This window comes from Brassica napus, chromosome A10 (assembly GCF_020379485.1).
Source record: "Brassica napus cultivar Da-Ae chromosome A10, Da-Ae, whole genome shotgun sequence".
Lineage (NCBI taxonomy): Eukaryota > Viridiplantae > Streptophyta > Magnoliopsida > Brassicales > Brassicaceae > Brassica > Brassica napus.
The window spans coordinates 6,471,069-6,538,093 of record NC_063443.1 but is presented as its reverse complement, the minus strand read 5'-3'; the positions used below and the strand labels follow the sequence as shown (position 1 = coordinate 6,538,093).

Below are 67,025 nucleotides of genomic sequence, written 5' to 3'. Positions count from 1 at the left end.
ATTGAATGTAGTCTATCATGCGGAAGGGAATGAAAAATAATGCGGAGTCTATATGAAAAGAAAGATAACTAATTCCATTATCTTTAGTACTAATGAAGGGACTACATGGGTTTTTTATTGCCAATAAAACTGAAGCTATATCGTAAAATCAATTCTTAATCTGTTCTAAGTAGAAACATGACTGACATCTTCGTTCAATATTGTTACGGTCGGTGACATGTAATAGTACTTTTTATTTCTCAATAAGTAGTCATATAAACAGAAACAGAAAGTCTTGAAACGATAATACCATGAAGATTCTCCTCCAGCGTTCGTCCACTTTTGTTGTGGTTTCTCTCAAGCCAAGCATGTCTAAGTACGTTTGGCCGATATCTCCTTCACCTATGCATAACATGATTTATGCTGTATAGATAGATGCCATCCGCGTAGGAACCTTCTGCTTAGACTGTAAGTGTCTGGAGTTTCAGTTTCCTGTGTATTTGTGGGTTTTGTGCTACCAATCCAAGAATTGGGGTTGATGCCATTGTGTTACGTACATTGGTTCGAGATAGCTCTTGAATCTCGGACATGGGTTCATTGTTGCATTAGTTAAGGTCCAAGTCCAACACGTTGTGAGGCAGCTTGGACGTTTTGATATTATATGTGTTTAGAACAAAATTCCTTTAACCTACGAAGCATTAACTGCGGAAATGAGGGGAGGTTTCGAGATCAAATTATATTAAAGCCCAAAGGACTTTGTATATCCCTAGAGAAAATCTCTGATTATCCTTACTCTATAAACTGAATATTCTGAACTTATCTAAATATTGTATAGAAAAATTGAGATCTATCTCACGACAATCTTCAATGAATAGTTTTCTAAATACATATGGTGGATTACTGTGTTTAGTATATATGCTCTTGATTTTTTCATAGCTTAAACATTTGAACTGAGGGAAGACATTTATATGTTTCCTTGAACTTAAACCATTTGTACATACCTTAATTAAAGCCAAACTGCAGATTTTATAAGATAATTCAGAAAAGGGAAGACGCCCTATTTCCACACCAGAACTATCATATAGTAACAAATGTACACAATCTTTCAACCTCGCCCTAATTGCCCACCATTTAAACATAACAACCTAGTTCCACATGCGATAAAAGTTCGAACCCCGTTTCCACACAAACCAAAATTTAGCTTGGTTTTAATGGTTTATGACATGAACCGACAGTAAACCAGTTCGTATCGGTTGATATTGGTACAACCCAACCCAAACGAAGATCCGACTAGGGATCGATTTAAACTCAACCCGAAACCATTTTAAAACCCCCAGAATCGATTTCAGTCCTTTAGAACCCTAAATTCTAAAAATCCAGAAAGTTTAGTTTGTATGAATGTGTTAATTTGTTAGTTCAAAATCATAGATTTGACTTAACATAATTGAGTAAATACATAACAAAAAGAAGTAGATTTTGTCAAGAATAGTGAAAAGAAAAAAATCTGAAGCGGAGGTTAGGGATTCCTTGTAATGCCGCGAGGAAGAAGATGAGGATGTTTGCGGTCATTTTACATTAATTTAAAACAGAAAGGAAAATAAAATAAAAAGGCTCTAACCTGGATTCGAACTCGCAAGGTTAAACTATTACAAGAGCACAAACCAATAGACTATGCTTGATTCTTGTGTTTATCCTTCAAATAATAATATATATACTAAAATTCACAAAATTAATGAGAAGCAGAATAGAGACCGTCGACAGATACCTGGTAAATGGTAAGATCCATGGATCCAGCTCGATCCATAGGCGAAGAGAAACGAAGGTGAATTGAAGACGTTGTAAGGGTCCCAAACTTTGATTGAAGGTCCGATCGTAAGGGTCCCAACGCGGTTCTTCTTCTGTTCAGTCCGCATTAACACCTTCATCTTCTTCCTCTTAGATTTATGTTTCACTCAACATTCACATCAATCCATGACTCCATTGTTTAACAACGTTCTTCTTCGCAAGAGAGGCAGAGGATTTAATTTATTAACTCGGGTCTTGGGTGGTTTATTTGATTCAATTGTATTGGAATATTTAATCTGGTTTATATTCTCTAATTGGGTCGTAATCGGGTCATTTTTGGTTTAGTTAAATTATCCATTGGTTAAGTTTAGGGTTTAGGGAACACTAACCAACTTTAAACCGCTATTTTTCGGTATTAGTTCGCCCTTCAAAGTTTACGAGGAAACGGGTTTCAAACTTTTATCGTGTGTAGAAATAGGTTGTTATACTTAAATGGTGTGCAATGAGGACGAGCTTGAAAGATTGTGTACATTTGTTACTATATGATAGTTCTGGTGTAGAAATAGGTCGTCTTTCCGCGAAATTGTTTAAAAAAAAACAGTAGCAACTTCCACAATATTTTTAAAAAAGGAAAACCAACATCGATGCCATAGCATATTCAAATAGAAAATAGTAGGTCCAGATACTTCAAAATCTTTGCTTATGCAACACATGCCTTCTCGACAACCTTGGAAGTTTCTGTCGCAGGAGACTTATTGGTCTCGACACCAGTTGAAGTAGTTCATATCGTTGGTGCCTCCTCACGATCTTTAACATCAATGTCCACCTTTGCAGCCAATGATACACTCCCAGGCATATCATCGTCATTATCATCGTTGCCGTCCCATTAAAATCAGCATAACTTCAGTATATGGGACGTAAATATGTGAGAACTAACAAATACATACTTGTAAAAGTAATCCTCTTCTACATTAGTCACCTTGTCAAAGTAGATTTGGTTCCAGACGTGGCATTCAAAAAGAAACGCCATGGGGGTTAATGAATTCGTGAGTGTTCCAAGAAGCATTCGAGTTGATCTCATTTAACCATCATAGGTAGAACATGATAAATTACCTCCTACGATTTTTGGATCTATACATGTTGTTACAGCAACTCTTGGATTACCCCTGAAGCGGTCCAGGTGGATATGAAACGACACAGCTTGTGCGTCAAACATACTTAATGACATGGACACATCACTGCAACTGGAAGAACAGTGTTAGGAATCCTCAATACGTATTGTTTTAAAAAGTTGTTAACAATTTTGAAAATGGTGCTGAGCGAAATATAAAGTATATAATTACTTACCGAATGGTCGCCATCAAACCAGTGATATCACTCAAATTACCATAAAGAGTGATTTATAGTCTCTCAAATAAGAGGTCGAGTTGTAGTACTTAGGGATCGAATCCACATGGAGTTAGAGAACCAAATAAATCTAATCATATTGATTTAGCTAGGTTGATTTAATGATTTAAATGTAAATAGCAGGTTTGTGAACAAATTAATTGCTCGATTGATTGATTGGGGTTTGATAGAAGGATGGTTACTAGACTTATGGTTTCATTCAGGTTATTAGAACTCTAATCTATAGATGCTAAGGATTGATTCTAGAACTCGATATCTAATGCAAAATACAACCAGATCTCACTGTGAGTCTAATGTATTGACTAAGTTCAGTGTTCCAGCTCTCGCATGTTAACACGGATCGAGCGTCGAATAATGCTATGGTATGAGAGTCGATCGATGCTTCGGTATGAGTGTCGATGATGCTATGGTATAAGCGCCAATCGACGCTGCCTTAGGCAAGCGTTATCGATCTGATTGAATATGTTCAAATAAATTCCTAGACCAACTCTCGTATGCGCCTAGGTATCTAATCCAAACAGGATTCAGGTTCCGTTAATTGATTGCACTCTCGTGCCTCTCAATTGTCCTATGATTCTAGGTTCAAGCAATTAGCCACACTCTCGTGGTTTTCCAACTACTCTAGATCCTAGTATTACAAGCTATCATGATGTAGATATCGTTAGATATCCTAACAATCATATAATTCAGAAATTCATTCAAAACCCTAGAAATTCCTAAACCTAGCAGGTGGATCTACTCATGCATGATGTTTGTCATATAAATCATAAATGAATAGATGAATAACATAAAATATAAATAAAACCAAAACAATGGAGTTACAAAAGGACTCTGAAGGACTTTCTCTCTTCTCTCCTAACCTAGAACTATGAATAAAAGAAAGCTTAGCCGTCAACAATGGCTTAGAAAACACATAAATTGGGGTTTAGATCGTCCAAGGGTGTTCTGGTAATTTGTGGTTGCTTCTGGGCTTCAGTCATTCATAAACTATGCTCAGCCAATATTCTGGCATCACCGTCGACTGATGTCAATGGTTCACCGTCGTCGACACTCCTTCATCTCCTTGACAGTTTCCTCTCGCGAGGCAGACTGACCACTCTTCAGTAAACCAGACATAATTTCTGCTATAGGATGATGATTGACCTCGAATCGGTGGCATTGAACATATAACTCAAAGCTCTATCTTTTGTCAATAGATGAGATAAATCTAACGGTGAGAAGGTCTCCATCCATAGCTAGACATCTGACGCATCTGTGCTGTTTTGCACCTCAAAAGGCTCAAAAATCACCATATATCTCCAGAACGTACCTGAACCTGTAAATACTCTTAAGAAGATTCTGAAACATAATAATTATATCTTAAAATACATATATACCATGGCTGAAAATAGATAAAATCCATGGTATATCAACTCCCCAAACTTATCTTTTTGCTTGTCTTCAAGCAAAACAGACGGGCAGTCTCTCTGAAAGAGGTTTGAACACAGCAGGGACTCACATGATTTAAAACTTAGAATCATCACCTCTACAATATTGCAATCCACATCTAAGAAGTCCTAATCACAAAAGCACATTATACTATACCCTAGCTTATCAACCAAATTCACCTAGCCAACAACTTAGCAATCCTGTCTGACATTCTCCTCTACCAACCTCATTTCTTAACATAAATAAAAGTGTAGGCTTTACCTTGGGAGTATCGATCACATGATGCAAGGATGCTCAAACTAGTATATGGACCTGCAGATAAATAAGAGTTACTTTCCTCTCTCTCTCTACTAATTTATCTCTCAATCAAAGTGTGCTTATATTGCAAGATCATTGAGCAATATTGGACATGCTTCAATAAATCAAGCTTTAATGCTTTTGGCCACCAATTCTTGATCACTTCTTTTTGACCTATATCCTAGGATTATTTGTGAATCAAGCCTTTATGGTTGTAGCCACCAAGTGCTCTTCTAATCCTTTACCTATAGAATTCTTATGAATCAAGACTTAATGGTTGTAGCCACCAAGTCATGTTCGAATCTTTTACCTATAGAATTCTTATGAATCAAGCCTTAATGGTTGTAGCCACCAAGTCCTGTTCAAATTCTTTTCCTAAATTATTATCTATAATTTTATATATATATATATATATATTTTGTTTTTATAATCAAAATTTCGAAATAGAGAGAGAGATAGAGAGTGATAAATCTACACAAGGCTTTACCTTCCAGACTTGTTTGAAGAATCCGATCCCATGTATACCAAGCCCCAAGAAAAGCAGTTGAGTCAGGTTTGGTGTTGGAGGTCAGGTTTGGTTCCTTCAAACATTCTCAGCTAGTGTGGATAGTTGAGAGGTTGATCCACTTTAGTATCTTTAGTACTATCTGCAATCAGTAAGTCTAGAATGGTGCTAAAGAGTAGTTAGATAACAATCAAAAATCTAATAAGTTCATTAACCCCTTCTTGACTCAATAAAACTCTTTTGAAAATATTTTGATAACACTCATGAACACACTAATATCAGTAAACATCCCTCAGACCTAAATTACACTGTCCCCAGTGTAAATTCAGTCGGAATTATGTGAATAACTAAAGAATAAGGACTTAATGTAACAAGTAAGAACGATATACCACACCGGAATGGATGTCGACCGATGTAAAGGTGTTGATATCGGTCGCGGCAGGTGATGTTATGTCGATCGATGTCAGTCGATACTCACGGCAATCATCTACTTGGATCTTCTTTTTGTTTCTTCTAAATAGCTAACTAAAACATAATATTAGTAGAACCTCCCCCAGACTTAAACAACGTTGTTACCAGTTTTATACAGTCTAAGATTGGTGGGAAAATAAATCATAAGGACAATATTAATTAGGTTTGGCGAGTATCCCTGTCATTGATGTGAGTATTCATCAACACAGTTAAGTGGCGATCGATACTTATGATGCTCTGGCGACCGATACGCTGGTCACCCGTTGATCGATGCTGGTCCTCAACTCATGACTTTGGATCTACTTTTTTTTTCCTGATGAACAGTAAATCTGCTACAGTGTCGATCGATGTTTCTGCTACAGTGTCGACCGATGCTTCAGTGTCTCTGCTACAGTGTCGTCGTCACTGTTCATCTTTTTTTTTAATCTGCAATAAATATCAAACGAAAATCAGTAATAATCTAAACTAAACTGGATGAAAATTACCTAATAGTGGGTTGCCTCCTACTCAGTGCTTTGTTATAGTCATTTAGCTTGACTTTGGATATCTGATTTAATCCGGATGAGAATGAGAATATGCTCCAAAACAAGTCTCAATGTCTGCTCTCTGAAGCTTTATCATTCTTGTGTGAAAGCCTCCTCCATATACTCTTCTCCTTTGTCTATCATCTCAGCAATAAGGAGTGCTCGAAGCTTTGCAAATGGCGTTGAGAAGCATCTGCTGCGCACTCTGGATTTCCTGACACCATCTGAGAAGCGAAGAAACAATGATAATTGAGAACCTCCCTTGGTCATTTTCCTCTTCTTCCAATTCCTCCTCTTCTTTCCCCCAGACTTGTCTGATCGCGTGGTGGCTTCTCCATTAAAGATATTTTCACACATATCAAACTCCTTCTGCTCTGATATGCGCCTAGTGTTGATCGATGGAGAAGTGGTAGAGTCGATCGATGCCGGCTTGTTGATGTCGTTCGATATTGCATCTGTCGTGTCGTTCGATGGTATCTGGTCGGTGTTGATCGATGCTGCTTCTGCTGGGATTTTATCGACTTCATCTTTAAATTGCAACCCTCTTTGAGAAGCTTATGCATGTAGAGGATCATCAAGTACCCCAATGTAAGGACTTAACTGCATACATCTATCTGGTGGGATAAGAAATTCAACTTCGACCACAGCGCATGGAATCATTATCTTCACAGGGTCAGGTATTCCTTTCACTCTTTTGGGTATGGTCGATCGATGCAACTAGGAGGGTGCCGATCGATGCTCTCCGGTGGGTGTAGGTCAATGCTATCCGGTGGATGGCGAACGATGATATAAGGTGGGTGGTTGGCGATGATGCAGGGTGGGTGTTGATCGATCTCATCACGTTGGGGTTGATCGATGCTAGCCTTTGGTGAAGTTTCCAGATCTCCTCTCGAAGTATGTTGATCGTCATCAAGCTTCTTCTCTGAATTCTGATCCATATCCTCAAGCCATTCCTCCAGCTCTAAGAACTCTTCTAGCTCCAAGAAATCTTCCATGGTAATCTCTTTTTCTACATCGTTGATCGACGTTGAGGTTGTAGCTTTAGTAGATGTTGAGGTCGTACTGTCGATTGTCACTGAGGTTGTAACGTTGGTAGACGTTGAGGTCGTACTATCGATTGACGTTGACGTCGTGCCGTTGGTCGACGTTGAGGTCGTGCCGTGGGTCGACATTGAGATCGTGCCGTCGGTCGGTGTTGAGGTTGTGCCGTCGGTTGACGTTGAGGTCGTATCACTAATATCAGCTTCTTCTCTTCGCGCATTCTCGTCTGTCCATTGAACCTCAATGTCTGGCTTTTCGATCTGAGTGTTCATGGTTTTAGATTCCTCATATTGCTCAGTGTAGTTTATACCCAACATCTGACTGAATCTAGACATCAATTCCTTCTCCTGGCATTTAATCATCTTGTCCAACATATCATCAAACTTCCTCTGCCGGGTTGCTGCAGCGTCATAGAGAAATTTGTTGAAGAATGTGGTCTTAATGTCCTCCCAACAGGTTAAATATATTGGCTATAGCTGACTGAACCAGGTAAATGCCTCTCCAGATAGAGAATAGGGGAAGATCTTGCAGATAATGTGGTCTACAGATACTTCATTTTGCTTGCTTGCAGAGGCTAGCTTCTCAAGGTCCTTGATAAGGTTTCTTGGATCTTCATGAGGAAGACCTCGGAAAGGGTCCACACTTCCCCAATCATACCATTCGCGATTCAGATCAAAGTCGTTTATATCAGCAACATCAATCACATCATGAATTACATCACCCTTTGCATTAATCAATTGACATGTGTTGTTGCGAGGGCGACCTTCTTCATCTCTTAATATCCCATCCTCATCGACCTTAAGTATAAGCACTTCGACCTTCTCTGCCTCCACACAAGTGGTGTTGGACGGCGGATGAACAGTGTCGGTTGATGGCAGATGAACAGTGTCGATCGACGATTGATGAACAGTGTCGATCGACCTGGTTTTTCTTCTGCAGAGTGTTCTTACAAAACCCGTGGAACTAAAACCTGATTACTCGGCTGCACCGGTTTAAGATAAGTTAGTTCATCACAAACTTTATTAACAACAAGTTCATATTGAGAAGAGAGGATGGAACATTTATGTTCTTTCTCATCTTATCTCTTTACATTAGTGGTTTTTGTTCTAAGCTATTGGTTAACTCGTTCTTGCTTACAACTTCTTGGCTCACCCACCTCTAAAGTTTGTTGTGTAGACTAGCCTCAGATGTTTGTTTTGCATCACTGCAATGAGTGATTGATCTATCATGTTTCGGCGGTGTTCCTTTGAACGGTGGGCTTTGGTAGTAATAATGTTGTGCTTGAAATAGCTGCAACTTCCTTTGTGCCTCACGACCACAGTATTATTTTTTGGCTCTTCTCCGAATTAATGATCTAACATGTCCCTTACTCCTCCATTAAGGTCATCAAATGGCCTTCATGTCGTGATTATCCTGCACATAACCAAACTCATTAAAAGCATATATGCATCTTTATTCTTACAAATATTTTTCTTCTTTAATGTTGCTTTTGTTACTGAGTTGAACTTGTGATAACCCAATTCTCTCTCAGGTAGTTGAAATACCATGGATTTTACCCATTTTTAGCCATTGTATATAGGTGTTTTACGAAATATTTATTATACATTGGAGTCTTTTTAGCACATTTACAGGTTCAGAGTGATTCAGAGAAAAATGATGATTTAGGTGTATTTTAGAGATAAAATGAGAGGAAGCTCGTAGCTGACCATCCAACCTGCCTGAAGGTCGACGATCAGAGACAAACATCGATCGACGCACAGTGCCATCGATCGACAGGGAAGCGCGCAAAATCCAGCTAGGTTTCCAGCCGGCTTAAAACTCAAGTCAATACATATTTACATAAATATCCATGGCCGACTTTTAACCTAATATTTATGTGCTTTGCCATTGTTCTAGGCAATATACGCTTTCCCACTTTCTAGTTTTTCTCAGCAATCAACCTCTATAATTTTTAGTAGATCCAAGACTCATTTCACAGCTTCGTATTGGAACTCCAGTTTTCTTACTCTATTCTATTCTATGCAGTTTTATTTACATTTTGCTATGTCTGAGTAGTTCACCTTGTTAGGTTTATAGTTCAATAGGATTATGAAGGATTAGCCCCAAATATAGAATGTCTAAGTGGTTAGTGATATCCATCAATTGAGTTGATTTTATTTCTTGGGTTCTATAGTAGCTAACTAGAACCTTGATATTCAGATAATTAGGCGCAAACGGAAGTTTGGTCTTTTACCTGAACTGATTTATATTGTGCTACGATTGCTAGAAACAAACGAAAGTTAATCTAGGAAACCTAGTGAACATAATTCAAACCTGCTCGCTAAAGCTTGTCGGAAGGAATATCGATCGACAACCCTATAGGTGTATCGATCGACTATCCATCGATAGTATCGATCGACACTTTCTCCATATCAACAAACGAAATTTGAGATCTCGACAATAGATAGTCTAAACAAACGGAAGTTGATAGATTATTATTTAGTTTGAGTTCTAGAATATCCAATATACATTTGGATCTTTTGATCTCTATTCTTTGATCTTTCTTTTGTTTTATTTAATTTGTATTTCAAGAGTGACTCAAATGACTTACAAAAGATAGACAGAGAAGAAATGTTTGATCGATGTGAAACAAAAAGACAACAATCGCCTATCTTCAAGCGGCTCTGATACCACTTGGTGTGTCCCTGGTTAGACTGATCTACATGCATGTATCACTTGAAAGGGAGTGGGTGCAGTGATTAAGAAGTTACTAGCACTATTAGATGGATGATGGAACTTCTACTTGGAGTTGTGGTTGCTCAAAAGAAGCGTTGCTACTCTCAAGATGCAGGATAACCATGTTTAGTGTGTGAGATGGATCACTATAGTGAGATGGTCAACGTTCTTATGTTGAACAAAGAAAGCAAAGGAAACGAAACAAGCTTTTAAGCTAAAGTTTTTAGATTGATTAATCGTTAAACTGAAAACTTATCTGATTACAAGATATTAAGAAATAGCATGTACCTAATGTTTAAGAAAGCCCTAATCTTAACCCAAACTTGTATGTGAACACCAACTTCTAATCCTAATTGATTTACATTAATTATTTCTATTCTTGATTCTAATTTTCTTAAGATTCTAATTTGCTTACGAAAACCAAAGTCTATTCTAAACTATTTTAAACTTAAATAAAAACTTATTTACACTTAAAATAAGGCACATGGACATCGTAAATCTTCTTGGGACCAGTTTAGACCAAGCTGGCATGTCTTTCTATTTCATGGGCCGATAAAGATATTTGTTGATCATCTCATTGTTGAGCTTGTCCAATTTCAATTCTAGCCTGGCCAAGTTTTTTCCTCTCGCTCATTTGGTTATTGAAAATTCTCCTGAAAATCCATTTCCAGCAATGATTTTTCATCTTCCATTTCCAAGCCATCTCTCGCCCATTTCTACAGTCAATTTCTCAATCCTTTCTACTTATCCAGTACATTTCCTGTTCAAGCATGTTTGTACATTCCATTTCCTGGCCAAGCAACGATCCTCCACACTATATGAAGGTGGTAACATTAGCCTTTTTCTTCTCTCGATCCAAAACTTCATGAATCAAGCCTATAGATCTCCCTTTAGCCCATTAAACCTTGCTTGAGTCTATTTCAGTCTATTATGTCATGCATTGGCCCATTGTCTAGCTGGTCCATGCTTTGTCGTTAAACTCTTGAAGTTGACTTCTTAAAATTTAGACCAAAAAAAAAACTCTTGAAGTTCAGGCTAATCCAGATCGGACCAGATATCAATGGCCATTAATAGATTAATATTATTGCTAGTCATCATTTATAGTTAAAATAAATATATCATACAGTTTTATCGTTTTCATTTTTATTTTTACGGTACTCCGCACAAAAATATTATTTTATTTGTTTGTTTAATTACTAATATTAATTTCTTAAAAATAAAGATATAATAAAACTAGTGTCATCAATTACATGAAACTGTAACAAAAAAAAACAATTTATTCTGTAGTTTTTAAATATATTAAATTATAATTTAGCTAATATTTTACATAAAATAAAGGGAAATACCCTAGTATAGCACTAAAAAAGTTTTTATCACAAATATAAACTCTAAAAATCAAAATGATCAAAAATTTTATTAAAGAGGTAAATATACACTTATACTCCTAGCGTTAACTAATCCAAACCTTACGGTTTAGAGTTAAGAGGTGGAGATTTGGGTTTGAGGTTTAAAATTTTAAAAATAGTTTCAAAAATTATTTTCAATTAAAAAAAGAAAATTTGAAAAAAAAAATTCAAAAAAAAATTTCAAAAAAAAAATTCAAAATTTTTTTTTAAAAAAGTTCAAATTTGAAAACATATAATCTAAAACTATAAAAAAATATTTTTTTTATTTTTATTTTTTTATTTTTTATTTTTTATATATCTAGGGTATTAGTGTTCTTTTACCTATTAAATGAAATATTTTGGTCATTTTCCTCCTTATGGTCTATTTATAAGAATTTCTCTAAAATAAAACGTAAAATATAAATTAATTTTTTTAACAACTAAACATAAACTCAAGGTGTTATAAATTATAATTAGTCAATTATAAATAATTGATATGTTGAATTATAAAAACTAGAATATTAATATTTTAAAATTATTATTTTTGGTATATAATTTAGTGTTATGGTTGGAAATGAAAATTAAAGTTCAAACCAAAAAACCAAATTTGGTGAAATTTATCAATTTGGTGTCGAAACTTATTTAAAAAAGAAGACTTATCTCACCACAATTTATGTACTTTAACATTATCCCTAGTGTTAGTTTCATTGTAACTTTTAATTACTTTTGTAATCATTTTCACCTTGTTTATCTATATTATTTGTACATCAATCATTTTTTAAAAAGTATTAGCTATTTATGATGGGTGAATTTGCGAGATAGCCAAAATCTAGAGTATAATTAGGCAAATGACTATGATTTTGACATTATTGAGTGAATAATATTTTGCCTTCTCCCAAGCCGGTTATACCCCTACTGAAAACAAGTTACCGGTCAAAACAAAAGAAGAGATAACATCATGACTTAATAGATGGATCACATTCACTGTGTACTGTTAACTAACAAATCAAGCAAATATATCCACGTCACATGCTTTCTTACCACGTATATGTTAACTGTGCTATATAAATGTTTTATTTCATCTATAAAAGTACTATGTTTGATAGAAACAAACATAACACCTTCATATGAAACAGAACTAGAAACCTTAAACTCAACTCCACACCTAAATACTACGCTCTAAACTCGAATCTCTAAACTAAAACCCAAATATTAAATCTAATTTCTAATTATAATATTTTTTAAAAATAAAATAAAATAAAGATATATAAAATTTGAACTATTGTTCTATACTATCTAAAATGGAGTGGAGACTATTCTTCATAACTAATGCATTTGTGTTCAACCTTAACCCACCTCCAACCAAAATAGTATATAACACTAATCCCATCCCAACCCCTCAATAATAAACCATATAACAACCCCACCATAAACCCCTAAATACTTAACCTTAAACCATAATCATTATACCCTAAACTCAAATATAAACCCTAAATCCAAATATAAACTCTCAACCTAAATAGAATGGAACTAAATAAATAGCATAATACATATTGGTGAAAATATGAAATGTCTATGATATTATCGAAGAAGTTAATGCTAACTCCATCTTTACCTCCTTCACCTACAAAATACTATACCCTAAACTTTAATCCCTAAACCCTAAACCCAAATATAAACCATAAACCCAAATATTAAAAGTATATAAAGCATTACCATTCTACATGAGGCATATAGAATAGAAAATCTGAAAATGTAGTTACAATCTAAAACTCATCTTAACATATTTCTCAAATATTGATATGGTTATGCCTTCATGGAAGATGGTAATTCTTGTCACAATATCAACCCCAACCATACATAAACAAAACCCTACACGGAAATATAAACCCTAATCCAATGTCAACCCCAATCTTTCATAAACTAAACTCTAGCCACTAATCACTAAACCCTATATGGAATATAAACTTTTATCCAACCTCAAAACTCAATCTTTCATAAATTAAACCCAAATTTCGAAATGTATGTAACATGCATTTTCATTCTACATGAGCATATAGAATAGAAAATGTAACTAACGATATAGCACAATACATATATATTGTCTAAAATTTTGAAGTGTCTATGATTACATGGAATGATGTAATGCTTACACCAAATTCAGGTTGATTGTAGCGAAAAGAAATAAAGATTAATGGCATTAAAAGAGGTGGAAGAGACAAGATAATATGAATATCATTTTCATTCAACATCACACTGTATTATGTTTTATTTGATGTCATAATAAATTATGTTCCATTTACGTTCAAATATATTATTTTTTCATTACAAAATCATATAAAGACTAATATAAAACACATGTATACATCGATACAAAACTCATATCAATGGAACATAAAACAACAAAGAACAAGATTGAACCATTTCTTTCAAGCATCAAATGAAATATAACTTACTAAATAGTACATTATATATTAATAAACGTGACAAATAAGAGAATAGCTGTTCCATTTCTTAAAATAGTATAGAAATACTATTATCCTTCCAGCTCATCATTGACAAACCTGAAAAACACAATGAAAAATAAGTACACATTAGTATACAAGTTGGAAGGAAATGGCAACATATGAGATAGGCTACTAGTATATGAATTACTCTCTGCTTAGGCTAAATGTTTAGTTGTGTCAATCGAAAATAGCCTATGCGAGTAAAGAAATAACATATGCAATTAGAATTATACCATCTGAAATAATATAGAATATATATATATATATATATGGAAAGGAACTGAAGGTCAGATGGAATGGAAAACGAATAATATATTAGTTTTGATACGATTCTTCAGAAATGGCAGAGAATGGAATGGCACGTAACTAGTCTTTAAAACTAAGATTTTCCATTTCAAATAGCACATGTTCCATAAGATATTTCATTTCACAGAGAACTAAACTTGTTTTATCGTAAAAGGACTTTTCATTCTAAAATGACTATCCCCTTCGCAGTAAACAAATGAGTACGACAAACCAAGAAAAGTTCAATCCTAAATCAATTTGTTTGCCTCAGCTTACTAGATCGGACATGCAACATAAACGATGGGTTAGATTTATCAACTTAGAATAGACTAGGCCGAATCTATTCCACATAAGGGGAAAATCATGGAAATAATATAATATGTGGCACAAAACAGAAAACTTACAATATTGCAACAGATCTCAACCTAATCGCCAATATGAAGGAGATGAGGCTATGGTGGTCGTTCATGCCGATCACACTTACGAACTCTAATGAATCTCCTTTGAATTCCGAATCGGCGCGTTCACTTGACGAACCTATGACGAGTGACGAGTTTGAATGGAAGATGATGCCTCCGCAGTGGATGGAAGAGCAATATACGGTGGAATCTGCTGCTTGATTCCGCGATTCAACAAATATCGGCCAGAAACTTTTCACCTTTTCAGAAAGTGACGAAGAAGAAGAAATTACTTTTGGGAGATGTGTGACTTTCTGATGACCACGCATAATTTTTGCTTGGTTGGGTAATTAATAAATTTTTTTGAACTGCAGGTTGCGCCGGTTGCGTTGAAGGCTAGCAGGGTAATATTATAGAAAATATACTCTGTATAAATGTATGGTAGGGCATTTGGCTATGGAGCTAAATATTGTTTTTTTCTTAGCCATACGCCCTAATTTTCCATTTATGATTCTCTTCTTTTTTTTTTCCAATTGTTTTATGTTTTGAAATTAGCTATTGGGATTATGTCAACTCCAAATAGACACCAAAACGTAATTTTTTTTATAATTTATTTCTATTGCAAAACAAAAAATAAAACCATCTCACCAATTTTGGTGTTTTGTAAATAGTGAGTGTTACACCAAAATCAAGTATAACACTATTTATCACACCAAATATTAAAAATTTATTTTATTACATTTTATTTATGTAAAGTAGATTAATATTTTTTCCAGTCTTCATGTGTAGTTAAAAATAAATATATCATACTATTTTATAGTTTTCATTTTTATTTTCACAGTACTAAGCACTAAAAAAATATTTTTTTTTGTTTTTTAATTAGTAGTATAAATTGCTCAAAAGATACCAATATACTTAAATTAGCATCATCAGTTACATTAACACTGTAACAAAAAATAAATTATTCTGTAATGTTTTTAATATATTAAATTATAATTTTAGCTAATATTTTACATAAAATAAATAAGAACTTTTTGCAAAAATGACTCAAAACAAAAAGTCAAATGCAAAACTAAGCCATGATTTTTTTGAAACTTTAATTTCCAATATTCACCTCAGAAGTTCATATTATTCACAAAATGTCATTATTGTTTTTCTTTTTTTTCTCAAAAATGATTATTTTACTCAATCATTCTTATCTTCCTCTTTTATTACAACATTGCAATTATCATTAATACACCAGCTACCATGAACAACCAATTTCAAACGCTAAATGCACTTAAAAATCAACATCTACATCTTCATATTCTTATTTCTTACACACATAAACCATTTATCTTTCAATTCCTCTCTTATTTCATCCCAAAATCCCAACTTTTTATTTCAAAATTTATAAGCTTGATAGAGTTATTCAAATAGATGATTCTTGGTCAAAAACGAGTGGGAAACTCTTATGAAGAAGTTATGCGTGCTTAGAAAAGCTAAATATGAACCTCACAGGATCCAAGAATGATATGTTTTGCGAAAGAATTCTTCTCCATTTAGAAGCCTTCCATAGAAGTCTTCTGGTCAATGCATGCAATTGACTTTTTGTTTGTTTTTTTTATAGAAGACTTCCTAGAGTTTTCCAACCTTTCTTTGTTAACTAAAGTAAATGAGTTTTCCTGGAAATGTTCTCAGATAAACAAGTTAGTTTTGCAATTGACCGAACTGTGTCAAATATTTGAATTTTTATAGAAGACTTAGAGCATCTCCAATGGAGATAAGAGGGTGGTTCTCCAATGGTAGCCCTTAAATTTTTTCTTAAATTTTTTCATATATTACATTTTAGTACTCAATATTATCAGTAATAAATATTATCATTAAACTTTCAAAAATCAATAAAACATTCTATTTGACTGATATTGAAATAAAGTATTTTTGAAAAAGTATAACAATATGTAGTTAAATATAACTTTAAATAGTATAAAAAGTGTTAATAATGTATTTTTAATAGAAATAGTTTTATGAAAAATAACGATAAGTACTAAAATATGATATATAAAAAGTTTTTTTGCAATTATGAGACATATATAATTATAAGGACAAAAGTGAAAAGTAAATAGTGTTTTAAGGGAATCAACAGTGCCCTCTTATATTTGAGGGTGTACTATTCACCCTCTTAAAATTTAAAGGGATAAGTGGATGTTGGAATGCAAAACCCCGTATAAAATAAGAGGATACGGGCTTTTGGAGATGTTCTTATCAAGAAGTATTTTGTCGAAAGAAAGACTTCCCTAGAAGTCTTTCAAGAAAAAGTCAAACTTCTGACATAATTAGGTCAATTACAAAACTAACTTGATTATCCGAGAAGACTTCCAGGGATAAAAGTAGTCCAAAACTAACTTGTTTATCCTAGAAGTCTTTCCAGGAAAATCATCTCTGGTATTTTCGTGAATTTTTTAAAATACAAAAGTAAACCAATATTTACAAAGCAAGACTTCTTAAGAAGTCTGTTGTGGAGTAGATTTTCTAGAAGTCTTCCTCCGTAAATTTGCAATTGCAAAAAATAATCTAAGTGGAAGACTTCCACAGAAGTCTTCCCTGAGTAAACTTTCGTGGAAGTCGTCTAAGTCAATGTTTAATAAAATTTGATTTTCTAAAATTAAAAAGACTTTTAAATATTTTTTTTGTTAAATCATGTATATTAGTCAATATTAGAGATTATGAATTAAATTCATAACTTAATTGGGGAATATTATGAGGTTACCAAAATTCATGTTTATTAATGTTTCTAGCTAATCCAAGAAGACTTATTAAGAAGTCTTATGAGAGAAGTGTTCTCCGTTATTTTTTGAAAAACTTGTATTTTCAAGAGTGTTAAGTAACTTCAAGATATGTTTTTTTTAAGTTTCAAAAGTTTTAAGTAACTTATCAAATCATGTGGTTTAATGTGTCTTTTTAGATCATAACATATACCTCTTAATTTTCATGAGATTTAAATTTCAGTTTTAATTTAAAATTAAATTTCCCGATTAAATTTTAATTTTCCATTTAAATTTTAATTTCCCGCATAAAATTTAAGTTTTCTGAGAAGTCTTCCAAAGACTTCTAATGAGAGTGTTATATGTTTGAACTTATTTAAAGTTTGATATTTTGTGAATTTGACTAAATTTTATTGAGAAGTCTTCTCCCTTAGTTTTAGTAGATCTGACTATTTTTTGTTTTATTGTGTTTTGTTATTGAAGTTGTATCGATGACTTTAATAATGTCAAGTAATTTTTCCAAGATAATGGTGTAGACATGAATATATTTACAAAATTCTTTTCATTCACATCTTTTCAAATTTATAAAAGAATCCACAACTAAAAGAGTACATATATAAATCACAAAATCGACCATAAACAAAACTATTACACATAGAGTTTAAGATCATTCCTACACATAGATAAGCTTGAACTCCACTTGACATCATCCCTTTGTACCACTCTGGGCAAGCTGTGAACATAGCTTGTCTAAGCAGTGAGAATGACATTCATCTTGAAAAGCTGCAACCCAAACGAAATAACATACACGTCATAAACTTTGATAGTCCTCCATGTTCAGGTTTAAGGTTTCAAATTTCTAAAGATTTCCATGACATCGTAAAAAACCTGAAACCTGAAACTTCCATCAGTTTCAACACACTCAGATCTGTTTACCAGATGAAAAGAAAAGTAAGAACTTTAAGCAATAAGATGGTTACCAGATGAAGAAAATTCAGACATGGAGACTTACCAAAAACGCTCAGATCTGTTTTAACTCCACCATCAGCTTCAGTATACGAGACCTCCTCCTCCCCTTTGACACGTTTGGAAATAACCTCCGAGACCTCTTCCTCCAGCCCTGACAGCTCCTCCACTTTGACAGCTCCAGATCTGAAACTAAATCAATGATTCAGAACATAGCTTGGGAAAAAGGTAAAATCCTTAAGTAATAAGAGGTTACAAAATGAAGAAAAATCAGACATGGACACTTATGAAAACGCTCAGATATGTTTATGAAAGAGGAGGCATGGGAGAGGACGTCTTTGGAAATCTTTTAAGAAGTTTTCTAGTGGATTATATGTTAGAAGTCTTCCAAATTCTTGACTTATATCTGAAAAACCATTAGATCCAAAAACGTTGAAATGGCTTCAAAACAAAGAAAAACTTCAAAAACAAAATTTTATACTTAAATAATAAATAAAACAGTCACATTAGATTGAATCTATAACTTTTTAGAATCTAACATATAAAACACACAAATACATATCCAAATGTTATAGATATAACTTTAAAGGAGTGGAATATGAGAACTATGTAATGAACACCTGCAAAAACAAGATAAATTAGTGAGAAAGAAATGAAACAAAAATGATAAATTGATATAAGTTTTGTTTTTTTTTTAACAACAAAAAATTACTTAACTAAGAAACCATCGGATCAGATAGCCAAACCGGAGGTAAGGAATCAACATATAACATAGCTGAAGGAGAACTCCTCGCACCACGTGCAAGCTTGTCCGTCATTGTGTTTTGTGTCCTTGGAATATGTCAGATCTTGAAATTAGGGAAGAAAGTCTTACTGCGGAAAAACTCCTCCATGTATGTAGCAAAAGATGGCAATTCTTCAGGTGACGACACCATCTTCACCAGTTGAGAACAATTTGTTGTAAATACTACTTCTGAGAACTGCGGGGTCTTCATGCACTCCATCACCCAAATAAAGATGACATGCTTCGTCTTAGATTCATTGCCCCCATCATAACATCGTCTGAGTCCCTCGCTCGACAGTACCACCCATGTCCGGTGAAGGCATCTTGCTCCCTCCAGGCCCCATCAAGATAGCAAACTCTTGTATACCCCATAGATTTCCAGTTTGTGTCTTGCTGTAAATAATCATGATGTTGTTGTACCAATAATTGTGCCTCAGTCCAAAGTGTTCCTCCAACCTCTGCTTTACGCAATATTTCATGAGGATACCCATTCCTTTTATGAATTTTTTTTTCATTTCTATTTTACCAGATATACCACATAAACCATGGAAAACAATCCGAATGGATTTCCTTTGAAACCCTTATATTTTCAAGCTAGAATAATATAAAGTTTTGTATTTTCAAGTTCAAAGAGATTAGAGAGAGATATGAGAATTTTAGAGTGAGAAACATCATATTTTTTACAGCCATTTGAGAGGAAGAGAGAGAATATATAAATTTACCAAAGAAGTCTTCTAAACCCTAAATTTACTATTCATTCGAGAAACCTCCGAGAAGTCTTCTAGTGCATTATTTGGTAGAAGACTTACCACGAAGTCATCTAAACCCTAAAATTAAATAACTAAATAAATAGCAATAAACACTTCATTAAACTTAAAAATCAACTTTTAAAGTGTTTAATATACACAAAATTAAATACATATAGGTTAACTTTATTATTATTTCTTTTTAAGTTAAGATTCCAAAACCTAACACTAAAACTAGAACAATATTATATCATATGTTGCCAAACCCTGAACCAAAGAATATCATGACTCAATCTACATTCACCCATCTGTGTTGAAAAGAATTCAGTTTTACTAGATCTTAATTTATATCATTTACAAACGTTTATAATTACATGATTTCAATTTTTCTCCAAAAAAATATTTTTTATAACATTTTAAATTATTTTTAAGATCTACTATATGAGAACAAGACCTTCAAGAAGTCTTCTCACAGAAGACTTATAAATCTACAAAACACTTCATGGAGTTATATTCGTAAAATGCATGTGGTTTTTTGTTTGGTCATATGGGGTTTGTTGTAATTTCACTAGCTTTCTCGGTAACTTTTACATTTGATTGAATTTGAGATTTTATTTTGCACTTAAAATAAAAATTTAAGTCATTTTTGGCAAATTTCCCAATAAATAAACAATGAAAATATAAATTACAAAATTTGAACATACAAACATAAATCCCAGGTGTGTGGTTAAAAAACATAAAATCAAGGTGCCATAAATATAAATACTAAATTATAAATAATTAATGTATTAAATTATTAAAAATAAAGTATTAAAAATATAATATATTTTTTTGGTATATAATTTAGTGTTATGGTTGGAGATTAAAATTAAAGTTCAACACCAAAACACCAATTTTGGTGTTGAAACATAATTAAAAAAGAAGATTTATCTCATCACAATTTATGTAATTTAAAAATATCCCTAGTGTTAGTCTCATTATAAATTTTAATTACTTTTGTAATCATTTTCACCTTTTATATCCATATAATTTGTACATCAATCAATTTAAGTAAATTATTATCTGTTTACAATTCTCTTTTATTCCTTTTCCCAGTTGTTTTATGTTTTTAAATTAGATATTGGGTTATGTCAACTCCAATGAGACAGAAAAAAACATTAAATTAGGTATAGTTTTATATCTAATGGAAAACCAAAATAAAACGATATCACCAAATTTGGTGTTTTGTAAATAGTGTTACACCAAAATTTAGTATAATATTATTCATCACACCAAATATTAAAATTTTATTTGTTACATTTTATTTAATTATAAGTAGATTAATCAATTTTTAGTTTAAAATAACTATATCATACTCTTTTATAGTTTTCATTTTTATTTTCACAGTACTAGACACTAAAATATTATCTTATTTGTTTTCTTAACTACTAATATAGGTTTCTAAAACAAAATAATATAATTAAATTAGTATCATCAATTACATTAGAATGTAACAAAATAAAATCAAGATATTTTGTAATTTTTAAATATATTAAATTCTACTTATTTTTGCTAATTTTACATAAAATAAATAAACAGTGAAAATATAAATTACAAAATATTAAAAATAAACATAAATCAAGGTGCCATAAAATATAATTAGGCCACTATAAATAATTAAAATATTAAATTATTAAAACTATAATATTAATAATATTACTTTTGGTATATAATTTAGTGTTACGGTTGGAGATGAAAATTAAAGTTTAACACCTAAACACCAAATTTTGTGTAGTTTCTAAAGAAGCTAATAATATGTTACATAAAATAGAGGCAAAACAGAAGGCAGGAAATGTAGTAAGGCCCAAAGACAGTCAAACTCTATTCAAGCCCAACACTAGTTTAGCCATTCAACATCTCTGCAACGGTCACAAGAGTTGTGCTGTGGAGCTGGCACAAAAGACAACATCTCTTGTACTGCAGAATCTTTTTGACAGCTTGCTGCCAGTGTGAAACAAGGATAAGATAACCGCATGTGGGTTTCATTAGTTGAGTCCTATTGTATATAAAGCAATGTTAGCTCTCTGTAATCGGTAGCCGAAATGTGTCAATAAACTATTATTCATAAAATCGCTTCTTGTGTTTAGTTCTTCATATGGTATCAGAGCCATAATACCTTAACAGGTGCAACTATGGCTAAATAACCCATATGTCTATCCGTTTCCAGCAAATGTTCATGTTTCTAGCTCAGTTACGATATGTCTTAACGACGCAAACTCCTTGTTGTGGAAAACTCAAGTCGAGTCTCTTCTTAGCAGTCAGAATCTTGTGGGTTTCAACAATGGACGTTATCCAGAGCCCGCAACTACAGTCGTGCAACGAGTTGGTGAAGAAGTTCAAGAAGTACCGAATCCATCTCATGAGTCGTGGTTTTGCACTGAGCAGTTGGTGAAATCTTGGATCTTTGGTATGCTTACAGATTATGCGTTGAGAAGTGTATGTGCGTTAACCACTGCTCACGAAGTATGGATGTCTATTGACAACACCTACAACAGAAGCTCTATTGGACGTAAGTTCGAACTTAAACGCAAACTCCAGCTACTCATCAAGCAAGAAAATTCTTTCTCAACCTATGCTCGTGAATATGAATCTCTGTGTGAGCAACTGAGTTCGATAGCAAAACCTGTATATGAGTCTATGAAGATTTATGGCTTCTTGATTGTTTAGGAAGATAATATGATCCTATTACTGCGGTTGTTCAAAACTCCATGTCTAGGCTTCCAACTCTGACGTTTACAAATGTTTTATTTGAGGTTCAGGGTTTTGACTCTCGTCTGCAAGCATATGAAACAACCGCTGTAAATCCTCATATGGCGTTCAACACTCAAGACACTCAATCTCAGCAAGCGTTTCAGACTACTCATCAACTGAACAGAGGTCGGGGTTACTACAATAACAGATTTGGTTCCAACCTTGTCAGAGGGGTTTCTCTTCAAGGGGACGTGAATTTCATCAACAGAATACATCCTCTAGTAGGTCAAACACACGCCCTACGTGTCAGATTTGTGGAAGAATAGGACACATTGCTCTGAAGTGTGGGAACAGGTTTGACAACAATTATCAGCCAAATGATGTTCCTCAAGCCTTAGCAGCGCTTCAAGCTTCAGATTGTTCTGGTAATGAGTGGTTTCCAGACTCAGGTGCCTCAGCATACATCACATCAACGGCTTCAGGAATTCAGAATGCTACTCAGTATCATGGTCTTGAGTCGATAATGGTGGCTGATGGAAACCATGCTCCGATCATACACGTTGGCTCTGCAAATCTCTCAGTTAGCATGGGTAGTTTACCTCTTAATGAAGTTTTTGTTTTTCCTTCAGTATAGAAATCACTGTTATTTGTGTCTAAATTATGTGAGGATTATCCATGTGTTTTGTTCTTTGATGCTAAGAAGGTTTACATACTGGATCTGCAAACCATGAAAGTGCTACCGCAAGGACCATAGCGTAATGGTTTATATGTGCTGGAGAGTCAAGAGTACAAGGTTTTCTACTCAACTCGACAACAAGTAGCTGATGACTTTACGTGGCATCTTCGACTCGGCCATGCAAGCTCATGTGTTCTCCAGCATCTTCATAGTAGTAAAGCAATAACGCTCAATAAGAATAATATGCATGCAGTTTGTGAACCGTGTCAAATGGGAAAGAGTTTGTTTCTTCCGTTTTCTGTTTCAGAGTGTGTGTCTGTTGAACCTTTGGCTAAGATCCACTGTGATCTGTGGGGACCTTTGCATGTTATGTCTTTACAAGGATTCAAGTATTATGCAGTTTTTATTGATGATCATTCTCGGTTCGTTTGGTTTTATCCTCTTAAACTCAAGTCAGATTTCTATGAGGTCAGTTTAACAGAAAAATCAAAAAAATTCAGAGTGGTGGTGGAAGAGAATTTACAAGTATTCGGTTGAGGCTACCACAACAAGAAATGTGTGTATTAATAGCGACCGTTAAATGTTATGAGTTTGATATAATAGTGTTTCCTAAAACGCTTTGACAGCGCCCGTTGTCGTAGGTCGGACACTTTTGATAGCGGATCTTTTGGTTCGATGGTTTCTATGGAATTGTTAATATTTATACTAATATAATGTTATAATTAAAAATTAAATAAATTATTTGATTAAAAATTAATTAATTGATTAAAATATAATTAATTTATTAAAATTAATTAGAAATTAAGATTTAAATTTTATTTATTAATTATAATTGGTTTACAAATAAAACCAGCTTACACATTAAACCAAAAAACATTAAACCAAATTTGGTTTAATTGTAAACAAAAAAAAACCTTAAAAAATGGCAAAATGCCACAAATACCACATTCATAGTACCACTTTCATGTTTACACTAATCACTTTTACCTTCACTTTTAAGGAAGGTTAAAAGACACTTATACCCCTAGGGTTAACTAATCTAGACTTAGGGTTTAGAGTTGAGGGGTGGGGTATAGTTTTTGGAATGTGAAATTTAGGATTCTAATAAATATATAAATAAATATTAAAAAAATAAAAAATAGTTTCAAACATAATTTTTGATTATCAAAAAGAAATTTTGAAAAAAAAATCAAAAACAAAATTCAAAAAAATATTCAAAAAAAAATTATAAAAGAGTTTGAATTTAAAAAAGTATAATTCGAAAACATAAAAAATAAATTTTATTTTTTATTTATTTTTTATTTTATTTTATTTATTTAAATAATAATTTATTATATATATAGATAACAAGGGTTTAAAAGTCTTTTGCCACTTAATGAAGAATGTATTTTTGAAAATGTCTCTTTCCTTTAGTTATGGTAAAGATAAAAAGTGGTACCATGAAAATAGTAAACATAAAATTTCCCCAAAAAAAATCCCTAACTCTTTGCGCTTCCGCCTCCTTTGCCGCAGAGCTCCACCTCCGCTGCCACCTTTACCGGATCCTCCATTGTTGATGCTTCAAACACGCTATCAGCTACGCCATCTGCTGTCTTCTTCCATCATCCACCATCATGAACCCCTCCACCAATTCTCCTTCCCATGTCATCATCTCACCTACAGAATCCGACATAGCTCCGACTCAACTCCCTTTTCAAATCCGGCTCGTTCTGAGAACATGACCCCGGTGAATATGGATGGATCTGAGAAGCGATGGTGGTGGTGACGAGCGAACGTACCATCGTCTTCTTCAGCCTCTCATGTGTTGATCGACTCTACAAACAAAACAAATAAAATCAGATTCAAACTAATAGAGAGAGACAGAGAGACAGATCCAGCGTCGTTGTCATGTCGTCCTCCAGACATGGCTTGAAAAATCTGCTTTGATTGAGACAAAGATGAAGGAGATGAATGAGGAAGAGGAAAATAAGTTTTGAATTTGTTGATAGAGATTAAAGATTGAGAGAGAATCTATGGAGAGATGAGATTTCAGAAGAAACAAAAATAAAGAAAGAGAGAGAGAGAGAGAGAGAGAGAGAGAGAGAGAGAGAGAGAGAGAGAGAGAGAGAGAGAGAGAGAGAGAGAGAGAGAGAGAGAGAGAGAGAGAGAGAGAGAGAGAGAGAGAGAGAGTATTGTTAGATTTGGTCAGTTGGATTAAATCTATCTAATCCAATGGTAAAGGATTTTATCCGGGTAGATTAGTATTAGTGGTCAATGACAATTTTTTGTTTCTATTTTTGTTGTTTTATCTCTTAGTAGATTTATAAAGTAATTTCTATGTTAGATAATACAATATTATGATTTTATATTTTGGTTTCATCATTAAAACTCAGTTTTTATTTAAATGTTAATGCATGTTATATAGCAATTGAAATTTGTGATATGGTTTAATGTTTTGAGATGTAAAGTTATGATTTGAGGTATATATACGTAAGGTTTATAGTTTAGGTATATAAAATAAAAAGGTTAAGATATAAAATTTGAAAATTAACTTTTGTAAGTATTGGATAATATAAAATTAGGACCTCTTAAATTTAAGACTTGATGTTAAAAACATTAGACTAGACAAAAGACTTTATATGTCGGGTTTAAGTTTTGGGTTTAGGGTATTAGATTTAGAGTGTAGATTTAGATTTAGTGTTTGAGGTTTAGATTTTAAATTTGAGATTATATTTTTTTAATTGATTAAAATTTCAGTTTAAGTTTAAGATTGAAGTTATATTATGAAAAGATTGAAATTTTAAAGTTTTATGTTTAGGGTTTAGGGTTTAATTTTTAAAAATTACAAATAAAAAATACAAATAAACAAAAAATATTTTTATAAAATGAAATTTGTTAAAATTACAACCGGTTATAATATTGTGAAAAAAAAAAGTTCTTAACTAAAATTAGAATTCTGGAATATGATTAGGTTATATGATTATGGTAAAGTTTAAAGTCTATGGTTTGAGAGTAAAGTATGTTACTAATTATAATTTTGGATTTTCATAAAAATATAAATATGTTAAAATTTTGGATTTTAATTATATTTTTGGGTTTTCAAATACATTTCGGTAATTTTAGATATATAATTGCCAAATTATATCATAGAAAAAAAAATCAGGAATCAATCTAGAACCGGTCTGCAACCAAACCGAAACACTCACTCAAACACAATATTCAGAACAATCTGATCACAAAAACAGATGAAAGAAAAATTATGTTATACAAATGAAAAGGCATGTATTGGTTCAAGTTTTCAAGATCACAAGCGTTTTGCAAGTAAACAAGCTGTTGGGAACCATGTTTTCTCTTAACCGAAGAATAAGAAACGTCCAGCTTACGTAGATAGCGATATACAGCAATCTCAACCCACATTTTGATATCTTCAGGTTTAATATTTTCACCCTTGACTCCCATAAAGAAAGACGCTTTCAATGACAGGAGCTCTATGTAATGGCAGATTCTTGTTGAAAAAATCCATAAGTACAAGCAGTGAATGTTGGAACTAACGATAGTATCCTCACCAACAATTCATCAGGCAATCCACTGAGGTTATCCATTTCTTACAATACCCTTCAAGAACACAAAGAAAACAAGACCATAAGAAACAAAAAGCATTTGTCATTCAGACCATTTGACAAGGACTGATCTCAACTAAGACAACGACTCTCGCCTTGTTATGCTGCTCCTCACTCTAATTCAACAAAACACCTTTTAACTACTTAGCAGAATCGAAAACTAGAAACAGAGTGAGATTGGGAAACATACTTCTTTACCAGACCTGGTTTTGGAAGCTTGCCGAGAAATCTGTTTCTCAACATCATTGCTGTCTTCGCCTTCCCGAGACCTGGCACTGAAGAATGCAAATCTGCATAGACAGCAACATCAGCTGCAGATGGCGTCACACCATTTCCCAAGACCTGGAATATGCAAAAAATAAAATGTGCATTATGCTAAAAGATAAACCAAATAAAAATTCATCCTTTACCACTATAGATAAGACATTGCAGTGTAGCTAAATAAACTAATCCCAACTTGTCAAAATGTGATAGAAACGAGAAAATGAAAATTCAATCTGAACAAAATTAAGTGTTGGTATACAATAGCGTAACTGTCATAAACAATATATTCTGATACTATTAATACTCACATTTCCTGTATTGTACACTTCAACAATTGTGGGATAGTTCATCAAATCATGTCCATATACTCCTGCTTAGAATGGTTTAGAAAAAAGGAAACATCGTCATCTAGTAGAACTTGGTCTGTCCATGATGTTTCAAAGTCAGGTACCTTTACACATTGGGTTGAAGGGTTCGTTGCATCAAATCATCTTACTTCCATCTTCAGCTCTGCAACATAAAATGCCATTCGAGGTTTTATACAACAAGAAGTCAGATTATTCTTACTTGCGAGTCTTTGGCAATGCTTGTTGTCCATGCCTAAGACCATATTCAGCTCATAAGTTTGAACCAAGATCACTTCAATATATTTTTCTTGGTTACAATGCGGACTATAAAGGGTATAGGTGTTTATATCCGTCAACAGGACGTGTCTATATTAGCAGACATATAATCTTCGATGATGAATTGTTTCCTTTAACTGGGCAGTTTAAGCATCTGATTACGAAGTATCCTACTGTGTTACTACAAGCTTGGCAACAGGCCTCAGTCATTAAGCTTAAAGACAGTCAAATTGTCAAGAATCTGGTGGTACTTCCTTCTCCAACACATGATATCATTCCTCAGGATAATCCCATGTCTGAAGCAAATGTTCCGCCACCACCCTCGCCAGCTTACAATAATTAGCAAGAAATTTCTAATAATGAAGCAGAAGTGATAGCTCAAGAAGTGCCTAACATCCACCCAATGGCTACTCGTGCTAAATCAGGCATCACTAAGCCTAATCTGAGGTATCTTCTTCTCACAATTCCTGACTACCCTACTGAACAAAATTCTGTTGTAGCTGCGCTTAAAAATCGAAGATGGACGAAGTCTATGACGGTTAAGATGGATAATCATTATGAGAATCACACATTTCCTCTTGTTCCATATGAGCCGTCTATGCATGTTTTGGGGAGCAGATGGGTATATAATCAAACTTTATGCAGATGGAACCATTGATAAATTTAAAAGCAGAATGGTTGTCAAAGGAAATGATCAAAAGGAAGGCATTGATTATCTCGAGACTTTCAGTCCAGTTGTTAGAACAACTACAATCATAGTGGTTCTTGGAGTTGCAACTGCTAAAAGTTGGTCAATTACGCAGCTTGATATTCGGAGTGTCTTTCTTCACAGAGACTTACATGAAGACATTTACATGAAACAACCAGCAGACTTTGTGGATCCTGCAAAACCAACTCATGTATGCAAACTAGATAAAGCTATATATGGTTTAAAGCAGGCACCACGGACATGTTCAGTGGCGGACGTAGAACTACTATTAATCGGGGGCACAAAATTCTAATCAACTCATTTAAATAAAAAATGTTTCATTACTAAAAAAATTCCTTACAAAATTATCTTAGGAAATTTCATATTTTGGATATCCATTTATTATATTTCTATTTCCAGGATCACTAGATAAATTCTTTAAATCATTTCTAGAGTTTTTTTTTTTTTGAGATGACAAATCATCTTTAGAGTTTTCAGACGTAAATGCAAAAAAAAAAAATTAGGCTTGAAATATTTTCCATTAAAATTTTCTATGAAAAAGAATTTAGTACATTACTATAGTTTCTACGTTCTCATAATTTCTTATTACTTAAATCACATAAATCAAAATTTCATTTAGTTTTACGGTTAAACTTTTACCTTTTAGTTTCTCTCTTGAACTCGTCAATCTTTTTGTCTGCGGTGTTTAAATTTTTGTGATTAGGGAGAAGACATAGAAAAACCTGGGTGTAGTTAGTTCTGGGTGTAGTGTAATTAGGTAGATTTCAACTTCATTATTATTTCCTTTAGCTTTTGATTGAACTTTTTAAAACTGAACTTATATTTATTTTGGGCTACAATAGATTTATGTCATATAATAATGTGTTATAGATTGTTTAAGCTGAAAATATAAAGCTTTGTTTCTTGGCCAATTATTACATAACTATATTTAATTAATATACATATAATTTTTTTTTAAGTAGTGGGGGGCACGTGCCCCCGTAGTCACCTATGTACATCCGCCCCTGGGCACGGTTTGATAAGTTCAGTACGTTTCTCCTGGAGTATGGTTTCTCGTGTATCAAAGTTTATCCTTCTATGTTTGTGTATCATCGTCAAGGGAAAACAATGGTTCTTTTGCTGTATGTTGACGATATAATATTGACAGGAAGTGATCCGGAGCAGTGCAAGCATTTGATGGCAGCTCTCAGTTCTCAGTTTTCTATGAAGTATCTTGGCCATCCACATTATTTTCTTGGGATTCAGGTTGATACAACTGAGAATGGTTTGTTTCACAGTCAGAAGAAATATACTGAGGATATACTGCACACTGCAGGGATCTATGACTACAATCCTATGCCAACACCGTTACCTCTGCATATGTTTCCAAACAATGCAACAGCTATGAAACTCTTTCCTCAACCTTCTTATTTTTGAAGTCTTGCTGGATAGTTACAATATCTAACGTTGACAAGACCATATATACAATTTGCAGTCACCTTCATATGTCAGAGAATGCATCAGCCGACTCAATCAGACTTCAATTTTCTGAAGCGAATTCTTACGTATCTTGATGGTACATTGTCGTATGGAGTTCATAGCAACAAGAGACAGTCGACAGTGTCAAGGTCCTCTACTGAGGCTGAGTACAGAGCATTAGGAGAAACAAGTGCAGCACTTACATGGTTAGCTTTGCTATTGAAAGACTTAGGCATTCCTCACGATGATCAGGCTTTGCTATCAGCAGTTCACCTAACCACAAATCCAGCCTTTCATGCTCACTCTAAACACTTTGAAACCAACGGGCACTACACTAGAGAAAGAGTGGCTCTAAGCTTCATTGAAACGAGGCATATTCCAGCCATTCAGCAAATAACTGACATTTTTACAAAGTTCCTTTTGCGTGCATTGTTTGAAAGATTGAGGGACAAACTTGGAGTTGGTTTGCCAACCATCTCAAGTTTGTAATTTTATTGTAAACTACTCTTTTACAAGTTCAAAACACTGAATATACCAATATAAAGTTTTAACTTCTATTCACAAATTTAAGATCAATATTTTTAAACTTATTCACAAATTTAAGATCTAAATTTAAACTTATGCCACTAGAATAAAATTAAAAATGACATTTAGTAAAAAAATTTATCTAAATTTTAAATATCTAAATAGAAAAAAATAATTTACATGGTACGGGTCAGAATTTTTCTTGATCCTTAAATTTAACATGTTTCATAAAAGTAACTAAAGTCAATTATATATACATAAATCCAAACACATATTATGTAAGAACTTACAAATATATAAATTATAAATAAAATTTCAGTTTCTGTTATATAAAAGTTTTTTCAAATAAAAACAAAAATCTCGTTTTTGAAAAAGGAAATTTGCCCCAATAACCATAAAACAAAAACCCACTATCTAACCAAAAACATCATCTCTCTCCTTATTTTTCTTCCTATCTCTCTCTAACGTCTTACGAAATATCTAATTACTTTTTTCTTTTTGGTTATTTGGCAAATAAACCCTTTTGAAAATGTAGATTAGAATTTAGTTTGTATAAAACACCTAAACCCCCCCCCCCTTTATTTCTCTTCCTATCTCTCTCTAACCTCTTACGAAATATCAAATTACTTTTTTCTTTTTGGTTATTTGGCAAATAAGCCTTTTTGAAAATGTAGATTAGAATTTAGTTTGTATAAAACACCTAAACCCCTGCCCCCCCCCCCCCCCCTTTTTTTTAAGTGACTAAACTCACCAAGATACAAGTACAAACTACATGTACACAAACACAACTGTATGCATGCAAGTTAGCACATATATATATCATACATTTATAATAGCTCCTTCGTTTATCCACTTGATGAAGTTTCAACTTCTTTAAGTCAACGAGACCCAATGCAATAATGCAATGATTAACAATATTAGAGATGATAGTGACCATCCAACAGTTTGACCACGACATTGCTGACATGTAACACATATGCCATTCCACCAACCTCGAGGGATTCAAATTAATGATCTTCATTATCAAGAGATATATTTCTCTCTTTAAGTCTATTAATATAACTTAGCTCTTTATCAAAATCTCTCTTCCTGGATAACAAACAAGAAGAATCAAGAAATGGCGGAGTGGATACCTGCAATTGTAGCGACGGTGTTGTTCGTGGTTCTGACGCCGGGGTTGCTGTTTCAGGTTCCCGGCAACAATAACTTTGTAGACTTTGGGAAAATGGAGACGAGCGGATACTCAATCCTTCTTCACTCCTTCATTTACTTCGGCCTCGTCACTGTCTTCACCGTCGTCATTCACTTTCCTGGCACTTAAATTCTACACTATATATACGTACACATGTTTCTTGTAATTTTTTTTTATCTATGCTTTGAATTTGTCTTTCATATTTTATATGTTCATCTGTACTACTGTTGTGTACTTGGATAATGATTTCTAAAGTAATTCACATAAGATGAACCAAAAACAAGAACGAAAACTAGTATTGTAAAGTTTATTGAAATTTGTAATGAATAAGATACATGTTTTGAAAAAAAATTCCAATGTAATAGTGGAGAGTTGACCAAGTATATGTTTTAAATAGGATATTGGTAAACTAGAGAGTACATAAATAATTTAAATGCTATAAGTGTATTGCCGAAAAAGACAGGCCAACAAATATAGGAATCTATAATGAACCTCTTGTATCATTTCAATTTCATCATCTTTTATATCAAGATATGTTTTAGCAACAAAAAAAAATTTTAGTGATTGATGGATATTTTTTTTGTTAGGGATTAAAGGTAACTTCAACCATGACACCAATTTGGTGCTGAAATAATAAAGAACTGAACACAAGAATGAATTTTCTGAATAATATTTTATTGACGCATTTCAGCTACCGATTACAGAGAGCTAACATTGCTTTATATACAAGAAGACTCAACTATTAAAACCCAACATGTGGCTATCTTATCCTCGTTTCACACCATCAGCAAGCTGTCAAAGCGAATCTGCAGTACAAGAGATGTTGTCTTTTGTACCAGTTCCGCGGCACAAGTCTTGTGACCGTTCCAGAGATGCTGAATGGCTGAACTAGTGTTGGGCTTGAATAGAGTTTGACTATCTTTGGGCCTTACTACATTTCGGCCTTCTACTTTGCCTCTGTATTTTTGTAACAGAGTATTAGCTTCTTTACCTCCTCTCCTTTGCGAATAGATTCAGTGGATAAACCATCTTATGTGTGGACGAGTATTATAGCGGAAAGGAAGCTATTACTTTTGGGTATTAGAAACAAAGTGCATTCAAGATATGAAATTATTGTGTTGAAGGATCCATAGATTCTCTTAATGACAGGTAGAGATGTCAATTGGGCTCTCCCATCCCGTCCCGTCCCGTCCCGGACTGCTGCGGGTTTGTCTTCCCGCCGTGTTCCGCGCAGGATGCGGTCCTGAAAATAGCTGCCCAAACCCATACCGCATTCTTTGCAGGCCTTCGCGGACCGTCCCGCGGGATATCGGATATTACACTGTCTACTTCTTTCTGCACGAACAAACATAAACAAGAATGAGTTTCTGCAGGAACAAAGACCAAACTAGAATGACTTGATCATAGCAAAGTCTATTTCATTCACTTAAGACAATTTGTTTTATTTGTGTGTACGTATATGTATACCATGAAGCACAATACCACTGAAGGGCTATTTTAACTATCAAGCACAATGTACGTATACGTGTCTAGGACAATTTAATTATCAAGCACAATACCATGTAGAAACAATACGTGTACGTATAGCTATGCAGATTAGACTTTCAGCTGATATGCATCATTGTTATATGCATATATAGATTAGTTGACAGGGCTGTAACTACAAATAGCTTAGTCTTGTTGCTGACTTGATAATAGCAAAATCTCTTTCATGTTATCTTAACCAAAACATCAATGTAATAAAGCAAAACACAAGAAATCCCGCATTGTAATAAAGCAATTCATAGTACTGAAAACAAAAACAATCAACTTAAACAAGAAATCTCACATTGTAATAAAGCAAAACACCAAATCAATATAAAGCAAAACACCAAATCAAACTTGATCATCTTCATCTTCTCCATTAACGATGGACTCAAATGATGGTAATTTCTCTTTTCACCATCACCATCGATTTATTCATCTGCAAATATCAGAAACTTCCTTTACTTAGGATAAAGGATAATGGTAATTTAAAAAAAAAAATATAATGTGAGTTATTTACCATGTGCATAATATTTGTATCTCTTGATCCAATTCCTAGTTCATATCAGAGCTTGCACATTTTTTGGGAATAGACGGCTCCTATATTTATTCAGAACTCGCGATCCAATACTGAAGGATGACTCAGAAGCCACTATTGTGATTGGAATACTTAGCAGATCACATGCCATTGCAGCCAAGTCACCATACTGATGCGCATTGTCTTTCCACCAATCGAGGATGTTCAAGCTCTGGAAATTAGTAATGTCCAAATGTGGTTCTTCAAGATAAGCTTCTAGAGGTGTCTTTCCACTTACAATGCCACTGGTTTTGTGAAATGCAAAGAAATCCTCCGGCAGTCACAGCTAGCTCGATGGACTCGAGGGAGTAAGTGGTTTCTCCTGCGAATCCGATTAATGGGGTTTGTTCTTGCTTGAGGAGGGCTTTGGTAAATCCCATCCTTTTGAACGCGTCGTAGAAGAGGATGTTTGGCTTAGCTTCCCGTGTCGATCATGACCCGAGATTCTTCACAGCCACCGACGTCAAGTCGTATTACGAGGGGTCGTCGTGTGGCTTGTCGAGATCTGTAGGTCTGTTCTCATCGAATGTTATTTCGTGGTCGGGACCTGATAGGGACTCTCTGATTCCTAAGTTTTTCTTGGCTCTTCGTTGGTATGCTTTGATCGAGTTGACTGAGTTGCAGCATTTAGAGCCTCTGTATATGAAGTCAATTCGTTTTTTTTTGTTTTTGTCGTAAGCCATGAAGTTCTATCTTTTGGTCGGTGCTAGTTGGTATTGTTTCTTTCCCCTAGACAGGTCGCGATTAAACATTCGCGTTCTATCATTTTTCTGAGTTTGTGGAGCGATCGGTCTCTCTAGGAGTTCCCAGATTTTGGTCATCTTATGCTTTCGCTTGAGGTTGGGGATTTTCCTGAAGTGAGTCCTCGTATTTGGATTGTATTGGGGAGGGGGGGCTCTGTCGAGGTTTTCTAAGCTTCGAATCGCTACTGTGATATCAATGCACACTTTTACTTTGGTATGACCTTCGATTCTGTTGGGGGCATCGCGTTTTGGTCCCAACGAAATCATGTCGACTCTTTTCTTTGCTGCTGGAGGTGTAGAGCTTGGTGATTCAAGCTCGGTTTCTCTATTTCTTTTATTTGAAAAGTCTTTAGTTTTCCAGTTGGCCTTTAGAGTTGTTGGCGCTTATTCTTCTTCGATATCTTTGCTAGTTTCTTTATTTTCGCTTTGGCTGCGAAGTGCTGCTCGACATTCCTCGGTCGAAGGACCCTTCCGATTATGGAAGGCACAAAATTTGTTGAGATCATACATCGATGATATGTTTTGCGGCGAGTTGTTCATCGCATAGGAGTGCTGTCTTTTAGTATCTGGTTCTTAGGGACATTAGTCTTTTTGGCGGCGTTACTTTTGTTCGCGCTGTACTGTTCTTTTAAAGCGGCTACCTCTTCTTCATGGGTCTCAAAGTAGGAGGCTCGGTGTAGGGCATCGTCCAACGAAATGGGTGCTCGGACCGCCATTTCTTCTCTGAATGTGGATGAGAACCAGATGCCGTTCTGTAGTGCTGCCAAGGCCACGTCTTCGTTCGGATGAAAAATCTTGGTTTTGATTTCTCTGAACTTGTTTATGTACACTCTCAACGGTTCGAAGGGCGCTTGCTTGAGATTCCAGAGATCTGCCTCGGTAACCCTTGTTTCTATGAAAACTGAATATTGTTTAAAGAACGTTCACACTAGCTGGATGATGTTGTCGATTGAGTTTTCCTCCAGGCCCGCAAACTACTCAAGGGCGGCCCCGGTAAGATTTTCAGCTAAGAAGCGATAGTAACCAGCCTCTTTTTCGTCATCGTTGAGGTGCGCTCTCGAAATTTCTAGTCGGAAGGCTCATACATGAGCTTTGGGGTATGTGTTTCCAAAATACTCGGGGAATTTAAATTTTCCCCCGTGGTGTAATCTTACGCTGGCGATTTGATTTGTGAAAGGAGTCCTTCTGGTCTCTTCGATAACCATATCTACGTTGGGTGCTTAGTTCGTCGCCATATGCGCGATGGCGTGTATCCTTTTGAGTTCGGCGTCGTTTATTTCGATGTAATTCTGGAATGTTCCAGTTTCATTCGGGATCCTGTGGTCTTCTCTTATAGGATCTATGTCGATGGGTCCGTGGGGCCGTATCCTCGGGGTTGTTTGCTGGAAAGTTCCCGTAACGGGTAGAACTCGGTTTTCGGAGGTTGGATGGCCCAGCGGTGGAATTCGCGTTCTTGGCTCCCTAGGTCTTTTTGTGTACCTGTTTTGCGGTCGGATCGGCTTAGTCAGTAGACCTTGTAGACCAAAAAACTGAAAAATGAATAGTAAAATTATTTGTTTATAATTTGCAGATCAAACTGATGATTCAACATTGAAAAGAAGAAGTTTAAAAGTCTCTTTAGAAAGAAAAAAATAGTGTGTCTTAAAAATGGAAACATTAGACAAAAAAAATTTGTTTTATGGATTTTTATTTCATCTAGTTTTTTTTTGGATCATTATGTTGTTATATTATTTGACCCTGTAAATTGATATTTAGTTATTAAGGTCAACGGGCGAGCAGTGATTCAATTAAAAATATTTATATTATAGGATATGTATTTAGATTTTTATTTATATTTGGAAGCCTGAAGAAATAGGGGCAATGTAAATGTTTCAATGGGCTTGGCAAAGATCGGTTCTGGTGACAGAGAGGAAACAAACTACCGAGGCGAGCGAGAGCAGCGAGCAAAAGAAAACGCTATGCCGATGAGGGACAGGTGTCGAGAAACAGAGTGTACATGTTCTTGAGGATTCTTGTTTCCCTGAATATGTACATGTTCCTGTTCCACACGGTCGAATCTCCTTAGCTATATACTCCAAACACTCCAAGACTTCAGGTTCTTAAGCTTAACCAAAATTTTGGGTTCCGTATAGTGCGTACCTAGTGGATCCTTTGAACCAACCATGCTATATTCCTTAATTTTTACTGTCCCATCTAGAGATCTTCGAGTGGAGACATTACAAAGGGATGAAAGAAGAAAAGAAAGTGGCAAATCATTAAAAAAAAAGTTTTTTAAGTTTTATGAGAAGTACGTCAGCTTGTCTTTGAATAACATTTCTTCCCTTCGTTTTCTTTCAGTAACAGTTTTAAGTTGTGATATCCTCTGTGTTTCTTGAATTCTTGTGGTGGGTTTTATATCAATTTGTTAGCTTTTCTTTCTATGTTTTTTACACAAAGCTTGAGTTAATCATACTGATTATGATAGTGCCTTCTATTTAATTTTGGAAAATGGATCCGATTGTTTCATCTAGTAATACACGATATGTTAGAATGATATAAACCCAAAATATTCGTGTATGTGTTCATTGAAGTTTCTTTCAGGGAATCAGTGAATCGGATCTATAGATATATACTCCTTCTGTTTCAGAATAATACATGTTTTAAGATTTTCACGCTTATTAATAAACACAATAAAAACTTAGTTATTAATGCATAATTTTTTGTAATTTTATATTTCTTATATTTCTAAATCAATAAGATATCAAGAAATGCAATTAATGTTAAGATTTTAATAAATGCAATTAATGTTTTTGAAGTTCGTAATTTTTCATTATTAATTGATAAAAATGATATTGAAAATATTAAAAATACATTTTTTTGAAACAAATTTTTTTTCTAGAATATTTAACTTTTTGAAACGGATATAGTATAACATAGATAGAAGTTTCAAATGGTCACATTAGGGGTTGGACTTTTTTATAATCCAAATTTGCTGAGAAGGTAACTACACTAAACTAAAAATGGTAATAGAAGAAGAAGGAAAAAAGCAAACAAGCCGTTGCGACCAGATCTCTTCAGCTCTATCTTCGTGTGACATCAGATCCATAGTCACATCTCTGGCAATCATTTTTCGTCTCTTGCAGCACTGAATCATTCCAGAATTGTGTTCGCGCACAAATTATTTGAGAAACAAATCAGATCAATGCACCTTTCTTTTTAGATCAAATATATGTATGCTAGCTCAAGTTCTCTCATTAACTGACCCACCGGGTTAAATTCTTTGTTTCAAGCTTCTTTATAGATTATTTACAGTGCTAAAAATATGGTTTTTTTTGTAGCCAATCATGGAAGCCTGCTTTGGAAAACATTTCCATTATAGCTTTTTATGACACTGATTCACCAATAAATTTGGTGGACATTTGGAATCCCCACTACAACAAAGGAAAACATAGTGTTGGTTGTCTTTCTCAAATACGGAATTTCAAAGTACATATGTATCTCTTCTTTTACTCGGAGCCTGAAGAAACTAAGAGGAAATATGAGAACAACTCCATCCATCGTATGAAAGCGGAGTTCTGAAAAAAGTGATTATATATTAATTAAAGTTAAAGTGATGGATGGAGTTCTAAAAACCTTAGATGCCTATCTAATAAATTTTCAAAGTTCGCATTTGAGAACTTATTAGATGGATATCAAAGATTTTTATAATTCCATCCATCACTTTAACTTTATTTAACATTTAATCACTTTTTCAGAATCCCGCACTTATACTATGAACTAGATAATAACACGTGCTTAACGCGGAATGTGATTATTAGTTTCGCTATTTCTTAGTAAGGAGATATGAATCTGTTTAATCTGGATATCAGTTTGGTTTTAGGTTGTTTTTTGGTTTTTAATCTCCTAAAATATAACTATCATTTTAAATCAATATTTATTTGGTTTATTTTGTTAAAATGTTTGATGTTTTTGTTTTTTTTTTCCTGTGATAATAAAAAATTACTATTATTTGTTTGTTTTCATGTTATAAATCTTAGATAGTCGTGATGTCGAACAAATGATTTCATATTATAGTTTCTAAACGGATAATAGTTAAAAAGGAAAATAAAATTATTAAGACAAATCATTTTACTACAATTTGGTCGATAGTGAAAGAAACATTAAGAAAAAATATATTATAACTTCCAAAAAAATTTGATATTTCATTTGTGGTAAATACTTAGTTATAAGGTGCTCACGTCAAAGTGCACATGTATGTGTATGTAAAAGTATATAAAGATGGCTGATAAATATATAAAGATACTGCTAATTTATATTAAATGACATTTTTTTTCAAAATAATACATGAAAGATAAAATTCATCAAATGAAATTATTTAAAAACAAAAATATTGTAAAACTTATATAAACTATAATATATAATTCTTTAAATATATGTATATATATATATAATAGATCAAATTGGATTCCGTTCCAATAAATATTATTATATGTGATTTGATTTTTTTTAACGGATATTACAATTTAGTATTTGATTTGTTTCGTAAAATAACGGATATCCGGATTTTTCAGTTCGAATCAAAACGGATAACGAATCGAATCAAAATTTATAAATAATTTTCCAGGTATATTCGTAAACAGTAAAAATAACGTGAAGAAGAACCATGCATGTGAGTTTTATATTAAAAAAAACGTAAAGTACATAGTGTGAACATATTTATGTCGAGTTTGGCTGAGAAACTCTCTACATGTGATATGTGTTCATTTTAGTGTGACGCATTTATTACAATGCTTCTACACGTGACATGTGTCCAGTTTAGCATGAACATATTTATTACAATGTTTCTCCTTTAATATATAAGAGATAAGGGTTACTCTGATACTCCACAGCCTGATTTTGGATTGCTTACTCATGAATGAGGTTACCCGTCTTGGACTAATGAAAAATATAAGTTTTGTTAAGCCATATTTTTGTTTCTAAAACTTATCTCGATGTCAATATTTTTTTGAATTCATTTTGGTGTGTTTGTTTTTTATTTGGTTTACTCTAGCAGCAGATGGGTGCATGAGATATTCCAGTAAGGCATAACCCTTACAGTAAGGTGGAAGCCAGGGTAAGCAATAAGAAAATAAACTAAAAACTCCAAATTCACAAGATATTTTATCTGCAAATATTGCAAGTTTTTTTCGTGTCTCAAATTTAGAGAAGGGGTAACAGCAACATCGGAGACTACCCACTTTTTCATTTTCAAAGCAACACAAACCATTCTTTTTAGTCTCCAATTTTTCTTGGAATTTTTCTTAGATTCAAATGTAAGGACAAACCAATGGTGAACTTCATTTACCAATTTACAAAAGTGCAAACACATTTAGATGCTTAAACCGACATCGATGTGATCTGATGGTACGGCGAATTTGGAAATGTTCTAACGACTCCGGCCGATTCAAACCCTATAACTAAGATAAACTGCATGTCATGTGGGAACATCGGTATTCTACATGGTTTGTCTCATGAACTCTGGGATTAGCAGGTTCACGGGCCCGAATGAACTGAGTTATCAGAAAAAAATTAGATGCTTAAATGTAATAGGGAGACAGGTATGAAGACTGACCAGATCATCATGATATCTCACGTCAATCTAAACTGTGCTGTGATTTAGAGTTTTATTTTTTTGTTAAGTTTACCATCTGGTGATTTAAGAAGTGACTAGGGAAAACATGCTGAAATGTTCAACAAACTTTTCAAGAATTCTTTGTTTAATCAGTATGTTAATGTGTTATTCTAATATTACATGTTATGATTTTGGATCTGAGAAAATTATGAGTTTCGTCCAGAACCTACTGATATTCAAAAATAAAAGAAAATAAAATAATAATGTATTTTTCTAGCATTGATGAGAGTAGATACACTTTTTTTTATAATTTAGGGATATCCGAATCCGAAAGTCCGACTGATCTTCTGGTTTCTCTACGTAGGAGTTAGATATCCACACCACCTGACCACACAGATAGGTAAATCTAAGTGGTAGTTTTTGAACCTGGGGCGCTTAGCTTTTTTTTACCCTAACATACAACCCAACCACACTTGTGTGGTTTAGGTACATTAGTTCCATGATTTAGAAAGATTATGCAATAAACATCTCCAAAAAATCCTTGAATTTACCAGTAAAAAGAAAAAAAGAAGAGATATATGTACAAAAAATTTCAAATCTATTGAAATCAAGTAAATCAATAGAAATTTTAAAATGTAAAACCTAAAATTCTAATGAACAATTAGAGGTACAAAAATTATACTATGAGCTCTGACTCAATAAACAGTGGCATTGTAAAAAAAAGTAAGACTAGTAAAAACAGTAACAATTTTAACTCTACAATGCTAACATGCACAAACAAGTGTAAGCATATTATTTTACAACCAACTAAAAAAATACTGAAGATCTAAGTTACAAAAGAATAAGAGGCATATCTAAGCTTATCTTGATGTGATCTTATGCTTTTTACTTGGATTTCTCCTGGTAGAAAATACAAAATCTTGATTTCAAAATACATCTAATAGTGATTAGGGTGTGCATAAAGATTGAAAAATTTGTTGTGTAGTGTCTCAATTCCACTTACTTGTTATTTATAGGACTGTATCGACTCCTTGAGATTCTTAGCAGGCTATCTCCAAGAGATTTCTCCATGCTTATCTCCAAATCCCTCAAAACTATGTGTCCCTCTGTATGAATCTTGCTGTTAAGAGCATCTCCAACCCCATTACAAAAAAAACTGCAAAATGGAGTAGAAAATGCCGTCATGAACGTAACAAACAAAAAATGCATTACTGCATATATAGAGTAATGTTTTTTTTTTGTTTGTTCATGACTGCATTTTCCACTCCATTTTGCAGTTTTTTTGCAGTGGGGTTAGAGATGCTATAAAGAAAGCTAACATAAGCAGAAGCAGAGCTACTGAGACCGATCTTCGTGGTTGTAATGTTTTCATTGGTGATTCTTTTTTGAATTTTTTACATCAAGAGACACTTTATTACTTTTCAATTACATTCAAGGCTACAATGCACTTGCAATACACTTTCTCATGGGACCTACATACAGAATATAAATATTTGCCCTTAATGAGAAGAAAATGAGATCTTTTTAAGACAAGAGGAAATAAAAAGTGTGTTTTTTTATTATTATTTAGTCTACTTCTTAATATTTTGTTTTTTTTTATTTTAAAATTAAAGATACATATAACAAATTTTGTTGATATAATAATTTTTTTTTTATTCTCTATAATTTGTTATCCACTTTTATATTTTTTTTGTTATATTTTAAAATCTATACTTGTACACGTATTCAATGATTGTGTTATGGATGAGTGATATGTGGGTGTTTGAAAGACGTGGATAATTACATGTAGAATATAAGCATGGAAGGACACATGTGGATGGGTGTGGGAAGCTAAGCATGGACGGGCAAGCATGGATGGGTAAACATAGACGGCTATTTGTGTACGAGTAAAATTATGATTAAAATTCAAAATTCAGCATACTACATATCTGACGGTGGAGGACTGTGACGAGCTCGAACCACCGCAGCTTCACCGAGCTCATCCACGACAATGTTGAGTTCAAAATCCATGGTGTGGCTCACCGGAAAGAGGAGCTGACTCATTTTGACCAGGGGTTTTGGAGGAGGGGCTGGCTCATTTTAACTTTTTGGTTTGTTTACCTTTGTTTTCATCACTCAAACTTGTTTTTTTTCCTTGAACATGTACATGGTAGTTATTAGTTTGAAGTTATTAATTTGTTCATCCTTGAGATTGTGGACACATTGGCATCCATATCATAGCCTTTCAATATGTTACATTTTTTTTATTATCTATGTTTAGTGTTTGAGTTACTACTATATCCACCACATCAAGCTTCAATTCCCTATCCACAAATTTAAGAGATCTCTCTTGTTTTTTATTCATGGTTATGTTAGCGTCCATATACACAACATAATCAAAATATTCTCGTCCCAGTCCACAAACAAACATTGTTATTGGAGTTTTGTCCTTAAACTCAACTATTGTGGAGCTTGCTCTGATGAAGCTTTTGGAATTTTTACACTCATCTCCGTCCACGCATCATCCGTCCACGTATCATCCGTCTATGCATAGAATGTCTATTAAGGGTAAACTTGTCCACAGTTTATTGTTGACCCACAACAAAGTGTCTCACATGTAAGAAGTGGTTCTGAGTATAAAAAAAGTCAAAAAGTGACCTAGAGAGTAATCAACTCGAAATGTATTTGTTCTTGTGACTTTTTGTCTTTTTTAGATCTGATCACCTGAACTCTCTTTTTAGATGCTGAGACAATATTTAATATTTTATCTTTAATCAACTAATTAGTGAGACACATTCACTGAGGGTAGTTCTCGTATTTACAAAAGCACATGTACACTTTGTATTAGCCATGCCTAGGACAAATATCCGAGATCCGAATTCGATCTGAAAATCTGGATATCCAAAGGGGCCGATCCGGATCCGGATAGTAAAATGTTGGATCCATCAAAATCAGATCCGGATATCTTAATTTTTTAGTCCGGATATCCGGATCCGTAAGTTTTATTAATATCTATATATAAAAATTTAATCTTTATCTAATATATTTTCATTTTTATAATAGTATATAAAAATTTTATGTAATTTTTTTAATATTATACATAGAAATAATTAAAACATTATATTTTTATTTTTAAATTATTTTTAATATTATATATATTAATATTATTTTTTATTTATTTTAAGGATCCAAATCTGGATCCGGATATCCGCCGGATATTACAATTTTTAGAAGGATATCCGACACCCGGATATCCGAGAATCCCAGATCCGGATAAGGATAGTAAAATTATGGATCCGCCAGATAAGGATCCGGATGCGGATACCTTAAAATTGCCCGGATATCCGATCCGTCCCAGGCCTAGTATTAGCTATAATAATAATAAATTAATTGTGTTCCAATGTATTGCAAACCGGACCTGATAATGACTCGACATTGTAGTTGGATCAATGATCGAACCGTTTAACCGATTCAACCAGATTTTTAAATTGTAATTTAATTTTAAATTACGTAATTATATATAACTATATAATTGTTTTTATAACCTTTATATCATTTTGGTATCTAAAATGATATGAAAATGAAATAAAAACTTAAAAAATAATATAAAAATATAATGAAAACTAATTTTTGTAGATAAATATTAAAACAATATGGACTTTTAATGAAATCTTTTTTAATCAGCAACTTATATATTTTAACTTGAATTTTAGAAAACTGGATTTAAATATCGTACCAAGTCATCGGTTTTAGCGAGTTTGACTGATTTTAACCGAGTTTGTCGGTTTAACCTAAATATGGGGTTTAGCATAATCTGAAACTGGTTAGAAGAGCAAGTCACGGTCCGGCCGGCCGATCCAATTTTCAAAACACCAGTGTTTTCTAGGACTAGTACGTCCAACTTCATGTGAGGAAGACCGTAAATCTGAAGATTGGGATGAGTCTGAAATTTCAAAGGGAGATGCTCAAGGTCTGTTAGGTCAGAAAATAAATACTGAGGAAGGTAGTGACATGGAGGAAATTTTTAGCATTTTAAAAAAAAGTTTAGGATTTAAATGGCAGTTTTCCTAAACTAAAATGCGTGATAAAGCGGAGGATCGAGACATCGAAAGCAAGTGGTAAGAGCTTAGTCCGGGAGCGTGCCTATGGTGTAGATGCTGTCGGGTCAAGTGCTTCACGCTGATCTATTGGGACCAACAGCTTGGCATGATTTGTAATCTCGGTTTTAGGTTTTGTCTCACGGGATTAGTAAGCTTATCATTAAGGTCAGATCTATACTATTAAAAAGGAAGCAATCTTGAAAAATCTACTTATAAAAGGTTGTTAGACCCTTTCACTAGACTATTAATATTTTGGTCTTATCTTAAATTTATACTAACAATATATTACCATATATTTTTTTTAACAATGATTTAATCAATTTAATAGGTGATATAACTAGATATCCTAAATTTTCTAAGATTTACCTTAAATAAAATATTTTAAATTTTTGTGACATGAATCAAAGACATCTGTGATACTTATATATTTGCCGATCATATCTACAATATAGCCTAAAAGATAATTAGCTATATATTAATTAATAATAAATAATACTCATTTCTTTCATGTAAACAAAACATTGTGAGATTCACGAGTGGACTATCATTATTTAAACACATGACATATAGACTATGCAATCAGAAAATATTTACTTACGGTTTTAACAATTTATGGTTCACGACTTCACATAGTTTTGACTGGTAAACATAAAAATACACATATCAGACCTACTGAATACACAAGTTTAACAATATTGATTTTTATATTTGTAAATAGTCCATGGAGTTTATATTAAAATGATTAACAATTATATTTTTGTCAACCTTAGAGCAGTGTCCCTAAATGTGTATATATGTGGAAGGATAATCCTAAACTCTATATCCTGAAAATAATAAATACATATACTGGTGTATAAAATATATGGTCAGTGAAATTTTGTCTACCTTAATATATTTACAAAATAGTTCAACTAATTCCCTTTAATAAAATGGTTCAAACAATATAGGTTCGTTAATACTTCACATCCACGCAAGGTGAAAAACCGCTACAACAATCACAAATGTTTTCATCTGTTCAATAGTATAGATATTCTTAATACTGAAAAATGTGAATCACTCAAAAATGTGAATTATTAATACTGAAAAAACTGAATCACTCAAATATTCTTATAAGAAATATTTAAATTTATCTGAATTATTCGATATTTCATCCAAAAATAAAAATATGACTTTTACCTGAATTATTTAAGATTATCCTTAAAGTGAAAACCAAACTAGAACCAAATTGAACTCAAGATTTTAACAAGTGTTTAAAATTGGTATCTAAAACAAACTAAAAACCAAAACAACTAAACTGAAACCAAACTCAAACTTATAAATAACTAAACAGTTCCTATATTTCTTGAATAAAAAAATCAAAAATCAAAAATCGAATCGAAACCGAACTAAAACCCTTAAAAAAAACTGAATCGAAACCAAACGCGTAGCTTTAAACATATTAGTGAACTAATAAACAATAAGTTTATCAATAAAAAAAATCCTGCGCTTAAAAACGCGGATCAAAATCTAGTTTAGAGGTTAAAAGAGTCGATACATTCCGGATTGTGGGGTGTGTCAGTACTCATTGGGTTTAATGTACAAGGGGAAATTGATGGGTAGCGTTGAGTCCTTGGAAGTGTCTCAGGGTGATACTAGATCATCTCCTTGTATAAGTGGTTTAATGTCTTATGAGGTTCAACCTGTTGTACCTTGTTATTTGGTGAATGTGAAATTTAAGTTGAGCCAAAAAAAAATAAAAAATGCCTGATTAGATCTGAAAAGTGTGACAACGACGTGGCCTCGTCACTCCCTGCCTCTCTAGTCAAAGTCTAAACCTTCCCCAACTGCCACTAGCGGAGCTCCCAATGCTGTGATTGATTTCTCTTCTTCACTCTATTTTCAAACTTTAAAGTAATCAACAAATCACCATCTATCGTTTGAAGAGCTTTCATTGAAACCTTAGCAATCCGATCACAATGGTCTGGTTTCTCCGGTTCGCTTATTGACCCTCTCAGTCCCTCAAATCATGGAGATTCCACTCGCATTTTATCAAAGCTTAAGGTTAGACGATAACAAGAGTCGTAGTCGAGACTCGTCTTATTCCAATTTCCCGCGGTTTTCTGGATACGATTTCTCGCTCCGCCGAAGAAGATGGAAGAACCCATTTGCGAGAATCACTTGTTCTTCTCTAGTTCAAGGGCTGAAGCCGAAGCCGAAGCTTAAACCGGAACCAATTCGAGAAATCGATCAAGGACCGAAAGATCCGGTTTTGCATGATACCCGGATCAGCAAATCTGCTGTCGCGATTTGTAGTCAGATCGAAAAGTTGGTCTTGTGTAATAGGTTAAGGGAAGCGTTTGAATTGTTTGAGGTTTTGGAGATTCGAGGTAGTGTTCGCATTGGGATTAGTACGTACGATGCATTGGTGGAAGCTTGTATTCGTTTGAAATCGATTCGGTGTGTGAAAAGGGTTCACGGGTATATGCTGAGTAATGGGTTTGAGCCGGAGCAATTCATGATGAACCGAATCTTGATGATGCATGTGAAATGTGGGATGATTATAGACGCACGTAGGTTGTTCGACGAAATGCCAGAGAGAAACTTGTTTTCGTACAACTCCATTATCTCTGGGCTTGTTAACTTCGGTAACTATTTAGAAGCTTTTCAGCTGTTTAAGATGATGTGGGAAGAGCTTTCCGATAGTGAAACTCATACGTTTGCAGTGATGCTACGTGCCTCGGCTGGGTTAGGTTCTATTGAGGTGGGTAAACAGTTACACGTCTGTGCGTTGAAGTTAGGAGTCGTTGATAACACGTTTGTCTCGTGTGGGTTGATCGATATGTATAGCAAGTGTGGGGATGTTGGAGATGCCCGATGTGTTTTTGATGATATTCCTGAGAAGACTACAGTTGCTTGGAATAACATTATAGCAGGTTATGCGCTCCATGGTTACAGCGAGGAAGCACTGCGTTTGTTGTATGATATGCGTGACTCTAGCACGTCTCTTGATCAGTTCACCCTTTCGATATTGATAAGAATCTCCACAAGGCTTGCCAAGGTTGAGCTTACTAAGCAAGCACATGCTAGATTGATTCGTAGTGGTTTTGAGTCGGAGATCGTCGCCAACACGGCCCTTGTAGATTTTTATAGCAAATGGGGTAGAGTAGATACGGCTAGATATGTGTTTGATAAGTTGCCGAGGAAAAATATAATCTCGTGGAACGCTTTGATGGGTGGATACGCGAATCATGGTCGAGGAGCAGATGCGGTCAACTTGTTTGAGAAGATGCTTGCTGCGAAAGTCGGTCCAAACCATGTCACCTTCCTTGCGGTTCTATCAGCCTGTGCTTACTCTGGTTTATCTGAACGAGGGTGGGAGATTTTTCTGTCGATGAGTGAGGTTCACGGGATCAAACCAAGGGCGATGCACTATGCCTGCATGATTGAGATTTTGGGTAGAGACGGTTTATTAGATGAAGCCATTGCTTTCATCAGAAGAGCTCCTTTAAAACCGACGGTTAATATGTGGGCAGCGCTCTTGAATGCATGTAGGATGCATGGAAACTTAGAGCTCGGTAGAGTGGTTGCTGAGAAACTCTATGGAATGGAACCTGAGAAGCTCGGTAACTACGTTGTGATGTATAATGTGTACAACAGTATGGGGAGAACTGCAGAAGCTGCAGGAGTTTTGGATACGCTGGAGAGCAAAGGTTTGAGAATGATGCCGGCTTGTACTTGGGTCGAGGTTGGTGATCAGACTCACAGTTTTATTTCAGGAGACAAGTGTGATTCTTACAAAGAGGCGGTGAAAAGGTAACTTTTTGTGACTTCAAGTCTAATCGCTTATTATCTTCTTCAATGTCTTAATTCAAAGTGGTGAAACAGGCAAATATACCACAAAGTTGATGAACTAATGAAAGAAATTTCCGAGTATGGGTATTCGGTCGCGGAAGATAAGAACCTTCTATCGGACGTGGATGTAAATGAAGAACAAGAAGCAGTGAGATATCACAGCGAGAAACTTGCGATAGCTTATGGATTGGTGAATACGCCGGAATGGAATCCATTGCAGTTAACTCAGAATCATAGGATATGCAAAGAGTGTCACAAGGTGGTCGAGTTTATATCTTTGATTACAGGAAGAGAGATTGTAGTGAGAGACGCGAGCAGGTTCCATCATTTCAAAGAAGGGAAGTGTTCTTGTGGAGGATATTGGTGAATCGTAATGGTGCCTAGGAAGTAGAAGCAGAGCTCCAAGTGTCGATGTTTCTTTTTTCTTTTGTTTCTTTGTGCTAAAGATAGAAATAGTGTGATCGTGTAACTGTTTCTATGCTTGTTTCTGATTCTTTATTTAATAAAAGGTAAGAGCTTTGTTATTACTGCTTATAGCACAAAGGACTGATGTATATTGAAACTTGATTGTTGAGTTTGAGTGATTAATTACAGATAAACAAAAAGTGGAAAAATTAAGTTTGAGTTAGCAGATTTGTTTGAATATTTGACGGAACCTGACTATTAAAATCGGATATATGTTATGTAATTAAATTTACTAAAATCTTGATAGAATTGGCGTATTTCAGTGTAAACGCAAGACCATCTTATTCAGATGGAAGGGGAGATCTGGGGAAATGTCAACAAAAGAATCTAGTATATTTTAATTTCCCTGTAAAGCATTATGTAAAAGTTGGCATTCCTGTTTTTTCCATTTTTTCTTTGGAATATATAAAACTTTACTACCGTACTAGTTTAAGCGATGAGTCCTTGTACGGAATAAACATTGTATATAAAATTATTTTTACATATTATTACTTATTTTATATTTTTCATATATTATAAAATTAATAAATATATATTAAATAATTAAAACTAATTAAATTGGCACAAACACATCAAATCAATCATTTTTGTTTATTTACAATCGTTTTATAGTAAATAAATTGAAGCAATCACTTATATATATTTTATATGGATATAATTAAATTTAAATGATAATTACATAGATATATAAATATCTATCATCGTATACTTCTTAATCATATGGTTTTATGATCATCCTTTTTTGCTAACTTTTGTTGTTTTATGATTATCCGTATAACAAAAACTTTAAACCCTTTAAAAAATATTTTAATGTTAGATTTTTAATAGTTTTAATAATTTATAATCATACTTGAAAATTCATTGCAAATTTTGAAATTAAAATTTTGAGATCTCAATCCTTCTTCAATGCAAATTTTGAAATTAAAAATACTTGTGTATTTTTATATGGTATATACTTTAATGTGTGTATATATATATTATTGCTAATATCTATTAAATGAGAAATTTTAATCATGTGGTTGTATGATCATTTATATCTTTTATAATAAAAATTTAAACCTTTGATCACAATTTTTTTATGTGGAAATTTTAGAAGTTTTCGTAATTTATAGTTATTTTTATATTTTCAAATTAGAACATATATAGAAAAAAATGTAATTTTTTGCTATATATGGTTAATATGATTGTTTATTTTATGTTAATAATATAAAGTTAAACATAAATGATGGAGGATATAAAAATTGTTATCAAATTTTTATTATCAAAATCATTAATTATCATCTATACTTTAATTTTACTAGGTAATCTTGTAGCTTTTATTTAAGAAAAGAAGGAAACATATTAATTGTACATTATTAATAAATTTTATGATGAGTTTAATGAAAAATATAATATATATTTATTGGACCAACATTTTCTAGAGATTTTGAAAAGCATTCTAGTGATGTCACGTGTTATAACTAAAATGTTGTAATGATTCTCTTTTAATATATACTAGGTTAAGATCCGGTATGAATATTATATATATATTATTTTTAAGTATTATATATTTTTTACATATTATGAAATAATAAATATATATCAAATAATTAAAATTTAGTAACTATTATGTATATAACTAAATTGGTATAAATACTTAAATAAATTTTATTAATCCATACAAACACTTTTTTCTATTTTATATGTTATAAATTTAAGTTCAAATGATATTAGCATAGATATATAGTACATTTTTAATATTGACATCTGTTAATTATACTCATATTATATTTGATCTTTTGTATTTCTTTATAACAAAAATTTTAAATCAATGATAACAATAAAAAAACTATGGGATATTTAATAGTTTTAGTAAATTATAATTTCAAAAACATTCAATGCAAAGTTTAAAATATAAATATTAAGTTGTCAATAATTGTTCAAAATGTTTACCAAAAATATTCAAAGAAAAATTAAAATTAAAATACTTATGTATTTTATATGGTATATAATTTATTTTTAAAAAATATTAATATACATATATATAATATTTATTAAATGAGACTTCCTACTTATGTAATTTAGTAATCATTTGTATCTTGTTATAACATAAATTTTGAACAATGGATCATAAAAATTTCAATGTGAGATTTTTAACAACTTTATTTATTTATATTCGTTTTTAAAAATTTAAAATATAACATATACGAAAAAAATAAATTTTTATTATATAGTTAATGTGGTTGTTTAATTTATTTTAATACACTAAAATTTTTAAAAATGATATAGAATATACTAACTTTTATCAAATCTTTATTATTCAAAATCATTAATTGTCATATATACTTTAGCCACATTAGGTAATTCTGTGATTTTTGTTTAAGAAAACAATGAAGAACATTTATGATTAATTTATGGTTAGTTTAATAAAAAATTTATTATATATTTATATGGACTAGGAGTTACCTTGCGCCATGCACATAAATATTAATTATAAATATAATATCTTTTTTAAAAAAAGAAAATTTAATTTAAATTTGGACATTATTTTTTCTAATTTTAATTTCAATGGTTTTAAAATAAAATAAAATTTATATCAATACTATTAAAAGGAAAGAAGTTTTAATAAATCTATTTAAAAAATTGTTTGGACCCATTCATTTTGGTCCAACCTATTATATACAACCATATATTAATAATTTAATCCTATTATATTAACCAAAATCTATGCTCGATTAGAATTGGTCAACACACCCATCTAGAAATACGTGATGTGTTATGATTATTATTTTCTACATTACCTAAGTAAGATATTCCTCTAATAACATACACTAAAGTCTTAAACGTGAGTAGGGTATATATTTTTAATGTTTCGATGAACCACCATGGAAGATGTATTCATGCTTCTGTGAATTTTTTTTTTTGGTCGAATGTTTATGTGAGTTTTGGAGATTATATTTGCAACACTATGTTAGTCGTCATCATCTTGCAGTTTCCGCTTCATGTTACTAAAACACATAACAAGTGCCATGTGGTAGAACATGGCAATCATGTCTTATTGGTAATGAGTCGTCGGGTCACGAGTTAGTCTGTTTCAAAAACAATTCTTATCAGTCCAATTGAAAACGGGTTATATGCAATGGAGCCGAGGAAGACAAAAAAGGAGAAACAGAAAAGGAAAATCAGAAGAAAATCCTCACCGACTATTAATGAATCTTTCAAAAAAAATTAATTTCGAAATTTAAGGAAATTTTAGATTTGAGATTACAATATAATCTAGAAACTTAACAAATAGCTATCTCTATGGAATTATCAATTTATTCTTCAGCGTATTTATTCACAAATATAATAATTATAAAATGATAATTTTACTAAAAAATATTAAACATATAAAATGAAACACTTTTGATCAAGTCTTTCACTTAAATCCACACATAACTACACTACAGAATACCTTAAATCAATAACATCAGCTGCAATCATATAAAACTTTTTTATTCAGTTAAATATTTCAACTACATGTATTCCATGTCGCTAATTTGTTAAACAAAAGTATGATATATCATTTGACTCAAAAATTGAGAGATATTAAATCTTTAATCAAAGATCTTTCCAAAAACATTTGTTTCAATTTTTCAGCTTAACCTTACAAAACCTTTGATTTAATGTGAAATCTTACAGAAATCAGAACGCTTTTACGAATCATATGCTCAGAATGAAAACTATTTTCAAAAAAAAAACTCACTAATAGACCTACAATATTCAGACACATCAAATATTTACAAAATCAAAATTGATAAAAATACTTTAGAAAACTATATGTTACAAAAATTATATATATTATATTAAATTAAATTTTATTATTTAATATAAGTTTAAGAATATTAAAAATCATATAACTTTATATTATTAAATTATCCTAAAATCTGTTAAACATATCTTAAATTTCACCAATTCAACAAATGTAACTCTTATAAAGCGCACACACAATATACTGTAAGAGAGTAGGCTTGGGCATTCGCGTTTTTGGATTAAGTACGGATTATTCTTTTCCGGTCCGTATTTTACGAGTCCATACATGTGGCCCTAACTAGGTATCTAATAATTTTTTGTTTGGATTCAGGTAGGTTCGTTTATTTCAGATCTGGATGGGTCCGGGTCTATAATTCATATACCTGTAATTTTTAGGTAAATAATGGATCGTTATTCGTTCAGGTATTGAGGACCCGAAAAAACTCGAAGTACCAGAAAAATGCCAGAAACACGAAAAATACTCAAAAACTCAAAACTACCTTAAAATATTCAAATATCCAAAAAATCCAAAAATTTAACATGACCAGAAAAACCAAAAATACCTAAAACTTTATCCACATACCCAAAATATATTTTTTAAAATTTTGAAATTTTATCCGGAACTCAAAACCGAAAATCTGAACCCGTAACTTAAAAATATCCGTTATACCAAAAACATATTCATAATATCCAAAAATACCTAATAACAAAATATTTTGGGTACTTTGGTTACCCAATAAAGTCTTGGATAGGACCCGTACTCGAATAAAGCCCCACGGGTCCAAAGAAATACACTATAGGTACTTTTTCCTTGACCCAGACCCAAACCAAATCTGATTTCGAGTTGGTTTCGGATAAAATACCTAGATTTAAGAGAGAATTACGTAATAATGTACATACAAAACCCAAATAAACTAATTGATAAATTATATATTTTTTTAAAAAATTATCTTCTTCTATATAATACGAATTTGTAACATAATAATGGAAAACAATTTTAAAATACTAATTCATATAAAAAATTATTTACAATTTAAAATCCCGCGCTTTTGAAGCGCGGATCAAAATCTAGTTTAAAATTAATATGTCAGCACTGGCGCTGGATAACTCCTAGTATTTTTTAACTTTGGATTTCTTCCTAATAAACGGTTAAATGAATTCCAAGAAAGCATTACTTACATTTTTGTATACTAAAAGAGATGGATGCAACCAGAGCCTGTCTCAGCTTTTGCTTGTTGAGCCGAGCAAGTGTCGATCGATGTTACCACTTGGTAATCGATCGATTTGCCTTTCAGAACGTCGATCGATTTATCTATAGGATAATCGATCGATGGCTCCTTCCCATCAAGCTTTACGAGCACGTTGAACTAATGTTCACTAGATTGCTAAATCAACTGTCGTTTGTTTCTAATAGATTTAGCTCAATAAGGACTTATTCAGGTTTATAACAACCTAGATCAATATTCTAGTTAGCTACTCTAGAACAAGCAATAAGAACAATCCTATTGATGAATATCACAACTTAGAAATTCTATATTTTGGGCTAATCCCTCATGACTATCTAAACCCAAACCTAACAGATGGATCTATTCAGACATGAAGTTGTCACAGAAAATCATAGAAAGAATAGATGAATAGAATAGATAAAAGCAATAAAGTAACCAAAGGAGTTCCAGGAGGACTCTAAAAGAGTTTCTCCTTTCTCTCCTAACCTAGAACTGGATTTCTTCTTTCTAACACATGATCTCCATAAACGAATATCATATATACATTTATTCCATCAATGACTGCTTTCACATCAATCATTCTATTATTCAAAAATAAAATATCAACTTGAAATTCATTCATAAAAAAAATAAAGCTAAACCACCACGTTTGCCAGGTTGCTCAACGGTAAACAACTTATTAAATCCTAAGTGATATACCATGGATTTGACCCACTTTTATCCATAGTTTATAAGTGTTTTAACTACTAATTATTATATTATAGAGTCTATTTAGAATATTTATAGGATCATGAGTGATTTGAAGAGAAGTGATGATCTTGGAGCATTTTGGAGATATTTGGAGCACGCACCCGAGATGACCATCGAGCTTGACCATCGGTCGATATTGAAGAAGAATAATCGATCGATGTTCATATCTTGACATCGATCGGCAGCGAAGCGCGCAGAAAGCCCGTTTGGTCACAGCCGACTTGAAGCCCAAGTCTTCACCAATTTACAAGATTATGCCTGACGAGTTTTAACCTAATTATATAAACTTTGTCACCATGTTAGAGGCAAAGGGGGTGCTTTTCTGTGTTTTCTTGTTTTATTATTTTTACAGCAAGGTTTTCTAAGATTTTGATAGATTAGAGAGAAGATCCAAAGTTATAATTTGTGATTAGAACTCCGTTAATATCTATTTACTATTCTAATGAATTTTTCTAACCTAATTGATGTTATGAATTGCTTAGCCATGTCTGAGTAGTTTCATTGTTAGATTTAGGGTTTAAATAAGTTAGGAGGGATTAGCCCCAACTATAGATTGCTGAGTTGTGGTAATTGTCATTAGGATTGTTCATTAATGCATGTTTCTAGATTAGCTACCTAGAACTTGTCCTAGGATTGATAGATAAAAACAAGAGCTTCATTCTCATCCTGAAAACATTCTAACTGAGCTAAGTTTCTTGCTATGAGTAAGGCGAGAGCTGATCTAGTGAGCTTAGTAAGCTATCATTCAATCCGCGCATAAAACTTAACTAGAAGCGTGTCAATCGATATCATTATTGAATAATCGATCGACGGAGCGAAAGGTGAATCGATCGATATCCCGACACTTTCTAATTGATCGACAAACAAAAGTTGAGATTATTAGATCTAGTTAGTAGACAAGTCCAAACACTATAATAATCTCAAGTTTCCTGAATAAAAACCCTAAATCTAACTATTTACTTTTAAGCACCAAAACCTCAACCAATCAACTGAGCAAACACTTGCTCGATAAAAACTGCATGTTTACATTTAGATCATTAAAACATCCAGCTTAACAAATCATATTAGATATCTTAGGTTATCTATCTCCCTGTAAATTCAATCCCTAAGTACTACTACTCGACCTCTTATTTGAAAGAGTATAAATCACTCCTTAGGGTAATTTGAGTGGTATCACTAAGTCAGCCTGAATATTTTGCAACAACAGCTTCCTATTCTTCGTCTCAGAAAGAAACAAGAGTCATGGACGATGCTTCTGACACATATCCGTAAGACGTCAAACTATAAGGTCGTTTCTTATCCCTTGACAGTTCTAACTAAGTGTCTTCTTGTAAGTCACAATTAAGAAACCCAATTCATTTATATAGGATGGAATTCAAGATCACACTGAGCTACCAAGACCATGATAATCCTTATAGAGTCTTTTATAGATACATGAGAAAAAAATTCTTAGTCTTATCGTTGCCTTCTTTTTGATTGAAACCTTTTGTCCCCAAATCGGGTTTTATTTCATTCAATATTTTCATTATAGTCGAGTTTGGTCTTAAAGATCCATTTACACCCGGCTGGTATATGTTCTTAAGGTAAGTGAACGACGTCCTATACTTCAATTTTTAGCCATCGAGTTTACTTCATCCTTAGTGGCATTGATCTATTTATTAGAATTAACATCTTTTATGGCTTGTGAATAAGAAATTGGATCTTTAATATTCAATTTTTCATATTGTACATGATAAAGTACTTACTAAAAATATCAGATCTCCTCGTACGAGTAGATCTTCTTAATGTTTGTTCCTCTTTAACTTCATGAACTTGATCGGCAACATTTTCATCTTGGAGTATAAATGGTCACTAACTGGGTTTTGCTCACTGTCTAACATTACAACAACATGCAAATTTCTAACACAACAATTCATCATACCTGCAATAAAATTCATCTTCAAAAGTTGGAACGTCATAAGGTCTACAACTATATGTATGTATGACTTCAAGAAACTTTGTATTTTCTATGGCTAATTTATTAGTGTGTTTAGTTTGGTTATCTTTTTTTTTTTTGTCATAGGTTTGTTTGCTTATCTTTAATGGAGATTATAAACATTTTATTATTGGCAAAATAAAAAATTTAGAATAATTTCAATTTTATCAACTTTCAAATTCTTTTATTGTTAATATAATCACCTCTTTTATGCTACAAGAGATACAATTATTAGTATATATATATCATTATGTTCTAATTTTCTTCTAATGTGTCTTATCTACTCTATTAAAATAGAATCCTATTTTTATCTACCATACACAAGTCTATGTTAGACCATTCATTATAAATTTAACTAAACATCCTAAAATTACTCATATATAATATTCTCCTAAGAAAAAATATACATCTAAACAATAACATTTCTAAGAAAATATAAAAATATTGTCATTAGGTAATTATCATTTAACTGTTTATTATATTTAATATAGATCATATTTTATATATTTCAGTAACTAATTTTGAAATTAAATAGTATAGCCTAATTCTTTTTAAATTATCAAATTAAATTTTTATATAAAACAAAATAAATAATATTTTTATCGTTTGTAACATTTTATGTTTGATATTTTAGTAAAAATAAAAATATTAAACTGAAATATAATATACTAAATATAATAATATTTAAAAAAAATTAATTTATTCGCATAAAAACATTTCGAGAATAAAAATTTCTAAACAAAGAAGCTAATAATTTATTTTATTAATTCATATAAAACTAATGTTTAAAATGAAACTATTAATATTGATGTTGTATTTTAAATAAATAAACAAAAATACTTCATTAATATATGATTTGTACAATATCATCAAATAAATTTCAACAAATAAAAAATTTTAAAATAAATTATATACATAAAATTAATATTAAATATATTTTTTTATAACATATTTTATATTTTAAAAGTTAATTTAAATATATAAATATATCCGCACAGATGTGCGGGTTAATATCTAGTATATTATTAAGTTCAGCTCGAGTTTATGCCTAACTTATTACTTGAAAATCAATTTGGTGGAAAAATAAATTGAAACAACACACAAACCTTCAACAGATTAAATAGAAGTTAAGGCTCAAGCTCAAAACATCACACTGTATTTCTTGTCAATTTCAAAAGTAAAAAGAATGAACCGGAAATGACCGGAATATACCAAAAAACGTTACTATGATTGGGTCAAGGAAAACGTAAAAGACTTGTGTTTTCTGGAAAGACCAAAGTCCCCCCCCCACGGGTCTTCCCATTTCGCTGTCCTTTGTTCCTCTCAAACCCTAGCCTCCCTTGTTCGATTTCCCCCAAATCTTCAACTCGATTTCACCTTCCTCTCTTAATTGTGAATTAAGCTCTTCCTCTTCTCTCTACCAGGCGTGTGGTAGATGGCCGCGACGACAACCCCGGCGGCAAGCATCAGCGCGGGAGCAGGATCGAATGGTGGAGCTGAGGATCGTGTCCTCGCGACGGCGCAGCAGATCGTGAAGAGTCTGAACACACCGAAAGAGGTTCGCGAAGATATGATGCTCATCTTCTCCAGCTTCGATAACCGCTTATCCAACATCAAGACGGTGATGACCGACCAAAACGACGCTCTTCTGGCTCGTTTAGAAGCCGCCGAAACGATTATCCACCGCTGGGACGGCGGTAATGATTCCTCTCACCACTCGTCTTCATCTTCTGGTAACCACCGTTCCTCTTCGTTTTCTCTTTCCTTCGACGGATCTCCGGATGAGGCGACGGAGTTTCTATCCGCTGTTGATGAGATTATCTCTCTCCTTGTGGATCTTTCCTCTGAGAACAAGCCTGATATGGTAGACCGAGCTGATAGTGCTTTGCAGATGGCTATGTCTCTGCTTGAAGATGAGTTTAGACGGATTCTGATCCGAAACACCGTTCCTCTCGACGCTGAGAGACTCTATGGCTCCATGCGTCGTGTTACCTTGTCCTTCGCAGATGGCGATGTTACTGAGGATTTTGAGAATTTTGGATTGGTTGCTAACGGTGATGGAGATGGCAGTGGGAGTAGGAGGAGGCTCTTCCATGAGAGAGGAGGAAGCATAGGCTGTGATCTTTGGGTTGATTTGATTAACCCTACTGCTGTTGAAGATTTGAAAGAGATCGCGGAGAGGATGATTCGAGCTGGTTATGAAAAGGAGTGTGTTCAGGTTTATAGCACAGTGAGGCGTGATGCCTTGGATGAATGCTTGATGATTCTTGATGTGGAGAAGCTGAGTATAGAAGAAGTGCATAAGATTGATTGGAAGTCCATGGATGAGAAGATGAAGAAGTGGATTCAAGCTATGAAGATCACTGTTAGGGTTCTTCTAGCTGGTGAGAAGAAGCTATGCGACGAGATTTTCAACGATTCGGAGACTAGCAAAGAAGTCTGTTTCAACGAGACAACTAAAGGCTGTGTGATGCAGTTGTTGAACTTCGGAGAGGCTGTGGCTATAGGAAAAAGATCGTCGGAGAAGCTCTTTAGGATTCTTGATATGTATGACGCTTTGGCTAATGTGTCGCAGACTCTAGAGGTGATGGTCACTGACGATTTTGTATGCAGTGAGACTAAAGGGGTCTTGGAAGCTTTAGGTAATGCTGCGAGAGGGACGTTTGTTGAGTTTGAGAATAATGTGAGGAACGAGACGTCAAAGAAACCGACGACAAACGGTGAGGTTCATCCCATGATACGTTATGTGATGAACTACATGAAGCTGATTGTGGATTACGCGGCCACCTTAAATTCGCTTCTGGAGAACGATGAGTCAGATGGTTTATCTAGGGATGATGATACAGAGGAGATGTCCCCTCTTGCTAAACGAATGCTTAGGTTGATTACTTGCTTAGAATCAAATCTGGAAGAGAAATCAAAGCTGTATGAGGACGGTGGGCTGCAGTATGTGTTCTTGATGAACAATATTCACTATGTTGTTCAGAAGGTGAAGGACTCTGAGCTGGGTAAACTCTTGGGTGACGATTGGGTTAGGAAACGAAGAGGGCAGATACGTCAGTATTCCACTGGCTACCTCAGGGCTTCGTGGAGCAAGGTGCTAGCTGCTTTGAGGGACGGGAGTATGGCTGGAGGCTCAAGTGGTAGCCCAAGTTATGGACAAAGAAGCAACAGTTCAAGTAGTGCCTCGAAGATGGCCTTAAAGGAGAGATTCAAAGGTTTCAATGCCAGTTTTGAAGAGATATACAGGCTTCAAACAGCTTGGAAGGTCCCGGATCCTCAACTTCGTGAAGAACTGAGAATATCAATACAAGAGAAAGTGATTATGGCTTACCGGGCTTTCTTTGGAAGGAACAAGAGTCAACTTGAAGGTGGTAGGCATGCGGGGAAGTACATAAAGTACACACCAGATGACCTGGAGAGTTACTTACCAGACCTATTCGAAGGAAATCAAATGGTAATTCACCCGAGAAGGAAAAGTTCTTAAGAGGAAGGCAGGCATTGGGAGATGACTCTTCTTGATGGAAGGAGAATCTTATATGTATGAAAGATGACAGTGGTGGCATCAGGTAATTTTATAAGTCAGGGGTTTTAAGTTTATATATATGTTGAAAGTCAGAATTTATACCCTTCTATGAACCGTGTCTAAATTCTTATGTACATGCCTTAATACTTCTTATCATGTTATGGAACCATGGGTTTTCTATATATTGACTGTGCTCTTGAGTCAAATGTGGTGTTTGCTCTGTTGTTGATGTTGAGATTATACTGAGGAACTTGTGGCCAGAAATACATTTATTACAGGTTGTAACTTGAATGCTTTCTCAACAATATACTTTTTTTTCTGTGTTGTTGATTTTGAGTAAAAAGAGCAAACTTGTTAGATTAGTTGATTGAGAATATACTACAGGTTGTAACCTGAGTGTCTGTACTCTCTACTTGGTACTTGGTAGTTGATAGTTAAGTGAAGGCGAAGTGTTTATCGCAAGATAACTATTCACACTCATTTATTTTCACGTATTTCATATATAAAGTGTGAGAAGAGAAGAGAAGAGCAGATGTCTTGGCTCAAGGTTGTATAATAAAAGGTTTATGTAACACATGATTATCGCTTCCGCGTGTGACTATAGGCAAAACCCTCTTAGACTTGAGTGTTGTGTCAATGTTTAATCTTTATCGTATTTTCATTTCATATAACAAATCCTTACAGAATCAGGGAGCTGTTCAAAAAGGTTGAGCTCGCAGCCAGAGCCGGACCTAAAGTTATGGGGGCTCTGTACAAAATTGAAATTTAATCTAATTTTTAGTAAAAAAAAATTGTAAAAACTTATTTAAAAAATCTTTATTTTACAAAAATTTAATAGTTTGAACATTGTTCACAAGCTGTCCCCTAAACTTCATAAAAATAAAAATTCTCGAGGAAAAATCTTGTTCGAGTCCCGGTTAGATCAAACACAAGTTGTCCCAAGGTAACAGAAACATATCTAAACCAGCCACGGATAGGTTCGAGTGTGACAATCAGAGCACGGATAAGCCAAGCTTAGTCACTACGCAACGACCAAATATGTACACTGCCCGGTCGCTACGTAGCGACCGAGCTCTTTCGAAACATCGATACGACACGAATCTATGCATTCTCGTCTACACTTTGATGCTATCTCCCGAAGATCGTAGCAAACCCATTTCTTTCCGTCATTTGAAGTCATCAATCAAACTTTACGATAAAAACTGCAGAAAGATCGTTTTTATCAAAAGAAGTCGTAATAAACGCTTCAAGTCAAAATACGGCCCAAGGCGACCTAAGGCATGACTCGAAGCCCACTTTACGATTTCTTAACCAGCAGCCCGTAAACCGTAGGACGGTTTACGCTTGGTTCGCAAAGAAAGATAAATGTCAAGTTTCCGCGGATAAATACGAAATTTTGAAGATAATTACGAAGATCGGGAAAAATGGAATATCTCCATTTTTAGGGTATGACGGCTTAAGGGCATAGGGGAAAAGCGTAAACCGACCTAGAAGCAAGTATATAAGGAGTCCAAGGCGAGATGCATAAAGAGAGAATTTTTTTCACAGCAAACTTAGCACGTAGAGCAGTTTAGGCAATTTTCTGTTTTTTGTTATTCGAGCAGCTACTCAATTAGGTTGTTGCCGTGTTAGGCTTTTAGAACTAGGAATCTCCCCGACAGCTCTCAAAGCCCAGACTCTTACCTTGTTGTAACGCTCAAACGCAGGTTTGGAATAAGATCTACTTTGCTCTACTTTTACGATTTTTACACTTTATCGTTGTTATCTCGTGTTCTGATTGCTTAGCTTGTGGTATTAGCAGATATCTGGGACCTCTGGAAAATTAGGATTCTCCTATTTTCCTTATTTAAACAGAAATCGACAGTGCGAATTTCGGTTCCCACATATGCTAATAAACTTCAGCCAGAATTTTCTTCCCTTTCAGAGTGGACCAGCACAAGAGTGGATTGAATCAGCAAAAGCTTTAGAATTGTAATTCAGAAGGAAAAGCAGCTGACTTTAGGGAAGTTCTTACTCATGCTTCAGAAAGTCTGTTCGTAATTGATCCTATGTCGTACTGTCCATTGCCCGTCAGGTTGTCCCTTTCCTTAGTTATTTGTCTTATCTGTTCCAGTTATTCGAATAGGGAAATCCATCACAAAGAAAGGAACAAACGTGTCATCTCATGGAGAAATAGTTCCACTTAGTCTGCAGATGTACGGTTGTAAAGGGCCACAAAAGGTACATAGCCACACTTTTCCTGGACCTTAAAAAAATGTTAAAATCGTGGACTAATAGGTGAAAGTTCGTTCTGGTGTAGGCTCTTTTCATAGAAAATTATCATAGAGTTTGTTTAACACATGAACTTGACGGGCATCCGGGAAGGACACGAGATGTGTTCGACACCAAACAGAACAATGAGCTCTTGAAATGCATCGATAATACTTCTTCAGACGGTTTGATCCATGTGAGTATGTTACCTGCATTCCATGGTCAAGTTTCCTTGTGTCTCTATTCATCCTTATGGCTGGCCGAGCAATCATGCACTAAGAAATAAAAAATGCATGTCTTTTGCCTACTCCCTATCTTGGTTTCTCTCATTATTACACAATAGCAATGCACCCTTCACGTATTCTTTGCCCCTATGTATAGAGTAACCATATCTTTTGATAAGTACTGAATGTCCCTGTAATTTAGGTTTCAACTAAGGCTATGTGTATGTATTATCTGACGTTGGAGCCTCGCAGATTGAGACTGTTCAAGAAAAGAGAATTTGTTTATAGACTTCGCATATCAAATGTGTCTCTTTGTTTCGGGGGAAATGTTTATTTCTAGCAGTGTTTGTATAAAATGTGCTCTGCATCGATGATTTTAGCTCGAGTTTTTTGTGTTAAAAAAAAAAAAGGCTTGAGTTTGTTTTGGCTTCATCAAGCTTCTGTTTAAATGGTTCAAATATAGCTGCTCTACTATATGAACATTCAAACTCTCATTCTCGGGTAGGCGCCCACAAGAAGAGCACACATATCCGATGGTATACAAAGTGCAACAGTAAAAGCGGACTTAACTGATAACTTGATCTTCAAGGCGAAGCTCATTCATGTAAATGCAACCACCGAAGATTTTGTTTGTTCTATGGTGTACAACTGTACATTCATTCCATTAAATATTACTCCCTCTGTACCGTTTTAATTGGTATTTAAGGTTTTTACACAAAGATTAAAAAATATAAATTTCTATACAATTTATCTTGGTTACATAAAATTGCATTAAATAAAATCAGTTTAACCAATAGAAAAACATGTAATATTTTGTAATTGGTTGCAATTTTAATTGACATTAAATTTTATCTAGAAATACGAAAACATCACTTATTATGAAACAAAATAAAAATGTTTAAACACTACTTAAAATATACGGAGGGAGTATATTTAACCTATTTGTTTACTTTCTTTTCAGCTAACGAATGAGCTTCATATGTCCCATTCAGTGATATAAAATATTGAACAATTTAATTTCAAATTAATACAAAGGTACGTAAATTTGAGAGTCGTAACAACATAAATGATACCACTCAAATTACCCTAAGAAGTGTTACTCTCATCAAAAGAGGTTCAGATGTAGTACTTAGGGATCGAATCTACAAGGAGCTAGGAAACAATTAAATCTAGTGTTTATTAATTCTAAAGGTTGTAAATGTTTAAATGAAATAGCAATAGTAACAAGCGAGTAAATAATAAATGTAACTTGGTTGGAAATGATATTAGATGCAGGGCCACTATTCAGGTGTTGGAGATTATAATACCTATAGATGCCTAACTGTTGCATGCATGATATATTAGAGCTCATTCGCTTAACTCAGTGATCAGCTGTCGCATGTACCACTGGTTAACGGACTAGATCTCGTGTCTCAACGGTTAATATGCAGATAACGAGAGAGTGTCGATCGATAGTCTATTAAGACGTCGACCGATACACCTTTGCCAACGTCGATCGATTGTCAGTTGAGGACATCGATCGACGGGTTCTAGCCAGGCCTATGCGCGAGTATGAAATGCCCTACTAAGATTCTAAATTGGCGGTTAGCCCTCTCTAGCAATCCTAATATGATAGATAGATGTCAGGATGGGATAACAAGAGTGCTTGAATATGCAATCCTATGATCAAGTTCTAGTTAGCAAGGCTAAAACAAGCAATGAATACAAATCTATCATGAATATCACAACAAGGCAGATCTATAGTTTGGGGCTAATCCCACAAACCTATCTGAACCCTGGATCTAACAGTTGAACTACTCAGACATAGCAAAGCAATTCATATCAATAGAGAAATAGAAACTCATAGAATAGATGAAAATAAATAGAAACAAGGAGTTCCAATCACAAGTGATCTTCTCTCCCAAATGAAACTTGTAACAAAACTAGGTCTAGAAAAGCTCTCCATGCCGTCAAAACACTTAGGCAGTATATATTCTACTAGGTTAAAAACTCGTCAGGGCATTTTTGTAATTTGGCTTGGCCTTGGTTTTTAAGTTTGCTGAATCTAAAATGTCGCATCTGGTGTCTCGACATCGATCGATGGTACTTGTGTACATCGATCGATATTAATCTTCATCTGTCGAGGCATTTCCTGATATCGATTGTTAGCACTGATGCGCATCGATCGATTGTTCTTCCTCTCGTCGACCTCTAAGTGGCCAGCTCGGGTGAAATGTTCTTTAAGCTCCAAAATGCTCCAAAGTCATAGCTTTACTCCGAAATGCATCTGAACCTGAAAACATACCCAGAAGAGTAGAAAATATAGATATATATATAGAAAAATACTTATATACCATGGATAAAAATGGGTCAAATCCAAGGTATATCAACTCCCCCAGACTTACCCTTTTGCTTGTCCTCAAGCAAAACATACATGCAGTCTCTCTGAAAGAGGTTTAAAAATATTTGGGAACTTAAGATTTTAAAACATAGAAATCTTTCCTCAACAATTTTGCAACCACATTTAAAAAGTCCTAATCACAAAAGTACACTATGCAATATCCTAGCTTAGCAACCATTTCTAACATAACACAACTCATCAATTCACGTCTGACATCCCCTCTACTGATTTCATTTCTTAGCATAAATATAAAGTGAATGCTTTACCTTGGGAGTATCGATCACATGATGCAAGGATTTCAGACAGGTATCTGGAGCTGCAGGTAAGAATTAGTTCCTAGTTTCTCTCTCTCTAAATTTCTCTCTTGGACAGGCTTCCATGAATCAAAACTTAATGGTGGTTGCCACCAAGTTCTGGTCACTTCTTTTTGACCTATATCCAAGAGTTCTTTGCGAAAGCGAGCCTTGAAGCCTCCAAGTCCCGTTTCGAACTCTTTTATTTGAGTCTTTATGAATCAAGCCTTAATGGTTTTAGCCACCAAGTCCTGTTCATACTCATCCTAATTAAACAATATATCTTATTTATTTATTATTATTATTATTATTATTATTACTATTTTTATTTTTTTAGTACTCACTAACTAATCTAGGATCGAAATTTAGAGAGAGAAAATGTGATAAATAATCTAAACCAGGCGTTACCTTCCAGACCTGTCTGAAGAACTACATCCCATGTATACCAAGCCCCAAGACAAGCGGTTAGGTCAGGTTTAGTGTTGGAAATCAGCTTTGGTTACTTCATACGGTTCAAGGCAAGTGTGTAGTTGATAGGTTGATCCGCTTTAGCATCTTTAGTGCTATCTGCAATCAGTAAATCTAAAATGGTGCTAAAGATTGGTTAGATATTCATGTTTAAATCAATATAAGATTATAGTCCCTATTTTCAATAGCTAAGCATAATTTATTTGAAATTCCTTTTTACATAAGAATAAAATAAATTATATCAGTAAATCTCCCCCCAGACTTAAATTACACTGTCCCAGTGTAACTCAGCCGGAGTTATGATGAATAGTTTATGATGTACGAAATGTAACAAGTAAGGAAGATACATCTGACCGGATTAGATATCGATCGATGTTGAAGTGTTACATCGATCTTCGTGTGGTTGTCTATGTCGAGCGATGTCGACGTCTCGTCGTCGGTCGATATTCAGGTCCTCCTACTTGAGTCTCCTAAATCTGAAAGAAATAAAACGAAAGTAAATAAATGCTTGCTAATAAAACCTAAATAAAATACTAAATAGTGGGTAGCCTCCCACTCAGCGCTTGGTTATAGTCATTTAGCTTGACTGTGGTAGTGATTGGCTATTGGGTGGAGAAGCAGCTGCTTGTTGGAAAGCAAGCATCCACGTCATCTCTGCGCATTCTGGACCAAGATGCAATGAAACTTCTTGTGGCCTCATCATTTCTTGTCCATTTATCATCCATCTTCTCAAGTACATTGGAGATGTTCTGTAGCCTTTCTTGAACGTTGTCAATGCTGACCTGGTGCCAGCCTATGTTGTCATAGGCGTATGCTGAAAGATTTGTCAGTTCCTTTTGCATTGATTCTACCGTCTTGTGTATCAGCTGCTCGCCGATTGGTGTAGACTTGGCGTCGATCGATGCGATTATGTGTTCGTTGGTCGATCTCGGCGAGTTGCCATCGATCGATTTCGCCAGTGTTCTGTCGATCGATGCTGATATCTGGTGTGTTGAGCTGCGAGTTGCCTCTGAATGGCTTTGACTTCTTTTTGTAGCCATTCCGCGTGGCTGTCTAGTCCACTGATTTTGTTGTCGAATGGAAAGTAGATGTCATCGCAGCGTTTGTCAAGTCGTTCCTCCATGGTGTCTAGAGCAGTGTAGATCTTGGATGTGATCTTGTCAACCTCTGCTGCTGTGTAAGGAAGTAACTCCACAGGTTTCTTGCCATCGATCCAAGGCCCTCGTAGCCTGTCGATCGATGCTGATTTTGCCTGCAAAAAACTTTGATTAGTAATGTTCTCAATATCCTTTTGGGCATGAAGTAATTGACTAGACAATTTGTTTAAATCTATCATGACTGGTGATATAAAGCGGTCATGCATGTCCTCGTAAGTCCTCAGCCTCTCATTCATGGCTGAGACTTTGGCGTCGAGCGATGTGAAGGTACACATGTCGATCGATGTGCTGGTTGTTGGTCCTTCTTGCGAATGTTGTCCAGATCTTGCTGTAGTAGCTCGATTTTAGTGCTTAGCCAGTCCACGTTGTTGTTGAGAGGGCAGTAAACGTCGTTTATCTTCGTGTCGATGTATGAGACTTCCTATTCATCCATGTGTTGTGTTGAACATTGCG

At 33.8% G+C, this 67,025-nt stretch overlaps 5 protein-coding genes across 5 annotated transcripts; 4 read left to right on the top strand and 1 right to left on the bottom strand.

Moving 5' to 3' along the window:
• The first annotated feature begins 29,558 nt into the window (after positions 1–29,558).
• Positions 29,559–29,984, top strand: LOC125578960 (uncharacterized mitochondrial protein AtMg00810-like). The gene has a single exon (XM_048742119.1). It carries the CDS (start codon positions 29,559–29,561, stop codon positions 29,982–29,984), a length of 426 nt encoding a protein of 141 aa, XP_048598076.1.
• A 1,598-nt stretch (positions 29,985–31,582) lies between these two features.
• Positions 31,583–32,123, top strand: LOC111200109. Its single transcript, XM_022690778.2, has one exon. It carries the CDS (start codon positions 31,669–31,671, stop codon positions 31,870–31,872), a length of 204 nt encoding a protein of 67 aa, XP_022546499.1. The 5' UTR covers positions 31,583–31,668; the 3' UTR covers positions 31,873–32,123.
• Positions 32,124–40,655: 8,532 nt separating this feature from the next.
• LOC125579020 lies at positions 40,656–41,549 on the bottom strand. The gene is made up of 3 exons (XM_048742208.1): positions 41,486–41,549; positions 41,181–41,304; positions 40,656–41,077 (listed from the first exon to the last, which is right to left on the bottom strand). The coding sequence occupies exons 1-3, from the start codon at positions 41,547–41,549 to the stop codon at positions 41,038–41,040; spliced, it is 228 nt and encodes a 75-aa protein (XP_048598165.1). The 3' UTR covers positions 40,656–41,037.
• Positions 41,550–46,004: 4,455 nt separating this feature from the next.
• On the top strand, positions 46,005–48,614 carry LOC106353939 (pentatricopeptide repeat-containing protein At5g50390, chloroplastic). The gene is made up of 2 exons (XM_013793771.3): positions 46,005–48,048; positions 48,121–48,614. Exons 1-2 carry the CDS (start codon positions 46,262–46,264, stop codon positions 48,452–48,454), a joined length of 2,121 nt encoding a protein of 706 aa, XP_013649225.2. The 5' UTR covers positions 46,005–46,261; the 3' UTR covers positions 48,455–48,614.
• Positions 48,615–57,525: 8,911 nt separating this feature from the next.
• On the top strand, positions 57,526–60,125 carry LOC106353940 (exocyst complex component EXO70B1). The gene has a single exon (XM_022690247.2). It carries the CDS (start codon positions 57,710–57,712, stop codon positions 59,759–59,761), a length of 2,052 nt encoding a protein of 683 aa, XP_022545968.2. The 5' UTR covers positions 57,526–57,709; the 3' UTR covers positions 59,762–60,125.
• The last annotated feature ends 6,900 nt before the right edge of the window (positions 60,126–67,025 follow it).

Coding starts and splice junctions, on each gene's coding strand:
- LOC125578960 (XM_048742119.1), top strand. CDS start 29,559: ATGTACATCCGCCCCTGGGCACGGTTTGATAAGTTCAGTACGTTTCTC.
- LOC111200109 (XM_022690778.2), top strand. CDS start 31,669: ATGGCGGAGTGGATACCTGCAATTGTAGCGACGGTGTTGTTCGTGGTT.
- LOC125579020 (XM_048742208.1), bottom strand. CDS start 41,549: ATGAAAACATTACAACCACGAAGATCGGTCTCAGTAGCTCTGCTTCTG. Junction 41,305..41,485: donor TCTGCTTATGTTAGCTTTCT/TTATAGCATCTC, acceptor TTGGAGATGCTC/TTAACAGCAAGATTCATACA. Junction 41,078..41,180: donor TACAGTCCTATAAATAACAA/GTAAGTGGAATT, acceptor ATTTTCTACCAG/GAGAAATCCAAGTAAAAAGC.
- LOC106353939 (XM_013793771.3), top strand. CDS start 46,262: ATGGAGATTCCACTCGCATTTTATCAAAGCTTAAGGTTAGACGATAAC. Junction 48,049..48,120: donor TACAAAGAGGCGGTGAAAAG/GTAACTTTTTGT, acceptor GTGGTGAAACAG/GCAAATATACCACAAAGTTG.
- LOC106353940 (XM_022690247.2), top strand. CDS start 57,710: ATGGCCGCGACGACAACCCCGGCGGCAAGCATCAGCGCGGGAGCAGGA.